Here is a 72,089-nt window from a genome sequence, read left to right on the forward strand (position 1 = left end):
GAGATAATAGTTGAAAACTTCCCTTAAATGGGGAAGGAAATAATCACCCAAGTCCAAGAAACCCAGAGAGTCCCAAACAGGATAAACCCAAGGTGAAACACCCCAAGACACATATTAATCAAATTAACAAAGATCAAACACAAAGAACAAATATTAAAAGCAGCAAGGGAAAAACAACAAATAACATACAAGGGGATTCCCATAAGGATAACAGCTGATTTTTCAATAGAAACTCTTCAGGCCAGGAGGGAATGGCAGGATATACTTAAAGTGATGAAAGAAAATAACCTGCAGCCCAGATTACTATACCCAGCAAGGATCTCATTCAAATATGAAGGAGAAATCAGAAGCTTTACAGGCAAGCAAAAGATGAGAGAATTCCACACCACCAAACCAACTCTCCAACAAATGCTAAAGGATCTTCTCTAGACAGCAAACACAGAAAGGCTGTATAAACTCGAACCCAAAACAATGAAGTAAATGGCAATGGGATCTTACTTATCAGTAATTACCTTAAACATAAATGGATTGAATGCCCCAACCAAAAGACAAAGACTGGCAGAACAGATACAAAAACAAGACCCCTATATATGTTGTCTACAAGAGACCCACCTCAAAACAAAGGACACATACAGACTGAAAGTGAAGGGCTTGAAAAAGATATTCCACACAAATAGAGACCAAAAGAAAGCAGGAGTAGCGATACCCATATCAGATAAAATAGACTTTAAAACAAGGGCTGTGAAAAGAGACAAAGATAGACACTACATAATGATCAAAGGATCAATCCAAGAAGAAGATATAACAATGATAAATATATATGCACCCAACATAGGAGCACCACAATATGTAAGACAAATGCTAACAAGTATGAAAGGGGAAATTAACAATAACACAATAATAGTGGGAGACTTTAATATCCCACTCACACCTGTGGATAGATCAACTAAACAGAAAATTAACAAGGAAACACAAACTTTAAATGATACAATAGACCAGTTAGAGCTAATTGATATCTATAGGACATTTCACCCCCAAACAATGAATTTCACCTTTTTCTCAAGCGCACATGGAACCTTCTCCAGGATAGATCACATCTGGGGCCATAAATTTAGCCTAGGTAAATTCAAAAAAAGAATGAAATAATTCCAAGCATCTTTTCTGACCACAGTGCAGTAAGATTAGATCTCAATTACAGGAGAAAAACTATTAAAAATTCCAACATATGGAGGCTGAACAACACGCTGCTGAATAACCAACAAATCACAGAAGAAATAAAAAAATGCAATCAAAATATGCATAGAAATGAATGAAAATGAAAACACAACCCCAAACCTGTGGGACACTGTAAAAGCAATGCTAAGGGGAAGGATCATACCCATACAGGCATACCTCAAGGAACAAGAAAAAAGTCAAATAAATTACCCAACTCTACACCTAAAGCAACTAGAAAAGGAAGAAATGAAGAACTCCAGGGTTAGTAGAAGGAAAGAAATCTTGAAAATTAGGGCAGAAATAAATGCAAAAGAAATAAAAGAGACCATAGCAAAAATCAACAAAGCCAAAAGCTGATTCTTTGAGAAGATAAATCAAATTGACAAACCATTAGCCAGACTCATCAAGAAACAAAGGGAGAAAAATTAAATCAATAAAATTAGAAATGAAAATGGAGAGATCACAACAGACAACACAGAAATACAAAGGATCACAAGAGACTACTATCAGCAATTATATGGCAATAAAATGGACAACGTGGAAGAAATGGACAAATTCTTAGAAAAGTACAACTTTCCAAAACTGAACCAGGAAGAAATAGAAAATCTTAACAGAACCATCACAAGCACGGAAATTGAAACTGTAATCAGAAATCTTCCAGCAAACAAAAGCCAAGGTCCAGACGGCTTCACAGTTGATTTCTACAAAAAATTTAGAGAAGAGCTAACACCTATCCTACTCAAATTCTTCCAGAAAATTGCAGAGGAAGGTAAACTTCCAAACTCATTCTATGAGGCCACCACCATCCTAATACCAAAACCTGACAAAGATGCCACAAAAAAAGAAAACTAGAGGTCAATATCACTGATAAACATAGATGCAAAAATCCTTTACAAAATTCTGGTAAACAGAATCCAACATGTTAAAAAGATCATACATCATGACCAAGTGGGCTTTATCCCAGAGATGCAAGGATTCTTCAATATCTGCAAATCAATCAATGTAATACACCACATTAACAAATTGAAAAATAAAAGCCATATGATTAAATCAATAGATGCAGAGAAAACCTTTGACAAAACCCAACATCCATTTATGATAAAAACGCTCCAGAAAGCAGGAGTAGAAGGAACATACCTCAACAAAAGAAAAGCTATATATGACAAATCCACAGCAAACATTATCCTCAATGGTGAAAAATTGAAAGCATTTCCCCTAAAGTCAGGAACAAGACAAGGGTGCCCACTCTCACCACTACTGTTCAAAATAGTTTTGGAAGTTTTGACCACAGCAATCAGAGCAGAAAAAGAAATAAAAAGAATCCAAACTGGAAAAGAAGAAGTAAAACTCTTACCATTTGCAGATGACATGGTCCTCTACATAGAAAACCCTAAAAATTCCACCAGAAAATTACTAAAGCTAATCAATGAATATAGTAAAGTTGCAGGATATAAAATCAACACACAAAAATCCCTTGCATTCCTATACACTAATATGAGAAAATAGGAAGAGAAACTAAGGAAACAATTCCATTCACCATTGCAATGAAAAGAATAATATACTTAGGAATATATCTACCTAAAGAAACAAAAGACCTATATATAGAAAACTATAAAACAAGGTGAAAGAAGTCAAAGAGGACACTAATAGATGGAGAAATATACCATGTTCTGGATCAGAAGTATCAATTTAGTGAAAATGAGTACACTATCTAAAGCAATCTATAGATTCAATGCAACCCCTATCAAACTACCAATGGTATTTTTCACAGAGGTAGAACAAATAATTTCACAATTTGTATGGAAATACAGAAAACCTCGAATAGCCAAAGCAATCCTGAGAAAGAAGAATGGAACTGGAGTAATCAACCTGCCTGACTTCAGGCTCTACTACAAAGCCACAGTCATCAAGACAGTATGGTACTGGCACAAAGACAGAAATATAGACCAATGGAACAAAATAGAAAGCCCAGAGATAAATCACACGCACCTATGGACACCTTATCTTTGACAAAGGAGGCAAGAATATACAATGGAGAAAAGACATCTCTAACAAGTGGTGCTGGGAAAACTGGGGAACCAGTTGTAAAAGAATCAAACTAGAACGCTTTCTAACACTGTCCACAAAAATAAACTCAAAATGGATTAAAGATCTAAATGTAAGACCAGAAACTACAAAACTCCTAGAGGAGATCATAGGCAAAACACTCTCCGACATAAATCACAGCAGCATCCTCTATGACCCACCTCCGAGAATACTGGAAATAAAAGCAAAAATAAACAAATGGGACCTAATTAAAATTAAAAGCTTCTGCACAACAAAAGAAACTATAAGCAAGCTGAAAAGACAGCCTTCAGAATGGGAGAAAATAATGGCAAATGAAGCAACTGACAAAGAATTAATCTCAAAAATATACAAGCAACTCCTGCAGCTCAATTCCAGAAAAATAAACCACCCAATCAAAAAATGGGCCAAAGAACTAAACAGGCATTTCCCAAAGAAGACATACAGATGGCTAACAAACACTCGAAAAGATGCTCAACGTCACTCGTTATCAGAGAAATGCAAATCAAAACCACAATGAGGTACCATTTCACGCCAGTCAGAATGGCTGCTATCCAAAAGTCTACAAGCAATAAATGCTGGAGAGGATGTGGAGAAAAGGGAACCCTCTTACAATGTTGGTGGGAATGCAAACTAACACAGCCACTATGAAGAAAAGTGTGGAGATTCCTTAAAAAACTGGAAATAGAACTACCATACAACCCACCAATCCCACTGCTGATCATAAATCCCGAGGAACCCAGAATTGAGAGAGACATGTGTAGCCCAGTGTTCATCGCAGCACTGTTTATAATAGCCAGGACATGGAAGCAACCTAGATGTCCATTAGCAGACGAATGGATAAGAAAGCTGTGGTACATATACACAATGGAGTATTACTCAGCCATTAAAAAGAATACATTTGAATCAGTTCTAATGAGGTGGATGAAACTGGAGCCTATTATACAGAATGAAGTAAGCCAGAAAGGAAAACACCAATACAGTATGCTGCTGCTGCTGCTAAGTTGCTTCAGTCGTGTCCGACTCTGTGCGACCCCACAGATGGCAGCCCACCCGGCTTCGCTGTCCCTGGGATTCTCCAGGCAAGAACACTGGAATGGGTTGCCATTTCCTTCTCCAAAGCATGAAACTGAAAAGTGAAAGTGAAGTCGCTCAGTAAGTATCCGACTCTTCGTGACCCCATGAACTACAGCCTACCAGGCTCCTCCGTCCATGGGATTTTTCAGGCAAGAGTACTGGAGTGGGTTGCCATTGCCTTCTCCCCAGTACAGTATACTAATGCATATATATGGAATTTAGAAAGATGGTAACGAGAACCCTGTATGCGAGCCAGCAAAAGAGACACAGATATATAAAACAGTCTTTTGGACTCTGTGGGAGAGGGTGAGGGTGGGATGATTTGGGAGAATGCCATTGAAACATGTATAATATCATATATGAAATGAATCGCCAGTTTGGTTTCATACATGATACAGGATGCTTGGGGCTGGTGCACTGGGATGATCCAGAGGGATGGTATGGGGAAGGAGGTGGGAGGAGGGTTCAGGATGGGGAACACGTGTACACCCGTGTGGATTCACGTTGGTATATGGCAAAACCAATACAATATTGTAAAGTTAAAAAAAAACACACACACAATATTATATTGGTTCCAGGTATTTAGAACTGAAATTTTTAAAAATACCATTTACAATAGCACCAAAAAATGAAATACCTAATTATAAATCTAACAAAATATGTACATATCTATGTCCAGAAGACTATGGAACAGTGTGGGAAAAAATCAAATAAAATCTAAGTAAATGAAAAAAAAAACAAAAAGAACTGGACATGGAACAACAGACTGGTTCCAAATAGAAAAAGGAGTACATCAAGGCTGTATATTGTCACCCTGCTCATTTAACTTCTATGCAGAGTATATGCGAAACACTGGGCTGGAAGAAGCACAAGCTGGAATCAAGATTGCCGGGAGAAATATCAATAACCTCAGATATGCAGATGACACCACCCTTATGGCAGAAAGTGGAGAGGAACTAAAAAGCCTCTTGATGAAAGTGAAAGAGGAAAGTGAAAAAGTTGGCTTAAAGCTCAACATTCAGAAAACGAAGATCATGGCATCCGGTCCCGGCACTTCATGGCAAATAGATGGGGAAACAGTGGAAACAGTGTCTGACTTTATTTTGGGGGGATCCAATTTTTTAATTAATATAATTTCAATTATTAAATTTTCATTTTAAAAATTCCTGGTCTTTCTGTAGTGTCTTCTCTGCACCTATTTTTTAATTGTCCTTAATTTTTATAAATATATGAAAACATGGCTGTTTATATTTTGTATTAAGTATCAAAGTTTCATGAGCCCTTTCCTATCTTGTTGCTTCTCTTGGTTGACAGTGCCTTGTTTTTCATGCGTTTAGTGAATTTTGACTGTAAATAGCTGAATTTCATTGAAAATTTCCTCTTTTAGATTCATGGAGATCTGGTATTATGTGTGTTCCTCCAGAAATTGTGTGTATTTTTCATCTGCGAAGGCTCTAGATAACTGTTCATTTGGAACTATGTTAAACTAAATTTTTAGTTTGTGAGTCTGGATTTGGACAGTATAAATTTTTACCTTAAGTCAATATGATAACCAGACTGTGAATTCAGGTTTTTTTGTTGTTTGTTTAGAGTGTGATTTTTTGTTTTGTTTTATTTTAATTTTATCTACTTATTTATTTTTTGCTGTGCTGGGTCTTTGTTGATGCTCAGGCTTTTCTCTAACTGTTGCAAGTGCAGCTAGTCGCTTGTTGTGGAGCCTGGGCTCTAGAGTGTGAGGGCTTCAATAGTTTTGGCTCCAAAGCACTAGAGAACAGATTCAATAGTTGTGACGCTCAGGCTTATTCATTCCAAGGCATGTGGGATCTTTCCTGGATCTGGGATCGAACCCAAGTCTCCTGAATTGGCAGGTGAATTTTTTTTTTTAAGCACTGAGCCACCAGAGAAGCCCCTGAATTCAGTTTTTTAGGGCTGTTGCCTTCCTCTGTTATACTGCCAAGTTTCAGGCAAATTTCATATAAACTTTGGTGAAAGTGAACAGTATTTCTAGTTCTCTGTCACACTAAAGTGGAACCCTTTGGGGTCTTTGACTTAAAGGAGGAAAGGTCTCTTCTTATACTCTCCACCATGAGCAGATCCCCAAGTTTTCCTCCTGTACTCCATGTGCCATGAGACTATGAAACTGATACCCAAGTTCACCTAATTTGGCAAAGGCCCTCAAATTCCTCTTATTTCTCTGATTCATACCATCACTATGTCTCTGACTTGAGAATTCTTGCTTTCTTTGCAGCTCAACAGTGTTTGTTTTCTTTCTTTCTTTTTTTTTAAATGGAAGTCTTCATTAATTTTCATATCATCCTTACACAGGCATGCTAACCTTCTCTGTATCATTCCAATTCTAGCATTTGTGCTGCTGAAGAGAGCACTCAAAATGCTCTTAATAAAACATTTTAAAGTTTTTATCTAGCATTTTAGTTATTTAAAATGGAAAGTTTAGTAATATTGCTATTGTCTTATCAGAAACAGAAATCCTCTTTTTATTTTTGAATCAATTTGGATGATTTCTGCTATTTTAGAAACTCATCTCTACCACCTACATTTTAAAAGTTGTTTGACCTATTTTTTTTTAACCATATTCCCTCAAGGGTTTTGTATCTGTGGTTATGGCCCAATTTTTATGTGTAGTTAATTTGTACCTTTTCCATCTCTTTTTCTAATATGATCAGGCCAATATAATTAATAAAGACAAATAATTGATTAAAAAAGAGAAATAGGTGATAAAAGAAAATGTGATAAGATCTATGAAATTTCTATGTGTGTTATGGAGGTACACACAAGAGACATTTTGGCAAGATTTAAATGGGAAGAATTTAAATGTATGTAAAACTCTCATGCTTGGTAAAGCCTCAAATAGACTGTGATACCAAAAACTCGGCCTCTGTCCATCAGTGTCAACTAGAATCTCAAAGATAGAGCTTTGAATGAAGTAGAAAATACATATCATGTAAGGCCTCATAAGCGTAATAAGGTGCAAAAGGGGACACAGCAGATACAGTTTTTGTTGCCAAAAAAACTATATGTCCCAACATGGGATGATTTGCTGAGGAGTTTTATAGCAAGGGTGCAGACTGAAGGCTGCTGATAAGCTAAGAGCAGGGGAGTGCAGGGCCTCCACTCCTCTAATCTGGTCTCAGGTAATCTTGATCAACTTTTCTGCTTCTTTTAATAGAACCTCAGGTGATCTTTCTCTGATAAGAAGAATCAGTTCAGTTCAGTCGCTCAGTGACTCTTTGAGAACCCATGGACTGCAGTACTTCAGGCTTTCCTGTCCATCCCCAACTCCCTTAGCTTGCTCAAACTTATGTCTATTGCATTGGTGATGCCATCTAGCCATCTCATCCTCTGTTGTTGTTGGGAAGCGTAGTGCAAAATAGCCGTAAAAGGAGAAAGTCCTTGGGAAAATGGCGAAGGGCCAGAAGTACCCGGCTTTGCACTGCGGACAGAAAAACATCTCCTGCCTTTGATTATGCTCAGCGCCAAGAGTTAATAGGGATGTTACTTGTGAAAGTGGGTTATGGGATAAGCCCATGAGTCATTTAGAGCGTGCTGTCCTTGAAATGTTTTTACTGATTATGTGTTAACTCCGTATGCACTCTGCTGGCTGTATACTTTAAGCTCTTTGTTCCTGCTTCTATAAAAAAGCTTGACTGCAGAAATAAACTTGTCAGTCCTTGCAAGAGACTGTCCAAGTGTCATTCTTTCAGATTCGTTGCTTCCAAGTCCCAGGGAGAAAATCCCCAACAGTTGTCATCTTCTCCTGCCTTCAATCTTTCCCAGCATCAGGGTTTTTTCAGTGAGTGGGATCTGCCTATCAGGTGGCCAAAGCTTCAGCTTCAGCATAAGTCCTTCCAATGAATATTCAGGACTGATTTCCTTTAGGATTGACTTATTTGATCTCCTTGCAGTTCAAAGGACTCTCAAGAGTCTTCTCCAACACCACAGTTCAAAAGCATCATTTTTTGGTGCTCAGCTTTCTTTATGGTAAGAAGAATGCTGACATGTAAAAGAGCTTAGAGACATTGTTACCTGTATACTTTAAGGTGGAATCAGAACCCTGCCTTAAGTCTGCACTATTGTTTCCTGGCTGCCCCTCCCTTTTCTTTGCCTCACTTCCCTTCCCAGATTCAGTCAGTCAGTCAGTCCAGTCACTCAGTCATGTCCGACTCTTTGCAACCCCATGGACTGCAGCATGCCAGCCCTCCCTGTCCATCACCAACTCCCAGAGCCTACTCAAACTCATGTCCATTTGAGTTGGTGATGCCATTCAACCATCTCATCCTCTGTCATCTCCTTCTCCTGCTGCCTTCAATCTTTCCCAGCATCAGGGTCTTTTCAAATGAGTCAGTTCTTCACATCAGGTGGCCAAAGTATTGGAGTTTCATCTTCAACATCACTCCTTCAGATGAATATTCAGGACTGATTTCCTTTAGAATTGACTAGTTGGATCTCCTTGCAGTCCAAGGGACTCTCAAGAGTCTTCTCCAACACTACAGTTCAGAAGCATCAATTCTTCAGACTCAGCTTTCTTTACAGTCTAATTCTTACATCCATACATGACTACTGGAAAAACCATAGCCTTGACTAGGTGGACCTTTGTTGACAAAGTAATGTCTCTGCTTTTTAATATGCTGTCTATGTTGGTCATAACTTTTCTTTCAAGGAGTAAGCAACTTTTAATTTCATGGCTGAAGTCACCATCTGCAGTGATTTTGGAGCCCCCCAAAATAAAGTCTGACACTGTTTCTACTGTTTCCCCATCTATTTCCCATGAAGTGATGGGGACAGGATGCTATGTTCTTAGTTTTCTGAATGTTGAGCTATAAGCCAACTTTTCCACTCTCCTCTTTCACTTTCATCAAGAGGATCTTTAGTTATTTGCTTTCTGCCATAAGAGTGCTGTCATCTGCATATCTGAGGTTATTGATATTTCTCTGGGCAACCTTGATTCCACCTTGTGCTTCTTCCAGCCCAGAGTTTCTCATGATGTACTCTGCATATAAGTTAAATAAGCAGGGTGACAATATACAGCCTTGACGTACTCGTTTCCTGATTCAGAACCAGTCTGTTGTTCCATGTCCAGTTCTAACTGTTGCTTCCTGACCTGCATACAGATTTCTCAGGAGGCAGGTCAGGTGGTCTAGTATTCCCATCTCTTTCAGAATTTTCCACAGTTTTTTTGTGATCCACACAGTCAAAGGCTTTGACATAGTCAATAAAGCAGAAGTAGATGTTTTTCTGGAACTCGCTTGCTTTTTCGATGATCCAACAGATGTTGGCAATTTGATCTCTGATTCCTTTGCCTTTTCTAAATCCAGTTTGAACATTTGGAAGTTCACAGTTCACGTATTGTTGAAGCCTGGCTTGGAGAATTTTGAGCATTCCTTTGCAACTGTGTGAGATGAGTGCAATTGTGCGGTAGTTTGAGCATTCTTTGTCATTGCCTTTCTTTGGGATTGGAATGAAAACTGACTTTTCCAGTCCTGTGGCCACTGCTGAGTTTTCCAAATTTGCTGGCATATTGAGTGCAGCACTTTTACAGCATCATATTTTAGAATTTGAAATAGCTCAACTGGAATTCTATCACCTCCACTAGCTTTGTTCATAGTGATGCTTGCTAAGGCCAACTTGACTTCACATTCCAGGATGTCTGGCTCTAGGTGAGTGATCACACCATCATGGTTATCTGGGTCATGAAGATCTCTTTTGTTTAGTTCTTCTGTGTATTCTTGCCACCTCTTCTTAATGTTTTCTGCTTCTGTTAGGTCCATACCATTTCTGTCCTTTATTGTGCCCATCTTTGCATGAAATGTTCCCCTGGTATCTCTAATTTTCTTGAAGAGATCTCTAGTCTTTCCCATTCTATTATTTTCCTCTATTTCTTTGCACTGATCACTATGGAAGGGTTTCTTATCTCTCCTTGCTATTGTTTGGAACTCTGCATTCAAATGGGTATATCTTTCCTTTTCTCCTTTGCTTTTCACTTCTCTTCTTTTCAGAGCTATTTGTAAGTCCTCCTCAGACAGCCATTTTGCTGTTTTCCATTTCTTTTTCTTGGGAATGGTCTTGATCACTGCCTCCTGTACGTCATGAACTATCATCCATGATTCATCAAGCACTCTATCAGATCTAGCTTGTTAAATCTATTTCTCACTTCCACTGTATAATTGTAAGGGATTTGACTTTGGTCATAGCTGAATGGCCTAGTGGTTTTTGCTACATTCTTCAATTTAATTCTGAATTTGGCAATAAGGAGTTCATGATCTGAGCCACAGTCAGCTCTCCATCTTGTTTTTTGCTGACTGTATAGAGCTTCTCCATCTTTGGCTGCAAAGAATATAATCAATCTGATTTCAGTGTCAACCATCTGGTGAAGTCCATGTGTAGAGTCTTCTCTTGTGATGTTGGAAGACTGTGTTTGCTATTACCAGTGTGGTCTCTTGGCAAAACTCTGTTAGCCTTTGGCCTACTTCATTCCGTACTCCAAGGCCAAATTTGCCTGTTATTCCAGGTATCTCTTGACTTCCTACTTTTGCATTCCAGTCCCCTATAATGAAAAGGTCATCTTTTTGGGGTGTTAGTTCAAGAAGACCTTGTAGGTCTTCATAGAACCATTCAACTTCAGCTTCTTCAGCATTGCTGGTTGAGGCATAGACTTGGATTACCATTATATTGAATGGTTTACCTTGGAAACGAACAGAGATCATTCTGTTTTTTGAGATTATATCCCAAGTACTACATTTCGGACTCTTTTGTTGACTATGATGGCTACTCCATTTCCTCTAAGGAATTCTTGCCCACAGTAGTAGATATAATGGTCGTCTGTGTTAAATTCACCCATTCCAGTCCATTATAGTTCACTGATAACTAAATGTCGACGTTCACTCTTGCCATCTCCTGTTTCACCACTTTCAATTTGCCTTGATTCACGGACTTAGCATTCCAGGTTCTTATGCAGTATTGTTCTTTACTATACAATATTGTTCTTTACAATTGGACCTTGCTTCCATCATCAGTCACATCCACAATTGGGTATTGTTTTTGCTTTGGTTCTATCTCTTCATTCTTTCTGGAGTTGTTTCTCCACTGATCTCCAGTAGCATATTGGGCACCTACTGACCTGGGGAGTTCATCTTTCTGTGTCCTATCTTTTTGCCTTTTCATACTGTTCATGGGGTTCTCAAGGCAAGAATACTGAAGTGGTTTTCCATTCCCTTCTCCAGGTGACCACATTTTGTCAGAACTCTCCACCATGACCCATCCGTCTTGGGCGGCCCTACATAGCATGGCTTATACTTTCATTGAGTTAGACAAGGCTGTGGTCCATGTGATTAGATTGGCTAGTTTTCTAGGATTGTGGTTTTCATTCTTTCTGCCCTCTGATGGAGAAGGATAAGAGGCTTATGGAAACTTCCTGATGGGAGAGACTGACTGGGGGTGAAAACTGGGTCTTATTCTGATGGGCCAGTCCAAAATTAGTAACTCTTTAATCCAATTTTCTGTTGATGGGTGGAGCTGTGTTCCCTCCCTGTTATTTACCTGGTGGAAAATTCTGAAAGAGATGGGAATACCAGCCCAACTGACCTGCCTCTTGAGAAACCTATATGCAGGTCAGGAAGCAACAGTTAGAACTGGACATGGAACAACAGACTGGTTCCAAATAGGAAAAGGAGTACGTTAAGGCTGTATATTGTCACCCTGCTTATTTAACTTCTATGCAGAGTACATCATGAGAAACGCCGGGTTGGACGAAGCACAAGCTGGAATCAAGATTGCTGGGAGAAATATCAATAACCTCAGATATGCAGATGACACCACCCTTATGGCAAAAAGTGAAGAAGAACTAAAAAGCCTCCTGATGAAAGTGAAAGAGGAGAGTGGAAAAAGTTGGCTTAAAGCTCAACATTCAGAAAATGAAGATCATGGCATCTGTCCCATCACTTCATGGGAAATAGATGAGGAAACAGTGGAAACAATGTCAGACTTTATTTTTGGGGGCTCCAAAATCACTGCAGATAGTGACTGCAGCCATGAAATTAAAAGACGCTTACTCCTTGGAAGAAAAGTTATGACCAACCTAGACAGCATATTGAAAAGCAGAGACATTACTTTGCCAGCAAAGGTCCACCTAGTCAAGGCTATGGTTTTTCCATTGGTCATGTATGGATGCGAGAGTTGGACTGTGAAGGAAGATGAGTGCTGAAGAATTGATGCTTTTGAACTGTGATGTTGGAGAAGACTCTTGAGAGTCCCTTGGACTGCAAGGAGATCCAACCAGTCCATTCTGAAGGAGATCAACCTGGGTATTCTTTGGAAGGAATGATGCTAAAGCTGAAACTCCAATACTTTGACCACCTCATGCAAAGAGTTGACTCATTGGAAAAGACTCTGATGCTGGGAGGGATTGGGGACAGGAGGATAAGGGGACGACAGAGGATGAGATGGCTGGATGGCATCACCGACTCGATGGACGTGAGTTTGAGTGAACTCCGGGAGATGATGATGGACAGGGAGGCCTGACATGCTGGGATTCATGGGGTCGCAAAATGTCGGACATGACTGAGCGACTAGATTGAACTGAACTGAACTGAACTGAAACTATGGTGGAGGTAATGAAGATAATGGCGACCTCTTTCAAAAGTTGCCGTGTATGTGCTACTACACTCAGTGCCCCCAACCCTGCAGCAGGCCACCACCAACCTATGCCTCTGCTGGAGACTCCTGGACACTCACAGGCAAGTCTGGGTCACTCTCTTGTGGGGTCACTCCTCCTTTCTCTTGGGTCATGGTGCACACAAAGTTCTATTTGTGCCCTCCAAGAGTCTGTCTCCCAGTCCTGTGTAAGTTCTGGCAGCTCTGTGGTGGGGTTAATGGCGACCTCCTCCAAGAGGGCTTATGCCATACCTAAGATTAGCAACTATTCCCAGATTAGCAACTATTTGAATCTTCCCTTTGGAACTCAGGGCTTCCCTGGTGGCTTAGATGGTAAAGAATCTGCCTGCAGTGTGGTAAACCTGGGTTCGATCCTTGGATTGGGAAGATCACCTCGAGAAAGAAATGGCAATCCATTCCAGTATTCTTGCCTGGGAAATCCCATGGACAGAGCAGCCTGATGGGCTGTAGTCTATGGGGTCACAAAGAGTCAGACACCTCCAAGTGAGTGACACTTTGGAACTCAGGGAAGATCATAGAGGCAGGAATCAAGAAACGGGGACAATTTTGTTCCTTTTTATGGATGAGTAATAGTCCATTGTGTGTGTGTGTGTGTGTGTGTGTACATATATACCACATTTTCTTTATTCATTCCTCTGCTAATGGACATTTAGGTTGCTTCCATGTCCTGGCTATTATAAAAGTGCTGCAATAAACATTAGGGTGCATATATCTTTTGCAATTATGTTTTTCTCTGGATGTATGCCAGTAGTGGGATTGGTGTGTCATACAGTACTTCTATTTTTAGTTGTTTAAAGGAACCTCCGTACTGTTCTCTATAGACTGTAGTCTACCAGGCTCATCTGCCCATGGGATTTTTCAAGAATACTGGAGTAGGTTGCCATTTCCTCCTCAAGGGGATCCTTCCAACCCAGGGATTGAGCCATGTGTGTCTTGCATGTCTCCTGCATTGGCAGGCAGGTTCTTTACTACTAGCGCCACCTGGGAAGCCCACTGTTCTCTATAGTGGTTGTAAAAGGAATGAAATTGTTCCATTTGCAAAGGTGTGGATGGACCTAGAAGCTGTCATACAAAGTGAAGTCAGAAGGAGAAAAATAAATACCATATATTGACACATATATGTGGAATCTAGAAAAATGGTACAGATGAGCCTATTTACAAAGCAGAGTTCCTTGGACAGCAAGGAGATCAAACCTGTCAATGCTAAAGGAAATCAACCCTGAATATTCATTGGAAGGACTGATGCTAAAGCTGAAGCTCAAGCTCCAATACTTTGGCCACCTGATGCAAAGGGCCAACTCATTGGAAAAGACCCTGATTCTGGGAAAGATTGAGGACAGGAGGAGAAGGGGATGACAGAGGATGAAATAGTTGGATGGCACCATTGACTCAAAGGAAATGAGTTTAGCAAACTCCGTGAGATAGTGAAGGACAGGGAAGCCTGGTGTGCTGCAGTCCATTGGGTCACAAAGAGTTGGATATGACTTAGTGACTGAACAATAACAACAAAGACAATTAAATTTAGCTTCTCCTAACCCAAAAAATCATGGTGTGGCTGGTCACCTCTAAGACAGCTCCCAGTGGTCTCTACCCCATAGTTTCTATATGCTGTATAATTTCCTCCCTTCAAGTGTAAACTTTTCAACTTACTTCTAAGGAATAGTGTACAGCAGGACAGTTGTGATGGCACTTCTGAGTTAGCTTATAAAAGGAGTTAATGGCTTGTTTTTGGTGCTGTATTTCATGCTGTCTCTTGAATGTCTTGCTCTGGGGAGAATCAGTTGCCATGTCATAAGACAGTGCTGTGGATAGGTACATGTGGCAAAGAACTGATGCCTACCAGGAGCCATAATGAAATTGTGTAACTCAGACTGAGATTTGAATTCAATATTTTAACTGAAATCCACACCTGGTTTCAGGAGTTAATGAAGTTCGGGTTCTTGACGTCTCATCACAGAAAGAATTCAGTGAGACACAAAGTGATAGGTAAGAAGTGGATTTATTTAGATAGAAACACACTCCACAGACAGAGTGTGGGCCACCTCAGAAGGCAAGAGTGGCCTCACAATGTTGTGTGGTTAGTTTTCATGGGATGGGAAATTTTTTAGGCTGATGAGTGGGAGGATTATTCCAATTATATTGGAGAAAGGGCAGAGATTTCCAGGAATCAAGTCACCTCTAACTGTTTGATCTTTGATACTCAGGCTCAGAACTGTCATGGCACTGTTGAATGTGTCACTTAGCTTATGTTAATGTATTACAATAAATGTATAATGAAGCTCAAAGTCCACTGGAAATCAAATACTCCACCATCTTGGACCTAGTTGGTTCTAACCAGTTTTTGTCATAGCCTATGTTTATGTCATGCTTTTAAAGGCTGTGTCCTGCCCCCTTCCCTCCTGTTTCAATATGACAACTTAGAAGTGTGTCCTCTTCTAGTTGAGACTTGAGATGACTGCAGCTGACATCTTGACTGTAGTCTTGAGGGAGATCACAAGCCAGAATCAGCCAGTTAAGCTGCTCTCAGATTTATGATCCACAAAAAACTGCGAGATAATAAATATTTGTTGTTGTCAGTGACAAATTTTGTAGTAATTCATTATTTAGCAATAGATAACTAATATCCCTAACTTGCAGGCAGGACAATCAGGCTGGGTCATGAAAACTATACTTGAGACAAAGAAATGAGAATGTAGTGATTGAGAGATCATAAGCTATTTTATTTATTGAAGAATTAAAATATTACATTAAGAAAAAACTTATCTAAAAAAGAATTAACACCAGAACTCTTTTGAATGTGATTATTACCTCAACCACCAGAAATAATAACCCTGCTGAATTAGTTCCTTGATAGTTATGTAAATCAAAATCTAAGCAATTGGCTGAAATCAGAATGTGAGTCATTGGACAGTTCCTCTTAGGAAGACTTAGATGAATCAATAAAGAAATTGAAATGAAACCTAACCTTTGGAGAAAGAGTATTTTTGTCATTCCTGTAGCCAAGGCCGCTAGTCAAAAGGAAACAGAGGATTGTGATAATGATCCAGTGAATCTGCCCCCGGAGCTCCCTTAAGCTTATCTCTTGTTTGACTTTGGAGAGTGGACTCTGTGTGATTTAGAGGCCAGAGACTTTTTGGCAATGGAAAGATGCAGAAAGCCAAGCTATAGACCCATCCTTTGATTTTGAGCCATTAGTACCACAGGTTCTCTTGCCCTTTCATGTCTGACAAATGCTCAGGTATTAAAGAATGATAAGGCTACCGCCATGAATGAGTAAAGGAATTTCTTGCTGTCTGTCAGGGAAGTGCCTGACCAACACCCTCTTCTCTGGTTGTGTAAGACAGGGACCCCATAAGGAAGAGATGGGAGGGAGAACAAAGACACCAATTCAAGAGGTGGTCATTTAGGACTTCATGATACAAGTTGTTTTGGATTTCCAGCGATGAAAGAAGTCTCTCCAGCACATGGCAGCAGCAGGTCAGAGTCCTAGGACCTGACTGGTTTTGTCAATCTGGCAGTTCAAGGTCAGTGCAAAGGACATCCCTAATACCTGAAGAAAGAGTTGGCAAAAAGTGAGGTCTTTACAGGTAAAACATCTCACCCACAGACCCTAGGATGAATCCCAGAGGAAAAGAAAGTGTCCATCACACTGAACCTACCCTTTCTACTATCACTTCTAATTCCTTCTCAAGAGTTTTCTCCTTTAGCTTTAGAATGGCAGTGGGGAGAGAAATGAGGGTGATGATGGCAAGATAGTGGAATATTAAGAACTGGGACATCTTTTTGTCTTTTTAAGAAACCACAGAAATCCTGCTGCTGGTATAATCAAGTTCTGCACAGGTCAATACTTTGTGCAATGAGTCTTCTCTACCCATGCCTTAAGCCTCTTTGGTTTCCAAGCAGAGAAAAATCATTTCTCTTTGAGCTTCCTAAGTAGATTTTAGCTAATCTGTGATACACTCAAGACACTTGGGTATAAAAATAGTAGGAATATAACATAATAAAAAAGAACAAGAAATTATCCCCATTTACCCCTGACTTGTCAAGATAAGCAGAGAAGCAATGAGGAAATTGATTACAGTTTCATCATCAGCTCCTCCTTAGCACACAAGGCCAATTTTTCAAGTGAAATGTTTTATTTAACAGGCTTTTCCAGATGAGCTGAATGAGGAATCAAAGTAAGGTTCCACTTAGTGGCTTTTAATTTGACCATGATACACTCATTTCTATTAGGAATAAATTGACCAGATAGATCTTACAGCATTATTTTCTGTATGCCTTAAACTGGTAATAACATAACTTTCTACTTGAATAGGGGAGCTCATATTTATTAAGAACATACTTTAAAAATTACATGACTTAATTCATTTAATTCTCAAAATAGTCCTCTGATTAAGCTCTTACCTGGATTACACATACACAGATAGTGGTGATTCCAATATACAGGAAATTAGAGTGAAACCACTGTTTTGCTTGTATATAGCAACCCTAGAAAAAATTACATGTACAAATGACACTACTATATTACTCAACTTTATCAAGAGGCTTATTTGGGATAATAGTTTATCTCTTGCCAAGACACTTAGGACAGGCATTATATATATATATATATATATATATATATATATATATATATATATATATTATATGGATGAAGAAATGAGCATGAAGTAGAGAACATTAAACTAGAGACTTTTCCAGTATTATTATAATTACAGTGGAAGTAAACAAACTAGAAGTCTTATATATTTACACAGTGCATTAAACTAACTCCCAAGAGGCAGGTCAACAACATATGTCCTTGTATTGTTTGAACATTCACTACTGTCTTGGTATTGACAAATAGGAATATAGGCTATGCAATCCTATGACTGGTTGCATTTCAGCTTCTGCTTCAAAAGCCAGTAATCATATCATAGCCCTACCAAGCTGCAGGGCAGTTGCTGGTTGGTGGGTGTCCCAGTCTTTCTTCACAGACTGCCCACCCACCCAAATTCCAGAGATTTCCAAACAGTATCAAGTGGGTGACATGGATAACAGGACCTTAGGGACTTGGTCTAGTTGGAAGATGATTTGGGCTTCTTCCCTGGGTCTAGTCAGAAGTTCCATCAACTATCTCACCCTCAGCTCCTCACTCTTCACTTATAATTAATTCTGCTAAGGGATTGGATGCTGCCATCTCCAAGGAAGGAGAGCAGGGAAATAAATAGAAAAAGAAGCTTTTCTGCTTCTACCTTGCAAATTTCAACCATAAGAAGACCTAATTATTACTCAAGAAAAATCTAGACATAGTCTTCTGCCACTATCACATAAACTTTTCCCCTCTAATATAATAGTTCAGAGTAGCAAGATTCTTAATGGCATCTCTAGTCTAGATAAACTTGTTCTTTTTTTTTTTTTTTTGCTTATTTTTCTTTTTTGTTTTTCTTATTTTCTAGTTATGTGTTTCCCTAGTCTCTCTTTTGTTTGAGGTTTCCTGTTTATGGATGGGATCCAGTCCTGTATGACTGGATTTCTAAGGGAATTAAAGGTTTAATCACAGTGGCCAATAGCAGAAACGTTTCCAAAAATAAATTACCTTAACAGCTGAGCCTTTGGGGCAAGATGCTGGTGGTCCAGATGTCCAGTCACTCGTGCCATTTACACCACAACATTGCAGCTGAAAGCCAAAGCCCCAAAAAGCAATGGTTAGTCAGATAACAGAAAGAAAACATGGGCCTTGGAGAAAAGGTGAACCTTTCTGATTTGACTCTATAGCAGAAAATACAGAACTGACTTGTTTACTATGGCTCCATAGAACTGAGTACTTTCAAACCTGTTATACCATTTTACTCACAAACCTGTTATACCATTTTATTCACATAAAACTTCTTGAAGTGGAGAGGGCATATTTAACTTATTCACATTTAATAGATCAAAAATTAGGCACACAGGGGACTTTATAATGGAGGGATCAGGCTGACCACACCTAGACCCACTGTATGTCTGTTAGCATAGCTGATGCCATCTTGGGCCCTTACAGTTTCTCCTGTCCTACACAGACCCTACCCCTGTGCAGTGAATCACCTCTATGCCATTAAGGGCTTTATAAATAATAGGTATTGTGGCCTTTATGCTCCATTAGTTCTCAAACAATGATGAAAACTTTTGCTGATGTATTTTTGGCACCCAGACAACTAGTTACCATTCATCTTGACTAGGAGTGCATGTCCTGTTTTCAAGCATCTACCTCCATACCCTAAGTTAACTATCAAATCCTCCTAATAGCCCCTTGGCAATATGGAGTGTACATGTGAATGCTTCCAGATTGTTGTCCACCTGATCCTGATACCACCCTATGAGTAAGCTACTCTTCAATAAACTGACCCAGTGATTATATGGAGCTACCCAGCTTGTTTTTGTCTCAAGATGCCTTCTCAGTTCACTGGGCATTTTCTGTTCCTTCCATCCTTAGACAATTGGCAAGCTAGGCAGGAGACTGAAAATGATGCAAGAATGGGTGAAGGGGCCAAGCAGGGAAAAGCTTGCTGTTGTGGGAGAAATCCCAGGTTGGCCAGCCATTTCCACGTGGGGTGATCTGGCTAAATTTATGGAACAATTCAGGCTGATGCAAGTGTACAGGGACACAATGGAAACACCAAAGGACTTACTAAATACATTAACCAAAGAGGTAGCAAAGCAAAAGTGGGGGGGGGGGGCAAAAGTGAGCGATCTATTGCAGCTGTTGCATGGCCTTTGTTATGAACTCTAAAATTTAGCACAGAAAAGGAATTACAGCTCAGTTGGGCACTAGAGAGAGATGTATGGATGGCATGTTCTGCAACTTAGGACATTATGTCAAAGAAAGTACAACAGGAAGAACCTACTGAAATGATAGAATGTAAGATGGCTAGATGTAGGGCCCTAGGCTACCCCATTCAAAGGTGAGGACTATTATTTCACAGGACAACTGGGACCCCAAGAAGTGGAATTCTTGGGCTCATGACTCCTCAGAAGATGAGGACATAATTATAGAAGAAGAAGAGGACCTGCAGTCACAACCTCTGATTCAAACTAAAGCACAGGATGCTAGAGAACCGAGAGATAATAGGAAGGAAATGGCAACCCACTCCAGTATTCTTGCCTGGAGAATCCCATGGACAGAGGAGCCTGGCAGGCTACAGTCCATGGGGTCATAAGAGTCGGATATGACTTAGCAATTAAACCACCGCAAGAGCTGAAAAACAACCCCATGAGATTTTTCCCTCCCTGAACTAGTAGAAATAACCAGAATATTTAAACAAAAAGTAGAAAGGGCATTGCAGCCTAGGTTCTCCATTTGTGGGATACTGGGGACAATGGCATTGTGTTAAATGGGCCACAAATGTGTAAAATGGCTTCTGTTATAGCACCAACTGCCTTCTGGCAATGTTTGTATGGGGCTGGGGTGGGAGAAAAATGAGAGCACCCAGCCAACTTAATTAAAAGGATATTTGCAGGTATACCCTGGATTCCTAAGGATTAGAGGTGGGGTTAAGGGTGCTCCTTGGTATGCAGGTCCCAGGTTGAACAGACTATTTATTGGTCCTGCACCAATAAACAGATTGTTCTAGCAAATACTGTACAAATGCACCATGATTTATGGACATCCATCTAAGTTCCAAAGGGAAGTAGCAACCATTGATGGGATATGAGGTCAAACATTCTAAGGTGAAACAAGGGAGCTTGTATTTACAAATCAGAAGATTGCCTCTCCCTCCTTTTCTGGTTTATCTTCACCCATATCTGAGTATATTTTGGGTGTGTATGTCCTATAGGACCTGGACCTCAAACCACCATGGGTGAGTTCGACTTATGGATCAGACACTCAAGCTTATAATGGTTAGTCATGCTAAATTGGAGTTGTAAAGTTGCCTATCTCCCCCAGAGAGTAGTAGCAATAAAAAACAATAATGGGTACCTGAGGGATAAGAAAAAATAACTTCTACCATTAAAGAATTAGAGAAAGTGGTGGTTATAATACCAGCACAAAGCCTGTTCAATAACCCCATGAAGCCAGTGAAAAAAAAAACAAATGGTACCTGGTGTATGGCAGTAGACTGTAGAGAATTAATCAAGGTAATACCCTCTATCTATGCAGCAGTTACAAAAACTCTTGGATAAAATTGCCACTTCTCTTAAGGCATAGCCTCATCTCAAGACAGTGTCTTAGATTTGTCTAATGCCTTTTCTTAGCAAACACTTAGATAAGGGGTCCCAGGACCAGTGCACCTTCATGTGGGAAGGCGGGGGCGGGGTGGGGCGCGGGGGGGGCGGGGCGGAGGACAATGGTCTTTTACCATCCTACCCCAATGTCATCCCTGGACTTGAAGAAATGGACTCTCTTTCTTTCTGTAGTTCTCTATCATTACATTACACTGACAATACTAGGTTAACCTGTAATGACTTGTTTTCTCTTTCCCGAGCCTCTTCTGGAACATTTAAGCATAAAGATGGGAGTTCAACACCAATAAGCTACAAGGACCTGGACAGTCAGTAAAGTTGCTAGGAGTTATCTAGTCTGCCAAGACTGAAGGGATGCCCAAAGCTGCTATTGATAGAATATAGATAAACCATGTCCTACAATAGAAAAGAACTACAATCCCTTATAGGTGTGCTAGGGTATGGGCGGCCTTTTATTCTCCACCTTGTCCAAATATTGAGACCCCTATATTCTTTGGGGCTTCCCAGGTGACTCAGCAGCAAAGACTTTGCCTGCAGTATAGGAGCCATGCGAGTTGTGAACTTGGGTTCGATCCCTGCTTTGGGAAGATCCCTTTGAGGAAGAAATGGCAACCCACTCCAGTATTCTTGCTGGGAAAATCCCATTGGACAGAGGAGCCTGACAGGCTGCCATCCACAGGGTTGCAGGGTCAAAACACTACTGAGCACACAGCACATATGATTTAGTGAAAAAGGGAAATACCTGGGTTAGGAATACCCCACCCCACAAGCCCACAAGAGGCTTTTGAAAAGGCAAAACTGATTGTCAAATAAGTCCAAGGACTGGAGGTGTTAATGCCAGACACAAGTTGTGAGTTGGATGTAAGTCTATACCCAGGAGGGTTTGAATAAGGACTATGGTAGCGACAAAATGGGAAATGAGTCCTACTAGGATTTTGGTCTCAGTTTTGGGAAGGGGCAAAGAATTGATATAGTACTATGAAAAAACAATTGTCAGCAATATATCTAGACTTACAACAAACTGAGTGTCTAGCCACTGACTTACCTGTCAGTGTACAGACATCCCTGCCTGTGGGGGGATGGATTAAGTAGTAGTAGTAGTAGTAGTAGTAGTTAAGTCGCCAAGTTGTGTCTGACTCTTGTGACCCCACAGACCCTGCCAGGCTCCTCTGTCCATGGGATTCTTCAGGCAGGAATACTAGAGTGGGTTGCCATTTGCTTAGGATGGATTAAAGACATGTTTTTAAAGCCTATGAATGCCTGTGCACAACTGAGTACCTTACAAAAGTGGCATGCATACCTTCAAGAGAGAAGCACTTATAACACTGGTCCACTTATGCAGGAATTGCATATAGTGACCTATATCTACCCACCAGAGACCCCAGTGACATCACCTGTTGGACCCAATTTACTTCAAGTACAGGAAGGTACCTGGATGCCCCTTGTGGATACATGGTACCCCGAGGACAGCTGTAAGGGTGATCTACCTTGGTGATCACCATAGCTGTTCTTCTGGATTCACATGTCATCTGATTCAAGGAAGGGACTGGACATAATAGTCATTGGGCAGAACTCAGAGCAGGATGGCTGGTGATTGCTTACAATCCCATGCCCCTCAACCTTGCCACTGACATTTGGGCAGTATGGAAAGGCTTGACAATATGGATGTCTCAATGGCATCAAGATAATTGGAAACAGTAAATGAACCTCTGTGGGAGTCTGAGTTATGGGCTGATATCTGAACTGCTTGCACATAACCTTGTGCCAATGTGACCATATGGCATGCTTTCGCTCACTCACCCTCAACTCTGCCAGGAAATTGCAAAGCAGATACATTAGCAGGGACAAGAGGCTTGTGTCTGCAAGAATTACAGACCTCCTCCAATGCAGCAGAACGACTCCACCGAAAGTCAGACATAGAATTCCTGAAACAACTTGGGAAATAGTAAAAAGGCTTCATTTGCCTCTCAAATCTATGGGCCTCCAAGTTACAGATAAGGACTGCATTATGCATCATTTGAGGTGGTGCCCTCCTCTGGTTACAGATGGCAAGTGGACCACATAGGCTTTTGCCTGTGTCAGAAGGGTATAAATATGCCCTTACCTGTGCTGACACAGCCTCTGGGTTGGTGCTAGCCTTTGCTAGTAGGAAAGCCAATCAGACTGCTATTAATACAATCAAAGGCAAAATTGTCAAACTACCAAAACTGGAAGTTATGTGTGGAACACCAGCCCAAATTGGCAGTGATCAGGTGACTGGACATGAAAGATAAGAGTGAGCAGAAGCCCAAGAAATTCCCTGGACTTTCAATCTACCATATAACCCCACCATTGTTCAGTCACTCAGTTGTGTCTGACTCTTTATGACCCCATGGACTGCAGCATGCCAGGCTTCCCTGTCCTTCACTATCTCTGAGGGTTTGCTCAAACTCATGTCCGTTGAATTGATGATGTCATCCAGCCATCTCATCCTCTGTCGTCCCCTTCTCTGCCTGCCCTCAATCTTTCCCAGCATCAGGATATTTTCAAATGAGTCAGCTCTTCACAGCAGGTGGCTAACGTATTGGAGTTTCAGCTTCAGCATCAGTCCTTCCAATGAATATTCAGGATTGATTTCCTTTAGGATTGACTGGTTTGATCTCTTTGCTGTTCAAGGGACTCTCAAGAATCTTCTCCAACACCTTAGTTCAAAAGCATCAATTCTTTGTCACTCAGCCGTCTTATAGTACAACTCTCATATTTGTACATGACTACCAGAAAAATCATAGCTTTGACTATAGCTTTGTCTGCAGAATGATGTCTCTGCTTCTTAATATGCCAAGTTTGTCACAGCTTTTCTTCCAAGGAGCAAGAGTCTTTTAATTTCATGGCTGCAGTCACTGTAGCTGGCTTTATAAAATGTGTCAACCAGATAGATGTTAAAAGCCTTATTTCCTGCTGCTGCTGCTAAGCTGCTAAGCCGCTTCAGTCGTGTCCAACTCTGTGCGACCCCATAGATGGCAGCCCACGAGGCTCCGTCATCCCTGGGATTCTCCAGGCAAGAACACTGGAGTGGGTTGCCATTTCCTTCTCCTATTTCCTGAGGGCACATTAAAAGTTTGGTCCTGAGGGCTGTCTGAAGCTATCAGACTATTAAATGCCTGGGGCCAACAATCTGCATATGAATGGCTGGATGGATGGACAATAAAACGGAGGCTGAGAGTGCAGGTTCAAAAGGGAGGTCTTGTCCTAACATATAGCACAGGGACTCTGCTCAATGTTATGTGGCAGCCTGGGTAGGAGGGGAGTTTGGGAGAGATTGAATATGTGTATATGTATGGTTGAATCTCTTTGCTGTTCACCTGAAATTATCACAACATTGTTAATCAGCCATGTTGTTATTCAGTCATTAAGGCATATCTGACTCTTTGCAACCCCTTGGACTGCAGCATGCCAGACTTCACTGTCTCCACTGTCTCCTGGAGTTTGCTTGAATTCATGTCCATTTGAGTCAGTGATGCTATCTAACAATTTCATCTTCTGCCACCCCCTTCTCTTTTGCCTTCAATCTTTCCCAACATCAGAGTATACACCCCAAAATAAATTTAAAAGTTTTAAAAAAAGGAAGCCTTGGGCCTGTCAGGTGGGATGAAGATCTTGTGGGTTTTTTGTTTGTTTGTTTGATTTTTAGGGGGAAGCTACGGGACATCCCACCTGGTGTTACTAAAATTCATTGGTGTTTAAATTGTTCTCTCCATTCCAAGTGGCTTGGTATCCTAACCCCTTGGGAGACAGGATTTGCTTCCAGTATCACCTTCAGTCCAGATGGACAATAAAAAAGTTTTATAGAAAACTTTTATATAGAAAGTTTATATAGAAATGGGACCCCTTCGGGCCCAAATCACCTCTCCAGAAGCATTAGTACAGTGAGCTAAACCCACAAGAAGTAGGTTTACTCAGGTGGATTCCCACTGAGCCCCATCTGCAAATGGTGGCGGCCGGGAGGAGCTACTCCACGCCCCCACGCCCCCACGCCCCCACGCCCAAGGCCAGGGGTGGCGGCCGGGAGGAGCAATCCCCACATCCAAGGAGTGGTGGCTGCCCGGGCACAGGAGGGCCTAGAGGAGCTATCCCACGTTGAACGTCAGAAAGGGGGGCCGTGAGGAGATACCCCTTGTGCAAGGTAAGAGAAACCCAAGTAAGATGGTAGATGTTGCAAGAGGGCATCAGAGAGCAGACACAATGAAACCATATTCAAACTAGTCAATCTAATCACACTAGGACCACAGCCTTGTCTAACTCAATGAAACTAAGCCATGCCCATGGGGCAACCAAAGACAGGCGGGTCATGGTGGAGCGATCTGACAGAATGTGGCCCACTGGAGAAGGGAATGTCAACCAATTCTTGCCTTGAGAACCCCATGAACAGTATGAAAAGGCAAAATGATAGGATACTGAAAGAGGAACTCCCCAGGTCAGTAGGTGCCCAATATGCTACTGAAGATCAGTGGAGAAATAACTCCAGAAAGAATGAAGGAATGGAGCCAAAGCAAAAACAATACCCAGCTGTGGGTGTGACTGGTGATAGAAGCAAGGCCCGATGCTGTAAAGAGCAATACTGTATAGGAACCTGGAATGTCAGGTCCATGAATCAAGGCAAATAGGAAGTGGTCAAAGGAGAGATGGCAAGAGTGAATGTCGACATTCTAAGAATCAGAGAACTAATATGGACTGGAATGGGTGAATTTAACTCAGATGACCATTATATCTACTACTGTGGGCAGGAATCCCTGAGAAGAAATGGAGTAGCCATCATGGTTAGCAACAGAGTCCGAAATGCAGTACTTGGATGCAATCTCAAAAACGACAGAATGATCTCTGTTCATTTCCAAGGCAAACCATTCAATATCACAGTAATCCAAGTCTATGCCCCAACCAGTAATGCTGAAGAAGCTGAAGTTGAACGGTTCTATGAAGACCTACAAGACCTTTTAGAACTAACACCCCCAAAAGATGTCCTTTTCATTATAGGGGACTGGAATGCAAAAGTAGGAAGTCAAGAAACATCAGGCAAATTTGGCCTTGGAATACGGAATGAAACAGGGCAAAGGCTAATAGAGTTTTGCCAAGAAAATGCACTGGTCATAGCAAACACCCTCTTCCAACAACACAAGAGAAGACTCTACACATGGACATCACCAGATGGTCAACACCGAAATCAGATTGATTATATTCTTTGCAGCCAAAGATGGAGAAGCTCTATACAGTCAACAAAAACAAGACCAGGAGCTGACTGTGGCTCAGATCATGAACTCCTTATTACCAAATTCAGACTTAAATTGAAGAAAGTAGGGGAAACCACTAGACCATTCAGGTATGACTTAAATCAAATCCCTTATGATTATACAGTGGAAGTGAGAAATAGATTTAAGGGCCTAGATCTGATAGACAGAGTGCCTGATGAACTATGGACAGAGGTTCGTGACATTGCACAGGAGACAGGGATTAAGACCATCCTCATGGAAAAGAAATGCAAAAAAGCAAAATGGCTGTCTGGGGAGGCTTTACAAATAGCTGTGAAAAGAAGAGAAGCGAAAAGCAAAGGAGAAAAGGCAAGATATAAGCATTTGAATGCAGAGTTCCAAACAATAGCAAGAGATAAGAAAGCCTTCCTCAGCAATCAATGCAAAGAAATAGAGGAAAACAATAGAATGGAAAAGACTAGAGATCTCTTCAAGAAAATTACAGATACCAAGGGAACATTTCATGCAAAGATGGGCTCGATAAAGGACAGAAATGGTGTGGACCTAACAGAAGCAGAAGATATTAAGAAGAGATGGCAAGAATACACAGAAAAACCGTACAAAAAAAAATCTTCACAACCCAGATAATCACGAAGGTGTGATCACTCATCTAGAGTCAGACATCCTGGAATGTGAAGTCAAGTGTGCTTTAGAAAGCATCACTATGAACAAAGCTAGTGGAGGTGATAGAATTCCAGTGTAGCTATTTCAAATCCTGAAAGATGATGCTGTTAAAGTACTGCACTCAATATGCCAGCAAATTTGGAAAACTCAGCAGTGGCCACAGGACTGGAAAAGGTCAGTTTTCATTCCAATCCTAAAGAAAGGCAATGCCAAAGAATGTTCAAACTACCACACAATTGCACTCATCTCACATGCTAGTAAAGGAATGCTCAAAATTCTCCAAGCCAGGCTTCACCAATTCGTGAACCGTGAACTTCCTGATGTTCAAGCTGGTTTTAGAAAAGGCAGAGGAACCAGAGATCAAATTGCCAACATCTGCTGGATCATGGAAAAAGCAAGAGAGTTCCAGAAAAACATCTATTTCTGCTTTATTCACTATGCCAAAGCCTTTGACTGTGTGGATCACAATAAACTGTGGAAAATTCTTTAAGAGATGGGAATACCAGACCACCTGACCTGCCTCCTGAGAAATCTGTGTGCAGGTCAGGAAGCAACAGTTAGAACTGGACAAGGAACAACAGACTGGTTCCAAATAGGAAATGGAGTACATCAGGCTGTATATTGTCACCCTGCTTATTTAACTTATATGCAGAGTACATCATGAGAAATGCTGGACTGGGAGAAACACAAGCTGGAATCAAGATTGCTGGGAGAAATATCAATAACCTCAGATATGCAGATGACACCACCCTTATGGCAGAAAGTGAAGAGGAACTCAAAAGCCTCTTGATGAAAGTGAAAGTGGAGAGTGAAAAAGTTGGCTTAAAACTCAACATTCAGAAAACGAAGATCATGGCATCTGGTCCCATCACTTCGTGGGAAATAGATGGGGAAACAGTGGAAACAGTGTCAGACTTTATTTTTGGGGGCTCCAAAATCACTGCAGATGGTGACTGCAGCCATGAAATTAAAAGGCGCTTACTCCTTGGAAGGAAAGTTATGACCAACCTAGATAGCATATTCAAAAGCAGAGACATTACTTTGCCAACAAAGGTCCATCTAGTCAAGGCTATGGTTTTTCCATTGGTCATGTATGGATGTGAGAGTTGGACTGTGAAGAAGGCTGAGTGCCAAAGAATTGATGCTTTTGAACTGTGGTGTTGGAGAAGACTCTTGAGAGTCCCTTGGACTGCAAGGAGATCCAACCAGTCCATTCTGAAGGAGATCAGCCGTGGGATATCTTTGGAAGGAATAATGCTAAAGCTGAAACTCCAATACTTTGGCCACCTGATGCGAAGACTTGACTCATTGGAAAAGACTCTGATGCTGGGAGGGATTGGAGGCAGGAGGAGAAGGGGACGACAGAGGATGAGATGGCTGGATGGCATCACTGACTCGATGGACATGAGTCTGAGTGAACTCGGGAAGTTGGTGATGACAGGGAGGCCTGGCATGCTGCGATCATGAGGTCGCAAAGAGTTGCACACAACTGAGCTGAACTGAACCTGGAGATATTAAAGGACAATTTGTGTAGTGTTGTTAGGTAGTTAGAATAGGAAAAAAGAGTCCAAAATGGCAGTAGCTAAAAGACAAAGAAACGAAGAAGCCTGAGAAAATGGAACAAAAGAAAATCCGAGGACTGGCGTGAGAACCTGAGGTGAAACAAACAGCCTTCCTGGCTATCCCAGTTTACATATGGCAGGTTCATGGGGAGGAGACAAAACATATAAAAAGAGGAGCCAGGATTGATCCTCCCTTTTTGGGTTGGCCCCTCCTCATGCCTCAAGGATGTACTATCCTTCGCTTGCCAAATAAAACTAAACTGTAACAGAGCTGTAACACTTGTCCATTGTTTCAAATCTTTGCTGCAATGAGACAGAACCAAGGAAATTACACACTCCCCTGACAGTATCACCCACTGGGAAAAAAGCCAAAATTGGGGATAGTTTTCTCCAATGCTACTCATGAATGAGATTTTGTCTTATCTTTTACCCCTAAAACATCTCTGTTGTCACCCACAGTGTTTGCCTCATGGACTATTTGGCTCTAGTTACTGGAAATATGTTCCTCTCCTGTGGCCCAAACATACGCAGAGGTCCACAACTATCCTTACTTCTGGGTCTGTGGCCTATCTCCAGTACCAAGGGGATTCTGTGAAAACTTCAGCCACTCATCTGCACCAAATGTATACAGTGGCTTGGGCTGGTGACCAAAAATCCCCTTGCTATGTGACTCCTGTTTATGGAACCTCTATGTTTAACTATAGTGACTCTAAATAGTATGTTTTTCCCCTGCTGTGAAGTAGATCAAATAATCTCCAGATTCCCAAGGTTTGTCAAATTTGGGATGGCTTAGGGTAGATGAGAGGTGCGTATGGAGTCTTGATGTCCATAGCCCCCATCTATATAGAAAGGAGCAATCATACCCAAACAAGGGCTTCCCTAGTGGCTCAGATGGCAAAGAGTCTGCCTACAATGCAGGAGACCTGGGTTCAATCTCTGGATTAGGAAGATCACCTGGAGAAGAGAATGGGAACCCACTCCAGTATTCTTGCCTGGAGAATCCCATGGACAGAGGAGCCTGGTGGGCCATGGACCATGGGGTCACAAAGAGTTGGACACAACTGAGTGACTTTCACTTTCAAACTTTCATACCCAAGCAAATCATAGACACATGGAGGTGGCGGGGGTGGGCAGTTTCCCTACTGTCTGTCAAGTAACTCACAAGATATTGCATTCTAAATGGACAGGAAAAGAAGAAGCTCCCTACAGAGCAGGTGCCTCTCTGGTTCACAAACAAGAGATCTGAATATGTGGAGTCTCTGTGGGCTTTTCCGCCCTATGAGTGGACAGGTTGATGCACCTTGAGATTTCTTTCCCTCTGGGCTGGTATAAAGTTCCCCATAACCTTCTTGCTATTAAGTTCAGGTGGTAGGCCTGTGGTAGTATGTCACGGTGGGAATGGCCAACATTTATTTTCCTTCCCTAAAATGTAGGTATAAGTGCTAAACTAGAAATCCAGGAGTTAGCATACCTCACCTCCCCTCAGAAACACATCAAAATTACATCTACATGTGGAACAATTCTCACTGAAAACTAACTAAAAAAGCGCAGAAGGACTCCTGTACAACTAAGGCTGTAAGAAAGATACACATGTAATCAGGAGTTCAGGACCTGTGACCCTGGGAGGGGACTCAGAGTAAAAAGGGGTGTACATGGGTGGGACACCACCCACTCTGGGGAGTGAGAAGTTGAGAGCCACAAATCTGGAGCCCCAGTCCTGGGGTCCTACACTGGGGAGACAGGGTCCCTTTGTTGATTGGCAGACTGTTTGAATTAACAAGAGAGCTGTAGAAACCTGGACTCCACCATGAGGACCACAGGCATGCTGTCTTTCCTCTAAGGCAAGGTGGAGAGAGGTCTGCTTTAGTGGGTGCCAGGTTGCTTGCAACTACCTGTGGGCATGCCCCAACCCGAGTCGAGCAAATGCTCTTTCCCCACTCATTCCATGTCACACTGCAGCAAGTGATCTGGGGTGGCCATGACCAAAGAAATGATTCAAACCTTAGAATACAAAGGTGACCCAGGGCCTGGGTGGGGCAGCAGGTATTGGTGAAAGAACAGACAAATAGATATAGAGAGCCCAGAAGCAGGCCTGCGTAAATACAGTCAACTGATCTTTGACAAAGAAGCAATACAATGCAAAAAAGATAACTCAACAAATGGTGCTGGAAAAATTAGACATTCATATACCAAAAACAAAAACACAAAAACGAACAAACAAAAATAAACAAACAGAGACAGAGAACCCAAACCACTCACAAAAGTTAACTCAAAATAGATTATAGATCTAAGAGTAAAATACAACACTACAAAAATCTTAGAAGATAATACGGGAGAAAACCTACATGACCTTGGTTATGATTATATCTTTTTAGAAATCACACCAAAAGTATGATTCATGAAAGAAATAATGGATAAGTTGGACTTGGCTAAAATTAAAAACTTCTATTCTGCAAGAGACAGTATCTGGAGAAATAGAAGACAAGCCACAGACTTGGAGAAAATATTTGCAAAAGACACATATGATAAATGACTGTTAGCTAAAAATCTATATATAAAAGAGAGAGACAACCCTCTTAAAACTGAGCAATAAGATAACAACTAACCTGATTAAAAAATGAACCAACAAACTTAACAGACACCTCACCAAAGAAGATATAGAAATGCAAAATAAACATATGAAAATCTACATCATATGTCATCAAGGAAATGAAAATTAAAGTAATGAGCTACCAGTACACACTTATGAGGATGGTCAAAATCTGGAACACTGACGCTAAATACTGGTGAGGATGTGGAGCGACAGGAACTTTCATACATTGCTGGTGGGAATGAGAAGTGGTACAGATGCTTCAGAAGACCATTTGGAGGTTTCTTACAAATTATGCATACTTTTACTAAATGATCCATCAACCACACTCTGGTATTTATGCAAAGAAGTATAAAACTTATGTCCACAAACAAAAATGCTGCTCATTAATGATTATGGAAGCTTTATTCTTAATTGCCAAAACTTGGACACTATCAAGATGTCCTTCAATAAGTGAATGAGTAAGTAAGCTGTGGTATATCCAGACAATGGAATATTAACACTAAAAAGAATGGAGCTATCAAGTCATGAAAAGACAAGGAGGAATCTTAAATGCATATTACTAAGTGGAAGAAGCCAATTTGAAAAGCTTATAAACAGTATGACTTCAACTATATGACATTCTGAAAGAGGCAAAACTATTGAAAAATAACAAGATCAGTGGCTGTGAAGGATGAGGGGAGGAGGAGGAGGGAACACAGAGGGTTTTCAGGAGGGCAAAGCTATTCTGCATGATATTATAATGATGCATATATGTCATTATAAATTTTTTCAAACGCATAGAATGTGTAACACCAAGAGTGAACCCTAATGTAAACTATGGACCTTGGGTGATAATTATGTGTCAATGTAGGCTCAGCCTTTATTTTAAAAAAGTACCATTCTGGTGAGTGATGTGGATAATGGGGGAGACTATACATGTGTGGAAGTATATGGGATATCTCTGTACCTCCCTTTCAGATTTGTTGTAAACCTAAGACTGCTCTTGGACAATGGACATGAGTTTGAGCAGGCTCCAGGAGATGTTGAAGGACAGAGAGGCCTGGCATCCTGCAGTCCATGGGGTTGCAAAGAATCAGACACAACTGAGCAACTGAACAACAACAAGACTGCTCTTTAAAAATTGTTTTTTTTTTTAATTTATTTATTTTAATTGGAGGCTAATTACCTTACAATATTGTATTGGTTTTGCCATACATTGACCTGAATCTGCCACGGGTGTACATGCATGCAAATAAAGCTGCTAACTAAGCCACTAATCTCATTAGGTAAGAATTAAATCTTTACCATTATTTATGGTTTCAACAACTTAAGTCACTATTGGAAATTTGTCTTTTGACCAAAAATGATCAGTAAAGAGCTTACTTGTTATTATATTATTTTTAAAATGGATATACATATGTTTGTTAAATTCCATTTGCTAAATGTGTACTTAAATGCTATGTAACTTTTATTAAACCAGAGAAAAGGGAAAACATTTTTAAAATGCAAGGAGAAATGTGAGTTTAAGATAACAAAATGTTCTGTCTTATTTCAACACAGTTTCAAATTCTCACCTTCTTGAAAAAAATTGATTTTGATTACTTTGACTAGAATGCCAAAGTTGCTCTTTCCATATATGGAATCACCTAGGTGATTTTGCATCACTTTATGGTTTCTCAGAGCTTAAACACACACACACACACACACACAAATTGTTTTTTTTTAAACAAAGTTATTATCTTCATATTTAATTTTGAAATGATATATCTATTATTTGCTTTAAAAAGTTCTAGCAAAAAATGCACAGAGGATTAGCTAAAATAATATTGCCAAAATGTTAACTGTTGAAGCTGGGTGATATGTACCCACAGATTCATTTTACTATTATTTGCTTTTCTCTTATATCAGCCTAGAAATTCTATAATAAAAGGTTTATAAACTGGATCTTTAAAAGAAAGAAGAATAGGGATCCAGAAAGTTAAGTGACTTTCCCAAAGCCACCCAATCCCAGTCTCTGGACTTTAATTCCTGTGCTATTTCTTTTACCCCACGCTAAGCAGGCATGGCAGGGCCACAGGTGGCTCCAAATGGTCATAATGGTATTGTCTGAGACACAAACTATGCCATTGTCAGACTGGCTCCCTGACCCCAGCACACCAAGGAAGGAATGCTGAGTTAAAATATATGTTTGTGGCGGGGAGGGGCATGAGAAATGGGGTTCTGGTGAGCTAGGTAAAAAGAATGTGTTGGGCTACTCAGGAATTCAAAAGAGATTTTCTATATTAAATAATTTCTGTTTTCAGAAAAAAAAATTGGAAAATACATAAACTAATCTAGTATGACATGTTTGGGTCTTTCTTACATCTTACTAGGGCTGAAACAATGAGCCAGAGTGGGTAAAGGGTAAAAGAGAGAATGTATTAATAGACACCTTTGTACCAACCAGGCTGATTCTCATGCTCTCCTGTTTCTGACAGCCAAGCATTATTCTGAACTTAGAGGCTGTGGACCTTAGATTTTGAAGGTTTCATGAAAGAGAGACCCTTCCAGTGCCCAGGGACTGGGGCTGGGAAATTACATCTGGGCTGAGCTAAGGAGGATTTTGTACTCACAAATGACTGGATGGAGTCCCACGCTGCCTTGGTGCTGTTGTCTGAGTTGTATCGCTGGATGCTCTCGGTCAAACCCTCAGCCACGTATTCTTTCAACTGTATGGGGCACATTCCAGCAGAGGAGGCATTGTAAAAAGCAGGTGAGTTCAAGGAACAGGGAATTTCTAATGCAGGCTAATAAAATAGTTCCATTTGCTCATCCCTTCCAAACGATCTCTTCAGAACTAAGTCAGGGGAGGGAGCTTATATATAGGAAGAAATGCTGAGGATGGGATGGCAATGAAGGAAGAAACATACAGCATTTTCTTGACCTTCCAAAACCCTGGGTTTACAAAGGATGCAAAGGGGCAAACCAAACATGGGTTCTCCTAGGCACTTAGACACTTTAGACACTTAGACACTGAGGCACTGGAGACTTTACTTCCAGATAGATGGAGAAAAGTAAATAGGTAAATAAGGGGAAGATAAACTTGATTTTTACTGTTCTTCCCATTCATCCTTCAAAGCACCACTCAAATACAATCACCTTCATAATTTTTTTTCTCCCTAATTACAATCTCTTTTTCCTTCATCCTTCCACTTTGACTCTAGCTCTATCATAGGACTTACTTGTGCCAACTTCTCCTCCCCACACCCCCTGTCCACTCTTAGCAATCCAACAATGAATTGTGTTTTTTATAACTTACCTTCTGTTCGTACACAAACAGCAGGATGGCCAAGGTCACCTCAGCAAGGAGGATAATCAGCAGCAGGACAAAGAACTGGGGCAAAGCAAAGAGATGCTCACAGCACTGAGCCCAGCTACTCCCCCACTCCCACTCTACCCTGGGAGCATAAAGGCAGATCTCTGTACATGGGCAGAAGTTCCCACCTACTCGAGCTTTCATAGGCTTTTTCATGTTTTGTGAGGAATATCTGTTCTTTTCCTACAACCAGACTTCAAGACTCTAGAGGGCAGATCAGCTGTCTTCCAGCTTCTCTCTCTTCTTCCCATTGCATCTACTGAGTTCCAGGTGCATAGTGAATATGGATTACCATTTGTTGAATCAGTGAAGCAGTTTTGACATTAGCTAACTGAAACAGTTGAGCAAAAGACTAGTAAACTAAATCCTGTGTCTTCTGCACATGGGGCCTGGTTCTTTCTGCAAGCAGAGGGCTATTTGGGGGTGGAGGAAGGTGATAATAGAGATTGAGAGGAGCCCTGTACAGACAGGGAGAAGAGGTGCTCCAGTCATGATCTTCACTCATATTCATCTCCAATTTTAGATGTTTGTGCTAATCACACTTAACAGCAAACACATTTTCACTTTTTCATTTTCTTTCATTGTTTTACCCCAACACAAACTTTGATTATTTAAAACCTTTTTCCCACGTCTATTATCTTCCATCTTTTGCTAATAGTCTGGGAACTATCTGAGAACAAGGACTTTCTTATTCTATCTTTTGGCTTCAGTTTAACACATAAAGGAAAGAAGATTAACCACATGACTTGAGGAAGAAGAAAAGTGATTGGGAACCTGTATTTATGGATAGAGTGGTGCTTTATTATCGAGCTCTGTGTGGGCACACCAGAGAAATGAGAAACTCTTCTTTCATAGAGCTTATAGGCAAAGCCTAAGTCTAAAGGTGCTCCTGAGGCTAGTTAGCCAACAGGGAGAAAGTGAAAAGCTCTAGTATCTCTCACGTTAGACCCCAATGGCCTCAGCCTAGGCTCTCACCCAGCTGGGCCACTCACACTGTGGTGTAGCTAGTATAGATCTGAGACACATACATATCCTCTGCCATCTTAGGAGGGTCACAATACTCAGAAGAATCTAGAGACTAGATTTTCCACCAGTGAGTGACTCTGAGTCAGATCCTGGGAATATACACTAATGTGAGGAAGATTTAGGTAGATGGATGATGCTTGATTTCAACCATATATAAAGAATAAATAAAAAGCTATGAATGCAAATTATACTGATAAGGGTCATCATTAACAGTGTAAAATGGATACTAAGGAGGACAGTGATATCTTCTCTTATTTATCCCTCTCAGAAACAAAATACTATGGGCCTAGACACACTGGACTGAGCTGAGGAGCCAACTTCATGTTCCAACAATTTCTTTGCACTAATAGATGAGCTACCAGAAAACGTCTTGCCTGTGGTTTAAGACATCATGCCCACCTCCCCCACTTAGGCGCATCAGCTGTGAGAGTCACTCACCGACATAAGCAGGCACTTATTCTCCTTGATGGATCCCATGCAGCCCAGGAAGGCAACCACCATGATGACGGAACCCACAATGACAAGCACATTGCCCAGCGTGAGAGAAGGGAGGTTATGGAAGAGTACTCCAAACTTGCTGTGGATCAGGAGGTAGATCCCAAGGCCCAAAATGCAGCAGCCACAGAACTGAAAAGAAGAATCACATAACATTCTGAAATGCAAGGTGGTTCTTAAATATCTCCTCATACCCCCTTACTTGACATTAGAATCATTTTTCCCCATTGGCCCTAGCCAACAAACTCTTCACCCAGATTTCTCCAAGTGCCTAAAAAATAGGTATCATCTCCTGTGATGTCCCACGCATACCTCATCCTATTCATATCAGATATCAAAAAGGTCATTCCTATGGATAACACAGTATTTTCATGATTCAGATTCCTACTTCTTTTTCTAGATCTTCATGATTCAGATACCTACTCCTTACTGGCTCAACTGCTTATATGTGGTCTTCCCTTTGTAAAGGGAATACACTGGTTGAGAAGTTCATCTTTCTTGGCAGAAGATTAGAGAAGCCAAACTTTTAAGAATCTTCTCATAGAAACATGAGTAACAACTCAACCTATGTCTGAAATTCAATTGCTAAATTTGATACAGTTAAAGTGTTAGCCTCTCAGTCCTGTCCAGCTTTTTGTGACCCCATGGATTATACACTGCTCCCCCCGACCTCCCCCAGGCTCCTCTATCTATCCACAGAATTCTCCAGACAAGAATACTGGAGTGGGTTGTCATTCCCTTCTCCAGAGGATCTTCACGGCACAAGGATTGAACCCTGGTCTCCTGCATTGCAGGCAGATTCTTTACTGTCTGCATCACCAGGGAAGCCTTAATATAGTGAAACCTCCCCAGAAAAGGGGACTTCCTTTTTGATCAGCTATTTTTTCCAAGGATTCAGGGTTGGGGTCTGGGGAGCAAGAAAAAAAGGGGCATTCAATACAGGGAGTGTAGAATCTTAGGTTTCTCACCCATAGATGTCAGCAGTGAGCAAAATAGCCTAAAGCTCCCAGAGAAACAGCCTCACCAATCACACTGGTGTCTTTCATTTTTGCAGGCTTTTCTTACAGCAGGATGGGAATAGGGGAGAAAATTATCATTCCCTTCTTCTTAGGCTGGGTGTACTGCACATGACCTTTGCATGCATGAATTGCACTCCATATCAGGCTCTTCAGGAGAGGAGAGAGAAGTAGAGTGTAGCTAGGAAGAGGTGAGCTTAATCATGCTCAGAAAAGACACACTTACCCAAAAGATCAAATTGAAGAAAAACAGGACAAACTTCAGCAATTTCAAGCTACTCATGCCCATGCTTGAGATATTCTTGCCCTAAAAAGTAGAAGGAAGAAGAGAGGATGTGAGTAACCTGACTCTGCAAAGTGGCACCAGAGATCAGAGGACACAAATGTTCAGGGTTCAAGGGTCTCCAGCATCACTGTGAGTTTTAGCTGTGAATCTTCTCTGGAAAGTTTCCCCAAACTTCTTGCTCTTTTAGTCTCTGAATCGAGGTACCAATTAGCTCATCTTGGACATTCACTTTTGCTTCAGTTCAGCAAGCCAGAGTGCTTAACATTTAATTAAGCCCTCTAGAAGCACATAGTAAAGCCATTCTTAGAGGAGGGTGAATTACAGTGACACAAAGCAGGCATCTGGGGGATAAGGGATAATCTGGTCAATCATCTGGGGAGGTCAGTGACTTGATCCACCAGTTTCTTAAATACCCCGAGATGCATATACACTCTACATTTGGTCTACGAACTTCTCTACATGAAAGTGGAGGGAGCATACCTATGCCTCAGTCATTCTTTTACCAAAGAAACATATATGATGTTTTCTGTTCTAGGTGCTGTGGGAGATATAACCATTACTAAGCAATAACTATCTTCCAGAGAATGTCAGTCTTACAGCAGAGATAAAACTGACCAACAAATATCCAATGAAGAAATGAAAAGAGATTAGCAATGAGAGCTTGAATTTTTAAAAAATAGAATTTCATTTTTCAGTAGAGGACATCAATATTCAAAGTCTGGTCCTCAATTCTAGAGATCCAGATACACAATTTTTAATTTTCTTTCAGAATTAATGAGGTTATATAGAAGGACTCATATTTTAAAACTGCACATAAGACTGATATATAAAGCAGAATGTCAATTTGTTGTTTTTCTCCCAATATAACTATGCCTTTTCTAGTTCATGGATTGCTTTTATAATCCATTATACTGTCCTTGCAGTATCAAGATGCCCAGAAATGAGATGATCTTAAGGGATAGTTCATTTAGGGTATAAATAAGCCTAAGGGTTTTATATTACCTGGTCTCACATTCAGGGCTTCCCTTGGGGCTCAGCTGGTAAAGAATCAGCCTGCAATGCAGGATACCTGGGTTTGATCCCTAGGTCAGGAAGATCCCCTGGAGAAGGGAAAGGCTACCCACTCCAGTATTCTGGCCTGGAGAGTTTCATGGACTACAGTCCATGGGGTCGCAAAGAGTTGGACAAGACTGAGCAACTTTCACTTTTTTTCTTATATTCAGGCCTTTAATCTATTTTGCGCTTATTTTTGTGTGTGGTGTTAGGGAGTACGGAGATTCCTTTAAAAACTAAAATAGAACTGTCATATAACCCAGCAATCCCGCTACTGGCATATACCCAGAAAAAATCATAATTCCAAAAGACACATGCACCCCAATGTTCACTGCTGTAGTATTACAATAGTCAGAATATGGTAGCAACCTAAATGTCCATCAACAGAGGAATGAATAAAAAAGTTGTAGTACATATACACAACAGAATATTACTCAGCCACAAAAAAGAATAAAACCAGGTCACTTGTAGAGACGTGGATGGACCTAGAGACTGTCAAACAGAATGAAGTAAGTCAGAAAAACAAATATCGTATATTAATGCATATATGTGGAATCTAGAAAAATGGTATAGATGATCTTATTTGCAAAGCAGAAACAGAGACACAGATGTAGGGGGCAAACATATGGGGACCAAGAGGGGAAAGGTGAGGGTGGGATGAATTGGGAGATTGGGACTGACATATGAACACTATTTTTTTGCTTTTTTAAAATTTATTTTTAATATGTATACACTATTAATACTATGTATAAAATAGACAACTAATGAGAGCCTACTGTATACCTTGGATAACTCTACTCAGAGCCTTGTGGTGACCTAAATGGGAAGGAAATCCAAAAAAGAGAAGCTATATATATATATATATACAGGTATAGCTCATTCATCTTGCTGTACAGTAGAAACTAATACAACATTTTAAAGTAACTATATTACAATAAAAATTAATTTTAAAGAAGTGTGATGATTTACTACACAAACTTTGAAGTCACATTTGATTTCAACTCTCACATATACCACCAAACAAGTATGTGAGATTTGGAAACTTGCTTAACATTTCTAGTCACAATTTATTCCTATGTAAAATGGGATAATACTTATACCTCACAGGGTAGAAGTGAATATTAAATCATCTTATCACAGAGACTGATATACAACCAGTACTCGGTAAATGGAATCCATGCTTATTAACATGAATTTGAGTGTTTTCCAGGCCTCATAATCAAGGGTTAGCTGCCCAAAAGGACTACACTCATTTGAATGTGTCCACTGAAATGTTACCTCCTTTATCAATACAGCTGAAAATCTTTGAATTTCCATAGCATTTAGTGCTGTTCTTTGGGATTTGATAGCCACACACTGGAAACAACCTGTGCTATTGTGACTTATAAGAAACATATTATGATGACTAAAATATATTTCTCAGAAACATTTGATCTTCATCCATAGTTCCTGGCTCACAGCTCCCAAAACTCTTGGGAATACACTGAGCAATAAGAACAATCAGAACATTTTTTGATATATAGTATTTGGTCTCTCATCCTCAACTCCTGAAAATAATTCAGAACCATAAAGGTATCTTGTTATTCATAACAAGCCCTTACCACCACAACTGGGTTAATGCTAATGAAGGTGACTTATTTTTTATTGACATATAGTTAATTTACAACATTGTTTTAGTTTTACATGTACAGCAAACTGATTCAGTTATGATATATATATTTTTTTCAGTTTCTTTTCCATTATTATAAGATATTGAGTAGAGTTTCCTATGCTAATAGTAAGTTCTTGTTGTTTACCTATTCTATATATAGTAGTGTATATATGTTAATCCCAAACTACTAATTATCTCTCTCCTTTCCCTGACTGTATCATATTAAGTGAAGTAAGTAAGACAAAGACAAATAACATAGATATCACTCTTACATGAAATATTAAAAAAATGACATAAACTAACTTATTTACAAAGGAGAACAGATTCATAGACAGAGAAAACAAACTTTCCAAAGGATGTTCAAACTACCACACAATTGCACGCATCTCACATGCTAGCAAAGTAATGCTCAAAATTCTCCAAGCCAGGCTTCAACAGTATGTGAACTGTGAACTTCCAGATGTTCAGGCTGGATTTAGAAAAGGCAGAGGAACCAGAGAGCAAATTGCTAACATCTGTTGAATCATTGAAAAAGCAAGAGAGCTCCAGAAAAAACATCTACTTTTGCTTTATTGACTTCACCAAAGCCTTTGGCTGTATGGATCACAACAAACTGTGGAAAATTCTGAAAGAGATAAGAATACCAGACCACCTTACCTGCCTCCTGAGAAATCTATATGCAGGTCAAAAAGCAACAGTTAGAACTGGACATGGAACAAGAGACTGGTTCCAAATAGGGAAAGGAGTACATCAAGGCTGTATATTGTCACCCTGCTTATTTAACTTATATGCAGAGTATATCATGCAAAATGCCAGGCTGAATGAAACACAAGCTGGAATCAAGATTGCTGGGAGAAATATCAATAACCTCAGATATGCAGATGACACTGTCCATATGGCAGAAAGCAAAAAAGAACTAAAGAGCCTATTGATGAAAGTGAAGGAGGAGAGTGAAAAAAGTTGGCTTAAAGCTCAACATTCAGAAAACTAAGATCATGGCATCCGGTCCTATCACTTCGTGGCAAATAGATGTGGAAACAATGGAAATAGTGACAGACTTTATTTTCTTGAGCTCCAAAATCACTGCATATGGTGACTGCAGCCATGAAATTAAAAGATGCTTGCTCCTTGGAAGAAAAGCTATGACCATATGAAGCTATGAGCATATGAAAAAGCAGAGACTAACAACAAAGGTCTGTCTAGTCAAAGCTATGGTTTTTCCAGTAGTCATGTATGGATGTGAGAATTGGACTATAAAGAAAGTGGAGCACTGAAGAATTGATGCTTTTGAACTGTGGTGTTGGAAAAGACTCTTGAGAGTCCCTTGGACTGCATGGAAATCAAACCAGTCCATCCTCAAGGAAATCAGTACTGAATATTCATTGGAAAGACTGATGCTAAAGCTGAAACTCCAATACTTTGGCCACCTGATGCAAAGAACTGACTCATTGGAAGAGACCCTGATGCTGGGAAAGATTAAAGGTGGGAGGAGAAGGGGGGGCAACAGAGGATGATAGGGTTGGAGACGGACATGAGTTTGAGCAAGCTCCAGGAGTTTTATTGACATATAGTTTTGTGTATAGTGATGGACATCGAAGCCTAGCATGCTGTAGTCCATGGGGTCGCAAAGAGTCGGACATGACTGAATGACTGAACTGAACTGAGGTCCATTCAAGTTGCCACAGATGGCATTATTTCATTCTTTTTGTGGCTGAGTAATATTACATTGTATCCATGTGCCATATCTTCTTTATCCATTCGTCTGTTGATGGACATTTAGGTTGCTTCCATGTCCTGACTATCCTAAATGGTACTGCTAAGATCATTGAAGGGCATGTATCTTTTATGAAGGTGAACTTTGCAAAGCACCAAAGGATAGAGCCTAGTTGCCAGGAGAACCAACTGTGAATAGAAGATCGAAACTTAGTCTCATTCCTTGATTTTCAAGGAGGGGAGAGGGGAATAGAGGTTGAATCAATCACCAAGTGAATTAGTCAATCATACCTCCACAAAAAAAAAAAAAAAAAAAAAGGAGGAGTTCAGAAAGCTTCCACTTGGGGGAGAACCAGAACATTTTTATGTGCTATCATTCTGGTTCCAAGCTTCATACAGACATAAAGACCTTTTGTTAGGACTTCATCCTATGTATCTCTTCATCTGACATTACATATTGTTTGTATTAAAGCAGTAGTCTAGTGAGTAAATGGATTCTCCTGAGTTCTGTGAGCTTTTTTGGTAAATAAGTTGCACCCAAGGATGGGGTTATGGGAACCTCTGACTTATAGGAAGTAGGTGGGTCAGAAGCTTGGGTAACACTTGGACTTGGGGCTGGTATTTTAAATGGACAAGCAGCCTTGTGAGACTGAGCCCTTTGCTTGTGGAATCTGATTCTATTTCTGGGTAGACATGGTTAGAATTGAGTTGAATTATTGGACACTCTGCTGGTATCCAAGAATTGCTTGCTGGTTTGGAAAAGCTGCCACCCACATATATATTGGAATCAGGTCCAGGAAGCTAATCTATAGCCTAAAGCTCTAACAATAGGTGAATGGATGAATAAATGGTGGTAAAACTATATAATGGTATACTTCTTGGGAATAAAAAGAAGGAACTGTTGCTACATGTTAGAATGTAGGTGAATCTCCAAATGATTAAGGTGAGTGAAAGAAGTTAGCCAAAAAGGAGTACCTAATGTGTGGTTAGACTATATAAAATTTTAGAAAATGAAAAGTATAAGAGCAGAAAGCAAATGAGTGATTCCCTAGGGTAGAGGAGTGTGAGAGTGGGGGTAAATAGAGCAGGGAAGAACAAGAGGCAGGGATTACAAAAGACCATGCACAATCTTTTGTGAGTGGTGAACATATTTGTTACTTTGATTGTAGTGATGGTCTTTTTTTTTTTTAATTTTGAGGAAAACTTACAACTTCATTTTTCTCTATCTGTTTGGGTTTTTTTTTAATTGAAATATATTTGCTTTACAATGTTTGTAGTCATGGTTTTATGTGTGTATTCAGTTCAGTTCAGTCACTCAGTCGTGTCCGACTCTTCGCGACCCCATGAATCGCAGCACGCCAGGCCTCCCTGTCCATCACCAACTCCTGGAGTTCACTCAGACTCAAGTCCATTGAGTCGGTGATGCCATCCAGCCATCTCATCCTCTGTGTGTATATGCATGTCAAAAGGCCCTTCTTAATTTTCTCCTCTCCATCTCTCCAAATTCATAGTAACATTCCGAGGCTTATACTTTAAAATCTAGCAAGTAATGTTGGATACTTTTCTCCGTGCTTCCTTTCTTTCAATTGTTCAGTGGCACTTTCCTGGAATTTGCCCCTTTATTTTCCTCTGACCCCATAATTTGATTAGTTACTCATCATTCCAAGACTCGGTTGACTAGAATGTCAGCTCCTTGAGGGTAGGAGGTAGTTTATTCATCCTTGAATTCTTGAGTCTTAACACAGTAACTGATTACACTAAAAAAGTGAGATTGTTGAAAGAACAAATGACTGGAACTTTGCTTGTTAATTCTGAATAATCTGATGGAGTGGAATGAACACGACACTATAGAGTGAGGAGCTTTGGACTTGAGATTTACTGTGCCACTAAACTAATCTTCTGGACGTGAGAAAATAACTGACCCAGAAGGAGATTGGGCCAGGTGCCTCCTAGAGTCACCTCATGTCCAATATCCTCAGAGCCTGTGACAACTGCTTCAGGCCCTGTAATCTAATTGTCCACAGAGCACCCACTAATGAGGTGCCCACAAACCGGGGGATGTCCCCACTGATCCTTTCCTTCACAGACAGGAAAGAGAATCTCTTTCTCCTTCCCTGATTTTCCACGTAGTCTTGCACTGAATTAAGGGAGAAAAACTGCCCATTTTGTGAAGATTTTTAACACTTTTACTGTATTCAATGATGATCCCAGTTTTCACAGAGAGAGTGCCACCTCTTCCCTCTTTCCTTTTATCACTGTGGCTGGTCAGTTATGGAGTTACCACCCCTGCCAACCCCACTGGAAAAACTGACACACTTCTGCAGTCAAAATCTGTCACTCATGTGGTCCTGTGAAAAAAATCCCCGACATCAGCTTCCAGGAAACCTCTGTGACTAAACTGCCGTTAGGTGTGGTACCTCCCACACCCCACTGTGGAGGCCAGAAAGGAAGTTCACCCTTTAGTTTTCTTCAAGAAAAGAGCTCTTGGGCTGATAAACGGTCCCATTAATTTCTAGTTCAATCTGTTTTTCTCTGACCCATACTTATGGGTCATTGAATATAGTCTTGAATCTAATCAAGCCTAGAAGTGGCTAAGGTCAGACAGGAGTCCCAAGAAAGTATCACTTCTTGCTCTCCAGCCTTAACTGATTCAAGTTCAATCAGAACTTTGGATACACCCAAAAAACTTTGGTGTTAGACTACTATATTTATGAGATGTTAGTAAGTATTCCTAAAACAAAAACAAGCAAAACCATAGGGAGTGAGAGGAATCTATGGTTAATCATTTCAGAAGTGAGATCAAATAAAATAAAACATAAACAATGAAGTTTTTTTTTTTCTGATCAACTTCTGAGAAAACTGTTATATACTAATGTACATTGTGAGTCTCTAAGAGAAACGTCTACTTATATAACTACAAACCTATTCATGTATTACAGATTACTTATTAACAGCTTATAGTATTTCACAGCTCAGAGAATATTGCATTCCATGGAACATAGTTTGGCAAACTCTAGTACTGGACTTGGGTAGGTTTAGTTTTGAATTCTAACATTTGTGCTTACCAGAAGTATGGTCCTGGGCAATTTCCTTAACCTCTCTGACTTTCCCAATTTCTTCTTCTTTAAAGTGGTGATACAATAATTCATACCTTATTAGCTAAAGGACAAAATATTTCCTGGGTGGCTCAGTACCAGACTGCCAGGTTCAGCGAAAACTGAAAGATCAAATCTAGAACTTCCCTAACAGTCCATTCTTAAGGGTGACTCTGAAATTTCTGCTAGATTTTTTTTTAATTTTTTTAAATTAATTACTTAATTAATTTTACTTTACAATATTGTATTGGTTTTGCCATACATTGGCATGAATCCACCATGAGTATACATGTGTTCCCCATACTGAACCCCCTCCCACCTCCCTCCCCATACCATCCCTCTGGGTCATCCCAGTGCCCCAGTCCAAAGCACCCTGTATCATGCATCAAACCTGGACTGGTGATTCATTTCACATATGATATTTTGTATGTTTCAATGCCATTCTCCCAAATCATCCCACCCTCGCCCTCTCCCACAGAGTCCAAAAGACTGTTCAATACCTCTGTGTCTCTTTTGCTGTCCCACATACAGGGTTATCATTACCTTCTTCCTAAGTTCCATATATATGTGTTAGTATATTGTATTGGTGTTTTTCTTTCTGGCTTACTTCACTCTGTATAATAGGCTCCAGTTTCATCCACCTCATTAGAACTGATTCAAATGTATTCTTTTTAATGGCTGAGTAATATTCCATTGTGGGTATGTACCACAGATTTCTTATCCATTCATCTGCTGATGGACATCTAGGTTGCTTCCATGCCCTGGCTATTATAAACAGTGCTGCAATGAACATTTAGGTACACGTATCTTTCAATTCTGGTTTCCTCAGTGTGTATGCCCAGCAGTGGGATTTCTGGGTTGTATGGCAGTTCTATTTCTAGTTTTTAAAGGAATCTCCACACTGTTCTCCATAGTGACTGTACTAGTTTGCATTCCCACCAAGAGTGTAAGAGGGTTCCCTTTTCTCCACACCCTCTCCAGCATTTATTGTTTGTAGACTTTTGGATCGCAGCCATTCTGACTGGTGTGAAATGGTACCTCATTGTGATTTTGATTTGCATCTCTCTGATAACGAGTGATGTTGAGCATCTTTTCATGTGTTTGTTAGCCATCTGTATGTATTCTTTGGAGAAATGTCTGTTTAGTTCTTTGGCCCACTTTTTGACTGGGTTGTTTATTTTTTTGGAATTCAACTGCAGGAGTTGCTTGTATATTTTTGAGATTAATTCTTTGTCCGTTGCTTCATTTGCTATTATTTTCTCCCATTCTGAAGGCTGTCTTTTCACCTTGCTTAGAGTTTCCTTTGTTGTGCAGAAGCTTTTAATTTTAATTAGGTCCCATTTGTTTATTTTTGCTTTTATTTCCAATATTCTGGCAGGTGGGTCATAGAGGATTCTGCTGTGATTTATGTCAGAGAGTGTTTTGCCTATGTTCTCCTCTAGGAGTTTAATAGTTTTTGGTGTTACATTTAGATCTTTAATCCATTTTGAGTTTATTTTTGTGTATGGTGTTAGAAAGTGTTCTAGTTTCATTCTTTTACAAGTGGTTGACCAGTTTTCCCAGCACCACTTGTTAAAGAGATTGTCTTTTCTCCATTGTATATTCTGCTAGATCTTGAGGAATAAAATACATTAGGTGCCAGAAGTCCTTTTAGTAATCCTTTGCCCGTTTCATTTTTTGTAATATCTTTAAGTTTTGTGTGCTCTTGTTAAAAAAAAATTTAAACAATATAGAGAATACAAAAAAGGAAACAAAATCTCTGCAACCCCACATCCCAGAGATAACCACCTTTAACATTTTTGGTGAACATCTTCCCAGACATTTTTTTAATATACAGATCTATTTGACAATTTACATAGAAGAACATGGTATCCAGCAAGTAGTTATTGGTTTCCCATTTATTCCTACACAGAGTCTGTGGAGGTCTTAGATTCATCACTGGGGCCATAACTAACACAAGTTTTTTTTCTAAATAAGAGAAGAAATCTGTTCTCTATAAGTGCTCCCAAATTATGGCCCTCATGACAAAATAAATTTAGATAAATAATATAGTTCATCAAACTCTGCAAAAGGCCGAGCTCTTCATAAATAAATTTTATCTATAAATTTAGCCCCACTTTTCAAACAGGAAGTCCAAGGCTCAGACAGCCTATGTAACCAGCATAAGATCACCCAGCTAATAATCAACAAAGACAGGGCATAGGCCAAGGTCTTTCATCCTCCCAAGCCTACGTTCCTTCCATTGTCCCATGGCCTGGGTACTCATCTCCCACTTCATCATTCAACTCCCTCCCTACAATGTGATGAACCTCCAGGAGGACTCTTTCCATTTTTCACAGTTTGAACCCCTGTGAACAGTGGCTGAGGTAGGATGTGGGTTTGCAAGTATGTCTATTTATGGAGTAATAAGCAGTTATGGGTGGAGGGGTGTTACTAAAATCAAACAAAACCATCAACCTTTATGCATTAATTTCTTCTCATGTCTACATCACTTCATCAAAAGAATGTGTCTGTCAGTTTATTCTTTCCTTAAATCGTGTTCTGGTGAAAATTTCCTTTCAAGGCTGCTCTCCAGGGAGAGGAATCAGTGATTCATAAAAGAAAGAAGAAAGAAGCAAAGAGAAGAGAAACAAATGAGGAACACAAATCCAGATGATCCTGGGGTCTCATTTTCCTCCATTTGGGAGCTTAGCAAGGTCATCACTCAACAGAAAAACCACAGATGATCCTAGTGGCTGAGCTGAGACAGGACCTATATAACAAGGTGGCTCTCAAAACCGGAACAGTTACATAAAACAGCTACAACTTCTCCAGAGTCAATGGACTAGTAATTCTCTTTCCTTAGCATAAAATATGTAGAATTTTGATGCAGAAGGTCCCTGTCCTAGAGACTTGTCCATGGTGTGTTCAGCAAGCTATGTCCACAGTGGGCAAGACTCTCTGTGAAATAATGAAAGCTATTTCTATAAGTATTCCTGTCAAAAGTTGGAATAGCCTGAATCTAGTCATGAGGAAACATCAGACAAACCAAAATAGAGAGACAATCTAGAAAATATTTGCCAGTAGTCTTTACTCTTGCATGGAAAATCCCATGGACAGAGGAACCTGGTAGGCTGCAGTCCATGGGGTCACTAAGAGTCGGACACGACTGAGCGACTTCACTTTGACTTTTCACTTTCCTGCATTGGAGAAGGAAATGGCAACCCACTCCGGTGTTCTTGCCTGGAGAATCCCAGGGACGGGGGAGCCTGGTGGGCTGCCGTCTATGGGGTCACACAGAGTCGGACACGACTGAAGTGACTTAGCAGCAGCAGTCTTCAAGAATATCAATGTCATGAAACAAAGAAAGACTCAGGAACCATTCCAGATAGGAGAAAATTACATAGACAACACTTAAAAGCAATATATGATCAGAGATTCTAATAGCCAAGAACAGCAATGCCAAAGAATGTTCAAACTACTGCACAATTGCACTCATTTCATGTGCTAGCAAGATAATGCTCAAAATTCTTCAAGTTAAGCTTCAGCAGTACATGAACCAAGAATTTCCAGACGTATAAGCTGGATTTAGAAAAGGCAGAGGAACCAGAGATCAAATTGCTAACATTTATTGGATCATAGAGAAAGCAAGGGAATTCCAGAAAAGCATCTACTTCTGCTTCCCTGCCTATGCTAAAGCCTTTGACTGTATGGATCACAACCAACTGTGGAAAATTCTTAAAGACCACCTGACCTGTCTCCTGAGAAATCTGTAAGCAGCTCAAGAAGCAACAGTTAGAACAGGACATGGAACAATAGACTGGTTCCAAATTGGGAAAGGAGTACGTCAAGGCTGTGTATTGTCAGCCTACTTATTTAACTTATGTGCAGAGTAAATCATGCGAAATGCCAAGCTGGATGAAGCACATGCTGGAATCAAGATTGCCGGGAAAAATATCAATAACCTCAGATACGCAGATGACACTACCCTTATGGAAGAAATCAAAGAGGAACTAAAGAGCTTATTTATGAATGTGAAAGGAGAGCAAAAAATCTAGCTTAAAACTCAACATTCAAAAAAACAAGATCATGGTATCCAGCCCCATCACTTAATGGCAAACAGATGGGGAAAAAGTGGAAGCAGTTACAGATTTTTTTCTTAGACTCCAAAATCACTGTGGATGGTGACTGCAGCCATGAAATTAAAAGACTCTTGCTCCTTGGAAGGAAAGCTGTGACAAACCTAGACAGCATATTAAGAAGCAGAGATACCACTTTGCCAACAAAGTTCCATATAGTCAAAGCTATGATTTTTCTAATAGTCATGTACAGATGTGAGAGTTGGATCATAAAGAAGGTTGAGCACAGAAGAACTGATGCTTTCAAATTGCATTGCTGGAGAAGACGCTGGAGAGTCCTTTGGACTGCAAGGAGATTGAACCAGTCAATCTTAAAGGAAATCAACCCTGAATATTCACTGGAAGGACTGATGCTGAAGCTGAAGCTCTGATACCTTGACCAACATCTTTTGGCCATAACTATGATGTATTTTCATTGGAAAAGACCCTGATGCTGGGAAAGATTGAGGGCAGGAGGAGAAGAGGGCGACAGAGGATAAAATAGTTGGATGGCAACACCAGCTCAATGGACATGAGTTTGAGCAAACTCTGGGAGATAGTGAAGGACAGGGAAGCCTGGTGTGCTGCAGCTTAAGGCTGCAACTCTCATAAACAGTTGGACACAACTTAGCAACCAAACATCAACAATATAGAATATTAGTGGGCCAAAAGGGAAAGGATAAATGTGTACATATAGCTGATTCACTTCATTGTACAGCAGAAGCTAACACATCATTGTAAAACAATTGAACTCCAACAGGAAAAAATAAAAAGAAAGAAAGAAAGAATATTAGTGGGGCAATTGGGAGAATCTAATAAAATCTATGGAGTGGTAATAGTATTATATCAGTGTTAAAATCCTGATTTTGATCATTGTAAAGTGGATATATAAGAAAAGGATTTTGTTTTTATACACCCTAAACACTTAAGGGGGAAAGATATCACGTCAGCAATAGCTCTCAAATGAGAAAACTGGGAAAACATAAAGAAAATGTGATAAAATATTAATATTTGAGAAATGTGAATGAAGAAGGTTCAGAAATTTTGGGTATTGTTTTTGCAATCTTTCTGTAAGTACAAATTTTTGTCAAAATAAAAAGTGAAAAAAAATTGAATGTAAGTAAATACCTAAGGAATTCTGATCTTGAAATCATTATAATTTAAGCTCCTCATGGTATAAATATTGAGATTCTACAATAGTTAATTTCAGAAGAATAAACCATGGGTTGTTCCTGATATAGAATAAATATGAAGCTATGAGATCAAATTTGCCTGAGAAAATTTTAAAACATACACAATATTAAAATCATTTCTCACCTTTATTTCTCCATCAAGTTCTGAAATATGAAATGTCAAAAAAGTTTGGCAAATTAAATATTTGACTTGCTAGCCTATTGATTCAGAGAAGGCAATGGCACCCCACTCCAGTACTCTTGCCTGGAAAATCCCATGGACGGAGGAGCCTGGTAGGCTGCAGTCCATGGGATCGCAAAGAGTTGGACACGACTGAGCGACTTCAGTTTCACTTTTCACTTTCATGCATTGGAGAAGGAAATGGCAACCCACTCCAGTGTTCTTGCCTGGAGAATCCCAGGGATGGAGGAGCCTGGTGGGCTGCCGTCTATGGGGTCGCACAGAGTCGGACACAACTGAAGCGACTTAGCAGCAGTAGCAGCAGCAGCCTATTGATTTCAGATATTTAGGATTTATAGTTAAGTTGTATTCTCATATCTGCTTATGTTAAAACACACTGGAAATTTCTTTATGTGAACAAATAACACAGTTCAGTGATGCCTATTTAATATGTCTGAAAGAAAAGGATGTAGTGTGGAGAAAAAAACATTTCTTAGAGAATCAAGAAACATTCTATATAACTAGTTAAGTAATTTTGTGATTTTGAACAAGTTGCCTGACCTAAAAAATATGCAGATTGGAGTGTTATGGTAGCAAAACTGGGCTCTCACTATGAATTGACATTTTATTTGAACATTTATATAATCTCTAAGTTCCCTTTAAGTATCAACATTCTAACACTTAGAATATATCACATTTATTTTAAATTGTTATAGAAATGTATCGCTGTGGCGAAACAACTTTTGGCCATAGCTATGATGTACTGATGCTACTGCTGCAGTGGGAACTCTACCGTGAAGCAGGAAATGAAGAGAAGACTTGCCTCTGTATTCCAACACAGAGATGCATGGCCTCCCCTCTGAGTGCCCACACACTCGCTTTGTAAATGCATTGTCTTCCTCTTTCTGAAAGCCTACTTCCAGACAACTTTCCCAAACTGACCACCCAGCCTCCAGTTGCAATCCTTTCATTCTGTGCCCCAGAGACCACCCTGGAGGCCCATTCTGTCTAATATCTCTGCATTTGTTTCAGTGTTCTGCACCTGATGTGGCAGCTGGGTCCTGGACCTTCCTGAAGCCAGGTATCCAACCTCTAGGCCCAGGGTGATCTGCTCACACTGAACGCTCACGTGGTACACAGGAAGTACTGTGTGCTGACTAATTCAGGAAAGTAAACGAAACCACTGTAAGTAAATCAACACAGCATTTTCGGAAACAGAAGCTGAAAGAAAATGGCTGTAACCTTGCAGAAAAGCTCCAGCCTTCACTAAAATCTAAGGGGGAAACCTAGGTCAAGGAGAAAGAAATTTGCCTCTCATTCTCATTTCAACCCATATTCCATCAAGTCTGTTAAGTGGATATTTCAGGCATAGCTCTGTCCGTGGCTAGCTTGGAACTTGCCTAATTAGTGAGCTTGCCTTCCATTTTAGGTTCTGGAGTTCTAGAACCAAGTAGAAAGAATTTCCTACTTCTTGTGGTCCTGCAACCATGGCTTGTTATACTCCAGTCTCATTTGCTTACTCTCATTTCCAACATGCCTGGGTGTTCACATTTCTTTAAGTTTGCATATTCTGTTTGAAATGCTGTTACCCCTAGTCCCCATACCAAATTCATCCTTCCCTGAAAATGAACCTGAGCAATCATCTCTCCCAGGGAGTCTTGGGCACACTCCTAAACTCCTCCTACATTTTGTGCACAGGACTGTTCCATTATAGAAAAGATTATATTGTATTGCTGTGTATATTGCTGTGACTGTCCTCATGCTACTCTACAAATACCACATCAGTTATCCTTGTGTCTCCTGTGCTTAGCACATGCCTAGCTCCTGGTCTGTTGCAAGGTAGGATTGAGGAAGGTGAACAGACTTCACATGCTAGTCTGAAGCCCCCTGGACAGTCAAAAATCAATCTGAAGTCGTAAGAAGCTAAAGACCAACAGAGTGAGGTTTCCAGTGTGTGCCTCTTGTCCATTACCAAGTGTGAGGTCACTTCGGTAGTAGTAGATGTGAAAGGTGAAAGGCTGGGCTTTGACTAATTCCTTGCTGGTTTAAATGTGTCAAATCCTTTTATTTCAAGGCTAAATACTCTTAATTGGCCCACAGAGGAAATCATGCTACAGTTCAGCCTCTGCTCTAATTTAACCACAGTTTCAAAACAGTGCAGATTCTAGTGGAGATTGAGAAAGCAAAACTTTGTTTAGCCAGCAGCTACGATTCTGTTTTGTTCAGTTCTGTTCCCTGGCAAGCATATCTGATATTTCTTATCTCCCAAGGGAGTTCCTTAAGGGCAAGACTGTTTGCAGGACAAATACATTCCTTCTATTATCCCCCCACACCCCCACCTCCCACCCTTACCAGGCATAGTACCTGGCCCTGCTGCTGCTGCTAAGTCGCTTCAGTCATGTCCAACTCTGTGCAACCCCACAGACGGCAGCCTACTAGGCTCTGCCATCCCTGGGATTCTCCAGGCAAGAACACTGGAGTGGGTTGCCATTTCCTTCTCCAATGCATGAAAGTGAAAGTGAAGTCACTCAGTCGTGTCTGACTCTCCGTGACCTCATGGACCGCAGCCTACCTTCGTCCATGGGACTTTCCAGGCCCTAGGATGTGCTTAACATCTGATTATTAAATGAATTCATTACAAAGTCTGATCTTTATTTTGAAATTCAAAGGTCAATAGCCCCTGAGATGCTTATAGAATCTATAGCCCTTTGCCCCATTCCCGTGTCTCATTATTAGGTGGATGAGTGTGGTTCTACAGAAATTTCCTTTCCATTCCCTGTATGATTCTTGCAGATCTTGGAAGGAGAAAGCTTTCATCTAGAGTTCCTTGTGGTAATCTGAACCCCAACGACTATAGTGGTTACAGAAAGCCAGGACCAAAGCTTGGCTATCACTTTCTGAGTCCATAATACTGCAGTTATTAGTTATGGGGCCCAAATTAGAAATCCTTGCAATATTGTTTTGTTTTCCAAGTCATCCAGATTTGGTACATGTCATATTATATTTATCAATATTCTTGTTTTGAATACTAAGGGAAAGCGTTAGTTGCTCAGTCATGTCCGACTCTTTGAGACTCCATGGACTGTAGCCTGCCAGGCTCCTCTGTCCATGGAATTCTCCAGGCAAGAACACTGGAGTGGGTAGCCATTCCCTTCTCCAGGGGATCTTCCTGACCAAGGGATCAAACCCAGGTTTCTCACACTGCAGGTAGATTCTTTACTGTCTGAGTCACCAGGGAAGCCCATTGAATACTAAGGATAAGTTTATTTGGGGGAATCCTGAGGATCACAGTGCTCTTCCTGCTCTTTTAAAACAACTAATCTATGCAGCTCTTAGCAATGTCTATCTTTTACCTCTTTTTTTTTTGTATAATAAAGTTTCATTAAAGTATAAAGGAGATAGAGAAAGCTTCTGACATAGGCATCAGAAGGGGGTAGAAAGAGTACCCCTATCTTTTACCTCTTGAAACACAGGTTCTGAACATGTCCTGTGTCCTTGACTCTGAGCTGGGTGTTAAGATTAATCACAGTCCTTCTGTTTAGTGTCTCTGAGGAGTCACTAACTTTACTTTTGAAAATTTCTCAAATTAAGAAGATCTGCATCTCCCAGTTGCCTTTTAGAATAGTTCTAGCTGTTGGTTCTCTGCTCACTTTAAAATTACAAGACCAATCTTCTAAAAACCAGATCAAGTAGGAAATCTTCCAGTTTCATTTCACATAAATGGCTCTGGTCATCGGTAATGGCCAGACAGAGAAGTTCAAGTTCTGAAGCAATTTAAGCACATGAAAACCATGACCCATCAAATAATTGGAACCCAGTTAACTGAAACTCTTTCTGGGCAGATTGCCTTTTAAAGGCCACTAGAATCTTGCTTATAATTTTACTACCTGCAGTAAACATTTGCAAAAGCTTCAGGAAAGTTTACAGTCTACTAGAGAGATACACAGAGACTCCTAAGAAGATACCTTAGCCCACATAATATGGTTCAGTTCTCTGCTTTCAAGCCAAATTAAAATGTCACCAATCTTACCTTTAAGCAGGCACTTTTCCTCTCACCTTTAGACAGAATTGGTGATTATCAATGAAGCGCCAAAACAAGACTGGTAACACAGATGTCAGGGCTATTTGTGTAAAAGGAGAAGTGAAGGGGGAATAAATGTGATCACACTCTGACGACAGGAAGCCCAGATGAGGAGAGGGAGGAAGTGAGGCTGGGCCCACCCTCTTTAACCACAGAAATGCAATCCTTCCCCTGTGGCTTTTCAGACACCTATCTCACAACTCACCCAAATATCTACACCAGTTTCCATGAAAAACAGGAAAACTCGAAGACCAAGTTGATTCAGGCAGGAATCTGTGAGAATTGGTGGGTTGTGGAGTGATCTGACATTGATTTTTGCCTAGAAAAGGACAACGTTTCTTAATCAAAATGACATCTCAGAATTACCTGTGGATCTGATCAAGAATAAATATACCTGACCCCACCATACTGATTCAGTCCCAGTTAGGTAGATAGACAGGAATGGAACCCAAGAATCAATATTTTGAGAAGTTTCTAGGAATGAAAATTAGGAATGTCTCCTAAGCCACTTCACCTTCTCCTCATTCTTCCTCTGGCCACCTTCTGGAAGCTTTGTAGTCTCCAGTTTGATTGAGTCACTACTTTCAGACTTCCATGTCTCAGAAGCTAGACTGCCCTTACGGAAGTGTATTGTCAGGGGCAGACTCCAAGGCACAGTCCAAGGGCACTAGTAGAATTGATTTGATTAGTAGAGAGAGCCCCAGATTCAGAGTCCCAAGATCTGGGTTTCAGTCCCAGCTTTATTAGTGTTAACTGTGAGATACTGAGGAAATCTCAACCTCTCTACTTCAGCTTATTAACAGTAACATCCAATAATTACTGTCTTCCTTCACCCTAAGACTTTAAAATTCTAGTATAACTTCTGAGCGGGGTTGGCTTATGGGGAAAACTGAGTTAGAAGAAAAGAAGAAAAGATTCTTTACTGCAGACTGTGTCTTATCAGTCTTTAATATTCTGTGTGTGTACATGTGCTTAGACCCGTGTGTCTGATTCTTTGTGACCCCAAGGAGCCCACCAGCCTCCTCTGTCCATAGGGATTCTGCAGGAAAGAACAGTGGACTGCGTTGCTATACCCTCCTTCAGGGGATCTTCCCAACCCAGGGATTGAGCCCAGGTCTCCTGCATTGCAGGTGGATTCTTTACCATCTGAGCCACCAGGGAAGCCCAAGAATGCTGGAGTTGGTAGCCTATCCATTCTCCAGGGGATCTCCCCAACCCAGGAATCAAACTGGGGTCTCCTCCATTGCAGGCAGATTCTTTACCAGCTGAGCTACCATGGAAGCCCAATATTCTCTTAACATTCTCTAAATATGTAGATTTCCCCAAATTTGCTTGATCATATAACAGTGTGTGTGTATGTGGGAGAGAGAAAGAGGGAGAGAGAGATTTCTCAGGAAACTGTTTTTCAGTGTAACTATACTTCAGGAAATGCTGTTACAAACTTTCCTCTCTTCAGCTGGCATCGCTCTGAGAAATCACTGCCCCTCACCTGGGACTGCTGTCATACTGACAGGCCACTGTAGTGGAGTAATTGAGGAAAGACCTCTTGATGGCTTTCATTACTATCTCTCTGTGTCAAAGATGCACATCCCTATGTACAACCTGGTCTCTCATTTGAGTGCCACATAGGCACCTCAAGTACAGATCCAAAAATCAGCTTAGTAAACTCAGCAACCTCCCACTCAGCCTGCTCTACACCCCCACCACCCCCATTACCATCTCATGGAAAGCTTGACTAAACTCTCAGTTGCCCAAGTCAGAAACAAGGCATCCTTTTAGGTTACTGTCTGTCACATACCACCACATGTCATTGTTAATAATGATTAAGGAAGACAATTTCGGTGACAAGGACAAACTTTATCTAACACTTCATAAAGTAGACTGTCTCCATTCAGAGAACTGCAAAGTCGGACAGAAGGCAGGAAGTTTTTATAGAACAGAAAATAAAAAGGAAGGAAGATAAAAAAAGAAAATGTCTGATTGACCATGGCCACATAGTCAACTTGATTGCAGTGAGAAGGAACAAGGAAATAATTATGGTGCCTACAGTTGATGTGTTGACTGCTCAAGCAAAGCATTTACAAGAATACAAAGTTATAAAAAACTTCAGTGTGCTGATGTGGTGCTTGGAGCAAGAGCAGCTCTATCCTGGGCCTTAAGAACTATGTCAAAATTATCAACCACTCAGTCCTTTAAATTATTGTTTTTGTTCTTTAGTCACTAAGTTGTATCCAACTCTTTTGTGACTCCATGGACTATAACCCACCAGGCTCGTCTGTCCATGAGATTTCCCAGGCAAGAATACAGAAAAGGGTTGTCATTTCCTCCCCCTGGGGATCTTTCCAACCCAGGGACTGAACCCATGTCTCCTGCATTGCAGGTGGATTCTTACCACTGAGCAATGGGGGAAGCCCAAAAAATACCCCATAAAAAAGGATTATGCAGCAGAAAAAAAGATAGAACTTTAGGAATATCAGGAGACTAGAGCATAGAGTCTAGTCAAGACTAGAGTTCTGCACAGCAGAAATAATGATCATTTTAAGTGAGAAAACATTTTCTTTAATGTACTGCTCTCTGTCATCCTACTGTGAAAGGCTAATCCAACTGTTCCACCACCAGAGGCAACTGTCCCTGGTAGTCAGAAAAGGACAGGGAATTGTAAACCCACTCAGACCCAAACCTACAAGATTTCATTGAGAACTAATGTTGTTTCCAACCATTAGATGTTTACTATCCATTTGGAGAAACAAGGGGAAAATTGGAGAACAAAACAATGTCAGGGCAGACCATGTTGTTAAATAATCCAGAAAAATGCTCAAAAACTTAAAAAAGAAAAAAAAAAACCTAAATTAGAGAAGGGATTTAGCAGAAGGTCAGACTCATGCCTTTGTTTTCTCAGTGCATGATATTGATCAAGCATCATAGGTGATAATGGAATCCAGGAATTTAGGAGACTTACAGTTGGCCAGACAAGGAGTTGGAATACAAAATATGGATGCTTCGTTATCAAGCAGTAGTGCCTTTCAAAATGCTTCCTGAGTGAACAAAGCCTCACATAAACATGGAGAAATCATTGAGTTCTCATTTAGGCTTTTTTTTTTTTTAATGAGTTAGTCTGTTTTTATTATTAGAAAATAAATACTATAGAGATATGAGGTGAATACAGATAGAATCCTCAAGCTGAGGGTAGACAGTATTTTTTTTTTTTTTTTTACGGCTACAATAACCAACAGTTATATGCCTTTCCTTTGAGACTTAATCCATTGTGGCCTGGATTGGCAAACTTTCATCTACAGCAGCCCCCTACTGGCATCATTGTCCCAGATACTACACTGCCAAAAAGTTTGACACTTTTTAACATAATGTCTGTGATATATTGTGGCTACTTGATTTAGGCCCTAGGAAAAATAGGGGCTGTAGAAGTAGAAATACATTGTTGTACACACAAAAATTATGTAGTATTATAAACCAATGTTGGTGCTTCCTAGGTGGCATTAGTGATAAAGAACCCGCCTGCCAATGCAGAAGACATAATGAGATGCTGGTTCAATCTCTGGGTCAGGAAGATTCCCTGGAGGAGGGCATGGCAACCCACTCTACTATTCCTACCCGGAAAATCCCAGGGACAGAGGAACCTGGTGGGCTATAGTCCATAGGATTACAAAGAGTCAGACGGGACTAAAATGACTTAGCACATAAACCAATGTTAACTCAATAAAAAATAAATTTAAAAATTAAAAAAAAAAAACTGTCTTAGGACATTCAGTATGCTATAACAAAAATACCATAGATTCAGTAGCTTATTAGCAACAGAAATTAATTTCTCATGATTCTAGAGGCTGGGAAGTCTAAGATCAAGGCACTAGTAGGTTTGGTATCTGGTGAGAACCTGCTTCCTGATTGATAGGTGCTCATTTCCTCCCTGTGTCCTTACAAGGCTCAAGGGAGAGATGGAGAGCCCTGGGGTCTCTTTCATAAGGGCACTAATCCCATTCATGAGTGCCCCACCCTCATGACCTAATTACTTCCCAAAGTCCCCATCTACTAATACCATCACATTGGGGATTATGTTTCAATGTATGAATTTAGGGAACACTTTCAGTTTATAGCAGTAAAGGAAATAAACAGGGTTGGAAACTAGAAGGCACTCAGAGAGAGACTTTAAGTCATTTAACATCTTTGAATCTTACTTTCTTCATCTATGCTGTGGGGATCGTTTCTACTTCATGGCCAAATGAAAACCAAATAAGAAACTATGTGGAAGAGCTTTATAAAATTTAAAGTATGATATGAATGTTAGTTGTTATCCTCAGCATATTCCTTAGATCACTCCTGGTCTATCTTCCAGATATTTCAGATTTAGAGCATAAGACCTAATGTGCTGAAGAGACTTCCTCAGGTCTCTCAGCTAGGGAAGAGCTCAGCAGATACCACAACCATCCACTCCTTCAGTCATTAGGGGGATGGTCAGACCCCAGAAGGTTGCACAAAAATAGGCCATGTGTGCTAAAGACTCTTGATTTTTGCCTGAAAGTTGTGACTCTTATTAAGGTCCCATCTTCTTTAAGCTCATGCAAATATGGACCAGGGAGAAACCACCAAGATTATATGACTGTAAACCATGCTAGATGGACTTGTCCTTCTGCCTGAGCTCAGAGAGAGCGAGGTGATAGGTCTCTGTGAAAACACAGTTACTCCCTGTGCTTCCAAGAGTAGCTATCTTCTCTCCTAATTCCATCTGGTCTTGGCTGTACATCTATATCCCTCCTATTCATCAATAAAAGCCTGCACAGCTCTGGGACAAGAATCAGAAACTTAAAGTTCATTGTGTAGCCTTCCCTTCATTTCTTCTCAGAAGGAATATAAGTCTGCAGGTGAAAGAGGCTCTTTTTGCAGAACAGCCCACTCCTGAGTCTAAAGGTACAAATATGACAGGGTGTGGTCATGCTACCTGGAGGTTTCCAGTGTCCCACAAAGATGGGCCTCCCTCATAAACCTAGGAAAGTCACTGGCAAGAGTTGCTTTGAGACTCAGCCTTGTAAGGGGCAGTTATGAAGATTCAGAGGCTTAAAAATACAGTGCAGGTAACTGACACATAAAATTTCCTGCAGAAGCCCATCATCCTAGAAGGTGTAGTCTCCTCTAAATGTATTCTCCATCTTGTCCTCTCAGTCAGTGATACCAAGTGTCCTTGACTTTACAGGACATAAAACTAATCCAAATATGAACTTCATCTTTTTGTAAATTTTTTCCAGCAGGGAAAATAAAGGAAGCTATAAGATAGGAAAGGTCTTGTTAAAAAAAAAAAAATTGTGTGTGTATGTGTGAACACATATTTAGCAGCAGAAGCCTTTATTCAAATGAAGCTTTAAATGGAACAGCAATAAATAAGATACATAAAAACAGAGCTGCTCGGTAAGCACAAGGGTGGGTCTCAGAGACTGCTCATCTTCTTCCTTCCTATTGTGGCTTCTCAGGCACCTTTGTCCAACTCTAAGGTCAGAAAACCACTGGTCCGAGTGAGACCAGACCCCTGGGTTCCTCACCAGTGTAGGGGCTCATTTTCAGCGGAGGGACCAGGGCTGTGGCTGCCTTGAGTCCTGCAGTCCTCACTAACTTGGAGACTCTTCAGGTTTCGTGTTTCATTGCCATGTCTCAGTAGAAAAAAGAAGCCAGTTCTGCCATTAATATCTCCCCTTCCCCATCTGAGAGGTTGGGAGCTATGGCTTCCTGCAGAAGGAACGGTGGGGAAGTTTCTAGTGCTGGCCACAAACATCCTGAGGTTTTGTTACCTGATTGGAGTTGCAGGCTTATGGTAGGTGCAATGTGGGGCTTGGGGCTGGAGGAGTTCCATGGTTCTGGCATGTGCTGTGATACACTACATGCTCTTCTGGCTGAATATAACCAAACAGTAATGCTGGCATATACAGGAGTGCTCCTTATGTGTCCCCAGGCAAGAAGAAAAGTCACTGAGTCAGTAGGTAGTGTGGTACAGGGGAGAGAGGCCTGGAATCAGATATAGAAGTGCTGGATTCTAGTCTGTGTTGCCCAGGGAAAGTCCACTTAATCCACTGGGGGATCATGTTTTGTTTAAAAAAAAAAAGTGTTGGATAATTCATACATTCTCTCTGGGCCTTAAACTTTCTGAATATTTATTACTTCATAATATAAAAAATGAATTTCTACTACATAATAATTTTGTCTGAGATTGGGTACAGAATCTAGAGGAAGAGTTACGAGAACTACCATTTACTGAGCACTTGCTATGGGCCAAACAGTGCACTTAGGGACAGTGTGAGATGGGCATGGCATTTCCTCCTTTACAGATGAGAAAGGCTAAAATCAGTGAATTTAGGTGACTTGATGAAAGCACACTGCAAGAAAGTGGCAGAGCTAGAATTAAAAACTTTTCCATGACACAAGTACCTGCTCTCCTACTCAACTTCCTGCAGAGCTAATCTGATGTTAACACCTGCTGCAGGTGAGTCACCTGTGGATAAATGAAAGCTGATGATACTTTCACCAGGAGTACCCTCAGATGATCTCACAATATTTTCTTAGTTTACAAGAGGAGCAAGAAGAGGGCAATTCTCTCTTTATAAAGCAAAACCTGAGAATGTTTGGAGATACCCAGTCTTGTATCTGTTGTTTCCCAACTACAGTTTTGAGTAACTCCCATGCATAGTGAACATAATCTCTTTGCTTAAAAAAAGAAGAATTCTTAAAAAGAAAGTTTAGACAAGAGATAATCCTATCCTCAATTGGGCTTCCCTGGTGGCTCAGAGGGTAAAGAGTCTGCCTACAATGTGGGATTGTATCCCTAGGTTTTGATCCCTAGGTTGGGAAGATCCCCTGGAGAAGGAAATGGCAACCCACTCTAGTACTCTAATCCTCAATTAGAGGAGCCTAATTTGCAGGAGCCAGAAAAGAAGGCAGGCAGCAACTGAGTGTGCAATGCTGATCTCAGCTTTTCTACTCTGAAGTCAACTCAGCTCTTTAGAGTTGCACAGGACAAGGAACACATGCCCACCATACCCTATGTTTCTAACTACTGAGAACGTGTGTCAGCAAGAGGAGGAGCAAGTACAGACAGGAGCATGACAGGAAGAGTTGGAACTCAAATACAAAGCTCCAGCTCCAACTGAGTCTGCCACCATAATAGCAGAGGAGATGGAGCACCACAGATTCATCATGGGTCTTCTACAGAGCCCTAATTTCCCCAAATCTTTATTTCCCACTTCTAAATCTTGAGTGCAAAGGATTAGAAAATGCTTTGCTTATGCCAAATTATTCCAGAGAAAGGAATTAAAGTTCCATATTCTTGATATATAATTAACACCTTATAATTATTATTATTATTTTTATTAAATGTATTTTTAGAGTAATTTTAGGTTCTGAGCAAAATTGAGTGGAAAATACAGAGATTTCTCATTCACCTCCTTCCCCCACACTTTCATAGCCACCCCCACCCCTATCAACATCCCACGACAGTGTAGTACATGTACCACAATCAATGAATATACATCAGTACATCATGATCACTCAAGGTCTATAATTTACATTAGGATTCATTCTTGTTATTGTACATTCTACTGGTTTTGACAAACATATAATGACATATATCCACCACTGAAGTAGCACAAAGAACAGTTCCACTACCCTAAAAACCCTCTGTGCTTGCCTATTTATTCCTCCCTAAAACCCTAAGCTCTGGCAGCCACTGATTTTTTTTACTGTATCCAAAGTTGTGCCTTTTTCACATCATACAATTGGGATAAAATGCCATATAGCCTTTTCAGATTGACTTCTTTTACTTAGAAATATGCATTTAAGTTTCCTCCATGTATTATATTTTTATGGCTTGATAACTCATTTCTTTTTAGCACTAAATAATATTCCATTGTCTATATACCACAGTTTATTTTTCCATTCATCTGTTGAAGGACATCCTGGATGCTTCCAAGTTTTGGCAATTATAAATAAAATTGCCATAAACGTGCAGGTTTTTTTGTGTGTGAATACAAGCTTTCAACTCATTTGGGTAAATACCAAGGAGTATGATTGCTGAATCATATCAAAAGTACGTTCAGTTTTGTAAGAAACTTCCAAACTGTCTTTCAAAGCATTTGTACTATTCTGTATTCCCACCAACAAGGAATGAGAGTTCTTGTTGCTTCATATCCACATTGGTGTTGTCCATGTTCTGGACATTGGTCATTCTAATAGATAAGTAGTGGTCATTTTATTATTATTTTAATTATTTTATTTATTTAGGCTGCCCCAAGTCTGAATTGTGGTACATGAGATCTTCAATCTTTATTTGTGGCATGAAGAATCTAGTTCCCTAACCAGGGATCAAATCTTGGCCCCCTGCATTGATAGCTCAGAGTCTTAGACACAGAGAAGTCCCTTATAAAAAATCATTTATTTTATTTAAAATTTTGAATCATAAGTGTAATTTTATATTTATATATGTAGTTTTACATTGGTTATTTGATTAATGTTTGCCTTTCCCCTAGAGGCTGTGAGTTTAGTGAGAGAAGGGACTGATTCTATTTTTGTTTATTTTGTACTTACATTTCATACAATACCTTGAATATAGTAGACCCTCAGTGAATATTTGAATGAATTGTGACCAGTCTTATCAGCTCATCTTGGAGATAAGTTTTTACACAAGGATCCAGGTCTACTGAAGATAATAAAGAAGAATCTGACCTGTTTAAACCATTCCCAGGATACCAGCTCACATGAGGCTTTCAGAATTTAGCAGTGGCCTCAGCTATACTCACAGGTGTCTGATAATTAGTCTTTGGTAGTTATTGATTTAGGCTGTTGCTGTTCATGTAGAAACCAAATTACTCAGTCTAGTTAATAAACCATTAGACAAATATAGCTATTTTTCTTTTTGCATCATCTAAGGAAACCTGGCTTCTTACTCAAGCACTTCTTCAGGGCTTCATGGATGTCTCTGTTTCTCAGGCTATAGATGATGGGGTTGATAATGAGCAATGTTGAGAATCTTTTCACATGTTTGTTGATCATCTGTATGTCTTCTTTGGAGAAATGTCTGTTTAGATCTTCTACCCATTTTTTGTTTGGGTTCTTTGTGTTTTTTGGTATTGAATGCTATGAGCTGCTTTTATATTTTGATGATTAATCGATTCTTAGTTGTTTCACTTTGCATTGGAGAAGGAAATGTCAACCCACTCCAGTGTTCTTGCCTGGAGAATCCCAGGGATGGGGGAGCCTGGTGGGCTGCCGTCTATGGGGTCACAGAGAATTGGACATGACTGAAGTAACTTAGCAGCAGCAGCAGCGGTTGTTTCACTGCAATGATTTTTTCCCATTCTGAGGGTTGTCTTTTCATCCTGTTTATAGTTTCCTTCACATTGCAAAAGGTTTTAAGTTTAATTAGGTCCCACCTGTTTATTTTTTTAAATTTCCATTACTCTAAAAGATAGGTCAATGAGGATCTTGTCTATGTTTCCAAAGAGTGTTCTGTTTGTGTTTCCTCTAAGAGTTTTATAGTTGCAGTCTTACATTTAGGTCTTTAATTCATTTTGAATTTATTTTTGTGTATGGTATTAGGAAGTGTCTTTAATAATGATTCTGTATATGTAAGATCTTTGCAAAGAACTTTAAATTTAATGATTGAAAATGTATGATTATGTTATATTTTGGTTCAGTTCAGTTGCTCAGTTGTGTCTGACGCTTTGCGACCCCATGAATCATGGAAAAAGCAAGAGAGTTTCAGAAAAGCATCTATTTCTGCTTTATTGACTACGGCAAAGCTTTTGACTGTGTGGATCACAATAAACTGTGGGAAATTCTGAAAGAGATGGGAATACCAGATCACCTGATCTGCCTCTTGGGAAATTTGTATGCAGGTCAGGAAGCAACAGTTAGAATTGGACATGGAACAACAGACTGGTTAAATAGGAAAAGGACTACGTCAAGGCTGTATATTGTCACCCTGTTTATTTAACTTATATGCAGAGTACATCATGAGAAACGCTGGACTGGAAGAAACACAAGCTGGAATCAAGATTGCCGGGAGAAATATCAATAACCTCAGATATGCAGATGACACCACCCTTATGGCAGAAAGTGAAGAAGAACTAAAGAGCCTCTTGATGAAAGTGAAAGTGGAGAGTGAAAAAGTTGGCTTAAAGCTCAATATTCAGAAAACGAAGATCATGGTATCCGGTCCCATCACTTCATGGGAAATAGATGGGGAAACAGTGGAAACAGTGTCAGAATTTATTTTTCTGGGCTCCAAAATCACTGCAGATGGTGAATGCAGCCATGAAATTAAAAGACGCTTACTCCTTGGAAGGAAAGTTATGACCAACCTAGATAGCATATTCAAAAGCAGAGACATTACTTTGCCAACAAAGGTTCGTCTAGTCAAGGCTATGGTTTTTCCTGTGGTCATGTATGGATGTGAGAGTTGGACTGTGAAGAAGGCTGAGTGCCGAAGAATTGATGCTTTTGAACTGTGGTGTTGGAGAAGACTCTTGAGAGTCTCTTGGATTGCAAGGAGGTCCAACCAGTCCATTCTGAAGGAGATCAGCCCTGGGATTTCTTTGGAAGGAATGATGCTAAAGCTGAAACTCCAGTACTTTGGCCACCTCATGCGAAGAGTTGACTCATTGTTAAAGACTCTGATGCTGGGAGGGATTGGGGGCAAGAAGAGAAGGGGACGACAGAGGATGAGATAGCTGGATGGCATCACTGACTCGATGGACGTGAGTCTGAGTGAACTCCGGGAGTTGGTAATGGACAGGGAGGCCTGGCGTGCTGTGATTCATGGGGTCGCAAAGAGTCGCACACGACTGAGCGAATGATCTGATCTGATCTGATCTGATCTAAACTGCAGCATGCCAGGCCTCCCTGTCCATCACCAACTCCCGGAGTTTATCCAAACTCATCTCCATTGAGTCGGTGATGCCATCCAACCATCTCATCCTCTGTCATCCCCTTCTCCGTCTGCCCTCAATCTTTCCCAGCCTCAGGGTCTTTTCAATGAGTCAGCTCTTCACATCAGGTGGCCAAAGTATTGCAGTTTCAGCTTCAGCATGAGTCCTTCCAATGAACACCCAGGACTGATCTCCTTTAGGATAGACTGGTTGGATCTCCTTGCAGTCCAAGGGACTCTCAAGAGTCTTCTCCAACACCACAGTTCAAAAGCATCAATTCGAAGGCAGTCCTAAGATGGTGGAGGAATAGGATGGGGAGACCGCTTTCTCCCCCACAAATTCATCAAAAGAACATCTGAACGCTGAGCAAATTCCACAGAACAACCTCTGAATGCTGGCAGAGGATATCAGGCACCCAGAAAGGGTGCATAATGATCAAAGGATCAATCCAAGGAGAAGATATAACAATTATAAATATATATGCACCCAACATAGGAGCACCACAATATGTAAGACAAATGTTAGCAAATGTGAAAGGGGAAATTAATAATAACATGTTAATAGTGGGAGACTTTAATACCCCACTCACATCTATGGATAGATCAACTAAACAGAAAATTAACAAGGAAACACAAACTGTAGATGATACAATAGACCAGTTAGACCTAATTGATATCTATAGGACATTTCACACCCAAACAATAAATTTCACCTTTTTCTCAAGCACACACGGAACCTTCTCCAGGATAGATCACATCCTGGGCCATAAATCTAGCCTTGGTAAATTTAAAAAAAATTGAAATCATTCCAAGCATCTTTTCTGACCACAATGCAGTAAGTGAAGTGAAGTCGCTCAGTCATGTCCAACTCTTTGCGACCCCATGGACTGTAGCCTACCAGGCTCCTCCCTCCATGGGATTCTCCAGGCAAGAGCACTTGAGTGGGTTGCCATTTTCCTTCTCCAGGGGATCTTTCTGACCCAGGAATCCAACCCGGGTCTCCCTCATTCCAGGAAAACGCTTTAACCTCTGACTATATGTCAATATAGACTTCCCTGGTGGCTCAGACAGTAAAACATCTGTCTACAATGCGGGAGACCCGGGTTTGAGCCCTGGGTTGGGAAGATCCCCTGGAGAAGGAAATGGCAATCCACTCCAGTACTATTGCCTGGAAAATCCCATGGACAGAGGAGCCTGGTAGGTTAGAGTCTATGGGGTTGCAAAGAGTCGGACACGACTGAGCGACTTCACTTATATGTCAATTAGAGGAGAAAAACTATTAAAAATTCCAACATATAGAGGCTGAACAACATGCTGCTGAATAACCAACAAATTACAGAAGAAATCAAAATATGCATAGAAACGAATGCAAATGAAAATACAACAACCCAAAACCTGTGGGACACTGTAAGAGCAGTGCCAAGGGGAAGGTTCATAGCCAATACAGGCTTACCTCAAGAAACAAGAAAAAAGTCAAATAAATAACCTAACTCTACACCTAAAGCAACTAGAAAAGGAAGAAATGAAGAACCCCAGGGTTAGTAGAAGGAAAGAAATCTTAAAAATTAGGGCAGAAATAAATGCAAAAGAAACAAAAGAGACCATAGCAAAAATCAACAAAGCCAAAAGCTGGTTCTTTGAGAAGTTGAATCAAATTGACAAGCCATTAGCCAGACTCATCAAGAAACAAAGGGAGAAAAATCAAATCAACAAAATTAGAAATGAATATGGGAGATCACAACAGACAACACAGAAATACAAAGGACCATAAGAGACTACTATCAGCAACTATATGCCAATAAAATGGAAAACTTGAAAGAAATGGACAAATTCTTAGAAAAGTACAACTTTCCAAAAATCTTAACAGACCCATCACAAGCAGGGAAATTGAAACTGTAATCAGAAATCTTCCAGCAAACAAAAGGCCAGGACCAGACGGCTTCACAGTTGAATTCTACCAAAAATTTAGAGAAAAGCTAATACCTATCCTACTCAAACTCTTCCAGAAAATTGCAGAGGAAGGTAAACTTCCAAACTCATTCTATGAGGCCACCATCACCCTAATATCAAAACCTGACAAAGATGCCATAAAAAAAGAAAACTACTTGCCAATATCACTGATGAACTTAGATGCAAAAATCCTTAACAAAATTCTAGCAAACAGAATCCAACAACATATTGAAAAGATCATACATCATGACCAAGTGGGCTTTATCCCAGGGACACAAGGATTCTTCAATATCTGAAAATCAATCAATGTAATACACCACATTAACAAGTTGAAAAATAAAAACCTATGATTACCTTAATAGATGCAGAGAAAACCTTTGACAAAATCCAACATCCATTTATGATAAAAACCCTCCAGAAAGCAGGAATAGAAGGAACATAACTCATTATAAGAAAAGCTATATATGACAAATCCACAGCAAACGTTATCCTCAATGGTGAAAAATTGAAAGCATTTCCTCTAAAGTCAGGAACAAGATAAGTGTGCCCACTCTCACTACTACTATTCAACATAATTTTGGAAGTTTTTGAAACAGCAATCAAAGCAGAAAAAGAAATAAAAGGAATCCAGATTGGAAAAGAAGATAGAAAACTCTCACTGTTTGCAGATGACATGACATCCTCTACATAGAAAACCCTAAAGATGTCACCAGAAAATTACTAGAACTAATTAATGAATATAGTAAAGTTGCAGGATATAAAATCAACACACAGAAATCCCTTGCATTCCTATACACTAACAATGAGAAAACAGAAAGAGAAATTAAGGAAACAATTCCATTCACCATGGCAATGAAAAGAATAAAATGCTTAGGAATATATCTACCTAAAGAAACAAAAGACCTATATATAGAAAACTATAAAACACTGATGAAAGAAATCAAAGATGACACAAATAGATGGAGAAATATACCATGTTCATGGATCAGAAGAATCAATATAGTGAAAATGAGTATACTACCCAAAGCAATCTATAGATTCAATGCAATCCCTATCAAGCTACCAACGGTATTTTTCACAGAGGTAGAACAAATAATTTCACAATTTGTATGGAAATACTAAAAACCTTGAATAGCCAAAGCAATCTTGAGAAAGAAGAATGGAACTGGAGGAATTAACCTGACTTCAGGCTCTACTACAAAGCCACAGTCATCAAGACAGTATGGTACTGGCACAAAGACAGAAATATAGATCAATGGAACAAAATAGAAAGCCCAGAGATAAATCCTCGCATCTATGGTCACCTTATTTCCGACAAAGGAGGCAAGAATATACAATGGAGAAAAGACAATCTCTTTAACAAGTGGTGCTGGGAAAACTGGTCAACCACTTGTAAAGAAATGAAACTAGAACACTTTGTAACACCATACACAAAAATAAACTCAAAATGGATTAAAGATCTAAATGTAAGGCCAAAAACTATGAAACTCCTAGAGGAAGACATAAGCAAAACACTCTCCGACGTAAATCGCAGCAGGATCCTAAGACCCACCTCCCAGAATATTGGAAATGAAAGCAAAAATAAACAAATGGGACCTACTTAAAATTAAAAGCTTCTGTACAACAGAGGAAACTCTAAGCAAGGTGAAAAGACAGCCTTCAGAGCGGAAGAAAATAATAGCAAATGAAGCAACGGACAAAGAATTAATCTCAAAAATATACAAGCAACTCCTGCAGCTCAATTCCAGATAATAAAAGACCCAGTCAAAAAGTGGGCCAAAGTACTAAACAGACATTTCTCAAAAGAAGACATACAGATGGCTAACAAACACATGAAAAGATGCTCAACATCACTCATTATCAGAGAAATGTACATCAAAACCACAATGAGAAACCATTTCACGCCAGTCAGAATGGCTGCTACCCAAAAGTCTACAAGCAATAAATGCTGGAAAGGGTGTGGAGAAAAGGGAACCCCCTTACACTGTTGGTGGGAATGCAAACTAGTACAGTCACTATGGAGAACAGTGTGGAGATTCCTTAAAAAACTGGAAATAGAACTGCCATATGACCCAGCAATCCCACTGCTGGACATACACACCGAGGAAACCAGAATTGAAAGAGACACGTGTACCTCAGTGTTCATCGCAGCACTGTTTGTAATAGGCAGGACATGGAAGCAACCTAGATGTCCATCAGCAGAATAATGGATAAGAAAGCTGTAGTACATATACACAATGGAATATTACTCAGCCATTAAAAAGAATACATTTGAATCAGTTCTAATAAGTTGGACGAAACTGGAGCCTATTATACAGAGTGAAGTAAGCCAGAAAGAAAAACATCAATACTGTACACTAATGCATATATATTGAATTTAGAAAGATGGTAAATATAACCCTGTATGTGAGACAGCAAAAGAGACACAGCTGTATAAAACAGTCTTTTGGACTCTGTGAGAGAGGGTGAGGGTGGGATGATGTGTGAGAATGGCATTGAAACATGTAAATTATCATATGTGAAATGAATTGCCAGTCCAGGTTTGATGCATGATACAGGGTGTTGGGGCTGGTGCACTGGGATGACCCAGAGGGATGGGATGGGGAAGGAGGTGGGAGAGGGGTTCACAATGGGGAACACATGTACACCCACGGTGGATTCAAGTCAATGTATGGCAAAACCAATACAATATTTTAAAGCAAAATAAATAAGTAAACAAACAGAAAAAAAAGCATCAATTCTTCAGTACTCAGCTTTCATTATAGTCCAACTCTTACATCCATACATGACTACTGGAAAAACCATAGCCTTGACTATATTTTGGTAGAATGGATTAAAATAACTTTTTGAAGGAAATATTCATGGTTTTTTTATCCTCAGGAAGAAAAATTACTGTCCCTGTCCTGAATGTGTAGTTTTGGTAGACTCTGAAACAAGCATTGGTAGTAGTAAACATTTATTGCCAAAGCCATTCATTAGGATTCTAAGGAACATATGTCATCTTGGGTTCTTGTTATTGATTAAAAATAGTAACCAATGTTAGTCCTGTTCTAGGAAATGAACATTTGTGAGTGGCAACCTTATGGAATTAAAGTTATCATTTATTTATAGGTATTAACAAACTGGAAATAATAGCTCAAACTAAAAAATTAATACAGCTGTCCAATAAGTATAACAAATCAAACAATAATAATCAATGAATTGAAACTACCTTATTTGTTCTTTAGAACTAAAATACTTTTCTATGAGTTAATACCTAGACTTCCTGAAACCCTGGTCTTTGCCACTATTTCAACTCACAAATAAATATCTGAATATATGGAGTCTCTGAGACTGTGAAGAAAGCTGAGCACCGAAGAATTGATGCTTTTGAACTGTGGTGTTGGAGAAGACTCTTGAGAGTCCCTTGGACTGCAAGGAGATTCAACCAGTCCATTCTGAAGGAGATCAGCCCTGGGATTTCTTTGGAAGGAATGATGCTGAAGCTGAAACTCCAGTACTTTGGCCACCTCATACGAAGAGTTGACTCATTGGAAAAGACTCTGATGCTGGGAGGGATTGGGGGCAGGAGGAGAAGGGGATGACAGAGGATGAGATGGCTGGATGGCATCATGGACTCAATGGACGTGAGTCTGAGTGAACTCCGGGAGTTGGTGATGGACAGGGAGGCCTGGCGTGCTGTGATTCATGGGGTCACAAAGAATAGGACACAACTGAGCGACTGAACTGAACTGAACTGGGTAGGATGTCCTTATTGAAATCTATGAAGTAACCACTGTGTGCTAAGCCTAGTATCTGAAATTCTTGCAACCCTTCTACATATTGCTAATTTTGTCACGAGGAAATCCTGGCTTTTAGAGGTGAAATGACTTGTTCAGAATTACTCACGCAGAATATTAGAAAACTGGAATTGGACTAAAAGCTTCCTGATGACACAGCATATCTCTTTTAGCCACTACTCTACCTCAGAGCCCAGCATGTATAAGATTTTTAATAAATATTCATATATTAATGAATGAATAAATATATAAGCAAATGTCTGACTTCATATAAAATGTTCTTTCTGTTTGTCAAGCCCCTTCCTCCAATCTTCAAAAAATGATACTGTGGCCCTGTTAAGTGAAAGGTGGGGCCCTAGAATCTGAATTGAGGCTGTCTAGGTAATGGGAGTAGTTGAGAAAAGTGAAAGTGTCCAACTCTTTGCAACCCCATGGACTGTGGCCCTCCAGGCTCCTCTGTTCATGGAATTCTCCAGACAAAATTACTGGAGTGGGTATCCATTCCCTTCTCCAAGGGATCTTCCCAACCCAAGGATTGAGCCTGGGGCTCCTGCATTGTGGGCAGATTCTTTACCATCTGAGCCACCAAAGATGGAAGAAGTTACTGATGCTAAAAAAATTTCAATTTCATTTTTTTATACCTAAAAATGTCAAAGGCCACTGCAAAAAAAAAAAAAAAAGCAAAGACTATTTTACTTAGAGAAAAGTTGTTTAGGAGAAACATGATTCAGTATTTTAGCTAGTTATTTTTCAGAGACCACTTCTCAATTTCTAAGAGGTTGTGAAACCATTTTCTACTTTTAAAAAGTACAGATATTTATTTTTGAAAAACATGCCAATGATGCAAATTTATTCAAGAATGCAAGCTTCAGATATGCTCTGCTGCTGGTACAGATTAGTCAAAGCTAAACGCTTTGGGCACTCAAGCCATATAC

At 40.2% G+C, this 72,089-nt stretch overlaps 1 protein-coding gene and 1 non-coding gene across 4 annotated transcripts; both read right to left on the reverse strand.

Annotated features, from left to right (window-relative positions):
• Positions 1-6,636: 6,636 nt before the first annotated feature.
• On the reverse strand, positions 6,637-6,740 carry LOC139182355 (U6 spliceosomal RNA). The gene has a single exon (XR_011566026.1). It is a non-coding gene; the product is annotated as a U6 spliceosomal RNA (small nuclear RNA).
• A 9,003-nt stretch (positions 6,741-15,743) lies between these two features.
• CD53 (CD53 molecule) lies at positions 15,744-54,601 on the reverse strand. Of its 3 annotated transcripts, XM_019956872.2 has the most exons (8): positions 54,457-54,601; positions 37,405-37,485; positions 36,106-36,294; positions 34,585-34,659; positions 33,899-33,994; positions 18,623-18,703; positions 17,449-17,532; positions 15,744-16,594 (listed from the first exon to the last, which is right to left on the reverse strand). In XM_019956872.2, the coding sequence occupies exons 2-8, from the start codon at positions 37,465-37,467 to the stop codon at positions 16,523-16,525; spliced, it is 660 nt and encodes a 219-aa protein (XP_019812431.2). In that variant the 5' UTR covers positions 37,468-37,485; positions 54,457-54,601; the 3' UTR covers positions 15,744-16,522. The 3 variants fall into 3 exon arrangements, with proteins under 3 accessions (XP_019812431.2, XP_070642049.1, XP_070642050.1); XM_070785948.1 differs by lacking the exon at positions 34,585-34,659; XM_070785949.1 differs by lacking the exon at positions 17,449-17,532.
• Positions 54,602-72,089: the final 17,488 nt, after the last annotated feature.

This window comes from Bos indicus, chromosome 3, assembly GCF_029378745.1.
Source record: "Bos indicus isolate NIAB-ARS_2022 breed Sahiwal x Tharparkar chromosome 3, NIAB-ARS_B.indTharparkar_mat_pri_1.0, whole genome shotgun sequence".
Taxonomy (NCBI): domain Eukaryota; kingdom Metazoa; phylum Chordata; class Mammalia; order Artiodactyla; family Bovidae; genus Bos; species Bos indicus.

Excerpts from the sequence above, each read along its gene's own strand:
- CD53 (XM_019956872.2), bottom strand. The coding sequence starts at position 37,467 with ATGGGCATGAGTAGCTTGAAATTGCTGAAGTTTGTCCTGTTTTTCTTC. Across the intron at positions 36,295-37,404 it reads TCTTCAATTTGATCTTTTGG|TTCTGTGGCTGCTGCATTTT; the intron begins GTAAGTGTGTCT and ends TCTTCTTTTCAG. Across the intron at positions 18,704-33,898 it reads GGGACTCCATCCAGTCATTT|CTGCAATGTTGTGGTGTAAA; the intron begins GTGAGTACAAAA and ends TTTGGCTTTCAG.